At 35.2% G+C, this 72,089-nt stretch overlaps 2 protein-coding genes and 1 long non-coding RNA gene across 4 annotated transcripts; 2 read left to right on the top strand and 1 right to left on the bottom strand.

Moving 5' to 3' along the window:
* The first annotated feature begins 17,463 nt into the window (after positions 1-17,463).
* Positions 17,464-18,183, top strand: LOC145581284 (F-box/kelch-repeat protein At3g06240-like). Its single transcript, XM_081638314.1, has 2 exons — positions 17,464-17,527; positions 17,645-18,183. Exons 1-2 carry the CDS (start codon positions 17,464-17,466, stop codon positions 18,181-18,183), a joined length of 603 nt encoding a protein of 200 aa, XP_081494440.1.
* A 9,521-nt stretch (positions 18,184-27,704) lies between these two features.
* Positions 27,705-30,408, bottom strand: LOC145583201 (myb-related protein 2-like). Of its 2 annotated transcripts, none has more exons than XM_081640381.1 (6): positions 29,832-30,408; positions 29,646-29,722; positions 29,371-29,428; positions 29,203-29,281; positions 28,931-29,114; positions 27,705-28,639 (listed from the first exon to the last, which is right to left on the bottom strand). In XM_081640381.1, the coding sequence occupies exons 1-6, from the start codon at positions 30,034-30,036 to the stop codon at positions 27,980-27,982; spliced, it is 1,263 nt and encodes a 420-aa protein (XP_081496507.1). In that variant the 5' UTR covers positions 30,037-30,408; the 3' UTR covers positions 27,705-27,979. The 2 variants fall into 2 exon arrangements, with proteins under 2 accessions (XP_081496507.1, XP_081496508.1); XM_081640382.1 differs by having other exon boundaries at positions 29,045-29,114; positions 29,832-30,403.
* LOC145583203 (uncharacterized) lies at positions 28,457-37,845 on the top strand. Its single transcript, XR_014100086.1, has 5 exons — positions 28,457-28,594; positions 28,999-29,106; positions 31,623-31,692; positions 34,479-34,606; positions 37,284-37,845. It is a non-coding gene; the product is annotated as an uncharacterized LOC145583203 (long non-coding RNA).
* The last annotated feature ends 34,244 nt before the right edge of the window (positions 37,846-72,089 follow it).

Genomic DNA, 72,089 nt, shown 5'->3' on the forward strand with positions numbered 1-72,089 from the left:
TTGGTGACTGTGCTGACAGTGGATCATGTGACTTAGCTGTGGCAGCAAGTATTTCCCTTGCTCTCTTGCTTCGATAAGTCATCTTTTACCTGATAAAACCATAAGATAAGCTACATTAGTATGTCAACACTGATATAAAGACAAGACATAAACTGAAATACAAACTGTACATCTAAACTGAAATACAAAATAAACTGATATAAAGATCTAAACTATATATCTAAACTGTATAGTTTTGAACTATAATCACAATATTACAATTACAGTGGGTTCATAACAAACAGCAACAACACTTAGTTCAATTACAGTTCTGAACTTCAGATCTGCAACTCACCTTAGAATTAATTTTGGGTTCATTACATACAGCAACAACACATATTGTGAAATAGAAGAGTCTTACAAGAAATAAATTTGACCAAAAAGACAAAATCTGATGATACACACACACACAAGCTCTGAAATATAATCACACACACACAAGCATTCGGAATTTCACCTCTGATTTAAGTTCTGATGTTCAGAGCTGCAATTTAGAACTGAATTCCAGAACTGATTTTCAGTTCTGAAGATCAGCTCTGAATTCAATTCTGAAATTCATTTTTGGAATTCAGATCTGAATTCAATTCTGGATTTCAGTTCTGATTTCGGCTCTGAATTCAGTTCTGGTATTCAGATCTGAATTAAATTTTGTATTTCACCTCTGATTTCAGTTCTTATTCGACCAATAAGAAACCAAGACGATAATACTACTTAGTACCATAAAAACAGAAATTAAGTTAAAAAAATGCAAACTTTGATGAATTAGAATAACTAAATGAAATATAAGAATACACACCCATCCAAATTTATGAACTCAAATCTATAATAAATTATAAAAGTTGTAAACAAATTATTCAAGTATATCAAACAAGTCCCTAGGCTTAGTTTTCACAACATGACACCACCCTTTTTGTATCTCATCCTCAATATAAAAAACTTGTTTTGCTTGAGATGAGAAAACAAATGGATCATCATGCAAAAATCGACCAGTGTGCATCAATTTTAAGAAATTGACACGAACACCTCCATTCGAATTTGTTTTGACACCCTTACGAAAATCGACCCAATCACAACGAAACAATATAACCTTAAAAGAACCATAATAATCTAAAAAAATTTCTTTGAGTTTTCCATAGTATTCTTGACCCTCGGCTTCCACCATGACTCCTGAGTTTTGAGTTGTTCGAAATCGCTCACGATCCGCAATATCAAATTTGTAACCATTGATAATAACACTTTTCATCCTATTCCCGCGATTACTCAAGCCACCAGCTAACGCTTTTCTTAAGTTTCCTTCTATTGTGCTATCATCTAAATTATGAACTTATAATTCGAGTATAATAAAGTTAGACTAATATAGTTGTATAAAATGAAATTTAAAAAAAACCTAAATGTAAAAGCATATAACCTGGCTTTGCAACCAATCTGCGAATTCATTAATTATCCACTGATTTTCAATGGAATCATTATCTTGAGATCCTCCAACATCCTTCTCTTGCCGTTTTTGTTTTATAAACTCACTATTGAGATTGAAAATGTTATGTTAATAACCAGTAAATATTCAACGCTATAAAGAAACACATAATGCTACTTACTCAAGCAGCGGTGTCAGTTCATCAGAATGAAGTAAAACATAGCGATGTGCTTGCTTTAAACTCCTATCATCTAAACGGACATTTTCTTTCTTTCCAACGACACAACCACCAGAATTATACAGATAGTTGTCAATGTTTGATACACCATCTTCATTCCTTCTAGGTCTATTGAATATAGTCTCAACACTTTCTAAATATCTCGAACAGAATGCAATTGTCTCCCACAAAAGGTAACCTTCCGCTATAGATCCTCCCGGCTGCGCTTTATTGCTTACATGAGATTTTAAAAAGGCCAAGTACCTTGAATTATAATAACGATTATGTATGTGAATGTGAAAGAATAAAGAAATTTTGGAAAAATTATTACTTAAAAAATAAGATAAAATAATAATAATAATAATAATAATAAGTTACAAAATCACCTTTCAATAGGATACATCCATCTGTAATGTACTGGTCCGCCAAGTCTGACCTCATCCACTAAATGAATTAGTAGATGAACCATGATTGTAAAAAATGTTGGTAAAAATTCTTTCTCTAACTTACAAAGAGTCAACACGAGCTTTGATTGAATGGTATCTAATTCTCTTGTATCTATAGTTGTTGAACATATCTTTTTAAAAAAGTCTGACAACTCCTCAAGCAAGTCAATAACTCTTGTGGCATTCGACGCCCTTAAAGCAACCGGGAGGATATCTTGCATGAGAATATGATGGTCGTGACTTTTCATATTAATAAGTTTCCGCTGCTTTAGATTCACACATCTTTGGAAATTAAATCCATATCCATCAGGAACTTTCATATTTTTCAAGACTTCCAAAATTGTTCTTTCTCCTCATTAGACATGGTGTATGCAGTCGGCGGGATGTAACCTTCAGGGTTTATCCATAGATGAGGCTTTATTTTCAAATTCTTTAGGGCTTCTCTGCCACTTTCATCATCTCTACTATTATCCATATCTAAAAGAGTTCCAAATAAAATATCGGACACATTCTTTTCGATGTGCATAACATCTAAATTATGTCTAAGAGGATTATGCTCCCAATACTCTAATTCAAAAAATGTACTTTTCTTTTTCCACAGAACATCATCACCATCGGGATCGCAATCATCATCAAGTTCATTGGCAGCTTTTCTCACTCTTTTTTTAGGAACTTTTTTTAACTTCCCATATACATACTTTACCCCTTCTTGTTGCTTCAAAACTTCGGTCCCGCTAGTACGAATCGGAGCAACACCATATTCTTCTTTACCATCAAACAAATTAGCTTGTGAACGGTATGGGAGATCGATAGGTAGCCATTTTCGATACCCAGGGTATATAATTTTGCCACCAAATCTATCTGAATACGTTGAATGCGTGCAAGAAGGACAAGCTTTGTAGCCTTTTGTACTCCAACCTGAGAGCATGGCATACGCCGGAAAGTCATTAATAGTAGAGTGTAGGGCTGCTCGCATTTTAAAGGTGCTTCTACTATAAGAATCAAAAGCATCAACACCTTCCCACAACAATTTTAATTCATGGATTAGTAGTTGCAAGTACACATAAATATCCATACCGGGACCAAATTTACCAGGAATAATTATAGAAAGAATAAAGGATGATGATTTCATGCAAAGCCATGGTGGTAAATTATAAGGAATAAGGACCACCGGCCATGTGCTATAATTTGTATTCATAAGACGGTATGGATTAAAACCGTCACTCGCTAGGCCCAATCTAACACTACGAGGATCAGCGGCAAACTCTGTGTATCTTTCATCAAAAAATTTCCAAGCCTCGCCATCAGCAGGGTGTCGTAGAATCTTATCATCCTTACGTTTAAAGTGCCATCTCATGTCCTCTGCAGTTTTAGCTGACATGTAAACCCTCTTTAATCTAGGGATAAGGGGAAAGTATCGCATTACTTTTGCTGCCTCACCTTTCTTACATGCTTCTTTTCCTTTCTCAGTTACATCACCCTCCTTTCCTTTCACACTTCTCCACCTTGATGTATGGCATATATGACACTCACTTTTATCCGCGAATTCGCCCCAATATAACATGCAGTCATTTGGACATGCATGGATTTTCTCATATCCTAACCCTAAATCATTATTATCTTCATGCCTTCATAATAGGACGATGGAAACTCCTTAATAATGGGAAATGCGTTAATTAGAAGTTCAAGTAATTTATTAAATGACTCTGCAGACCAATGGAACATACACTTTAGGTGAAACAAATGCAATAAAAATGATAGTTTTGAAAAAGTAGTACACCCCTCGTACAGGCCTTTTTCAGAAGCTTCCATGAGATTTTTATACTTTGCCTGTTCTTCATTTGAGAAAGTTGATTGATACTCAACATCTACCTCGCGATGAATGGTAAACCCCTCATCCATGTCATATGAATTGTTATCTTCAATACTTTGTTCATTAAATGATGGATCTTGAGGCTTGTCGGTTTGTTGTGTATTAACTCTAAAAGCTGCTCTTAGTAACTGGTCCATATCATCTCGACCTACTGTATTTACTTGATCATTACTTAGATCATAGGTCTTAGTCCCTTCATCTTTACAATGAAATATCCAATTTCTATAGTTTTTATAAAAAAAACCATAAAATAAAATATGCCCTCCAACTTCTTCTACAGAATTCACTTTATTTAACTTGCACTTATTACATGGGCATTTAGTTTCCCATGAATTTGGTAAAAGAGTCTCTTTAGCAAGTTTCAAGAATTTCATGCAACCTTTATAATAACGAGGATCACCTCTTGGTAAATCAATCCAACTAGTATCCATATCTACAAAGAAGTATATAGTTAATTGCTTATTAAAAACAATGACATTACAAAAATAAATCATGTTACAAGGATCCTTAAACCAATATATAATAGAGACATCAATTTCACTAAGTAAATAGACATCCATCAAACTTATAATATCAAGAAGTTTATCCACTAATAAATAATGTAAGTAAGTAATTCAAGCCTACAAACTTAATGAGGGGTGAAAGAAGAAAATTAGAAAGAAACATGCAACAACAAAAAAAAAGTTATACAAGTTCAATGAATTTCTCATTCAACAAACCACTGAAAATCTACAATATATGACTCCAAAGCAGTAGGCACATGTTTTCAAGCAATTAGAAGATAGTGTACATGAAACATCCATTAGGGAAATCTAATCAAGCCTACACAATTGAAATAAGTATATGACCTACACTAATCAAGCCAACATCTTTAAAAATGTATTCTACTTTGAGCTAATGTCTAAGGTAGAGTGTACCTTCTCTTGCCGCAAAATTACAGTAAGAGCATACAATCTGTGCGAATCCAGATGTTGAACAAGGCTGAAAAAATAGAAAAGGTAATGTTAGTAAGATTTTACATTTTGAAGGATGCAAAGAAGCAAGTGTAAATGCATTATAGTCCAAAAAAGCACTTAAATCATCCCCCTCTAACTGATTATACAGACACATCGAATAACATTCATCATTTAGAAAATAAAGTATTTTCATCCTCAACATCTACAAGAGAATTCACCAAAAGCCTCTGCTACAAGATAATTAAAATAAAACAAAAAAAATATTTTTCTGAATTGAATTAAACCAGAAGCACAAAATGAAATATAATAGAAACCCTAAAATCTCAATTACTCATGAAGCTAACCCATAATAAACACAATCTGTGAGATTATTGAAAAATAGAACATTAAAAAAGGGAAAATTAAAAAGACAATTTATGCAGGACCTAGTTGTCTGCCCAACAGGTAAGTGAAGTACTAGGGGAGGTGGTCAGTTGTCTCACACAGTAGGAATGACAAAGGATGTACAGATAAATAGCAAATGCAGAAACAATATGGCTAAGGCAGCAAACAAAGGGACAGCTAATTTAAGGAAATGCAAAAGAAGCATAACAAGATTACCAATGAAAAGCAATCTAGTCTGCAGGATGCAACAATCGCTCTGAAGTGAACAATTATACAGCCAGTGCACACCAAAAAGCCCCAGAGTATGTTCAGATACAAATGCACAATGGTTAGTAATAGTAGAAGAAACAATAAAGCCTTACTGCGCAATACAAGGAAACAATAATAAGATGCATAACAACAACGAAACAGCATAGATATGGAAAACAAAAGGGCCTTGATTTGAAATTGGCAGGATGTTCTAGAGGTTGTGTATAATAACATACAATACAGTAGAACCCAGACAATAACAAAGACATTAATTTATCAACTAATAAAACGAATTGTAAAAACCAATTATAAAGGAACCAAGTCGCAAATAAATTGTTAACCAGACCTAATAATCGAAAAACAGAAACAATGCAGTTGAATTTAAACAATTGAGTAAGATCCTGATGCAATAGGCCTCTATAAATTGACTAAAAAAACACCCAAACTCACATAGCTAATATTCAGTACTTATGCAATCAGTAGAATCTCTTAAGGAAGCTAAAATCAACTTTTTATAAGCTTGAGCCAGGTGAGCATTAATCAAATAATAGGAAAGACCACTCTAATGCTAGGTTTGGACTGCAATACACAATATAAGTAATAGACGAAAGCAGAAGTGTGTGGATTGGCATTTCTGTGACAGCAAAATATAATTACCTCACTACTAGTTCCTTTACCCATCACTATAGACTCGTAGTTTCTTAAGTTTGTTCTGGTTTTTTTCTTTTTTTTTTTTTGATAGGGAAAATCAAGAATATGTTCATAAAGGTCTTCATATAGAATTGTAGATCAGTGACTTTCTTGGTATAGAATTCAAAGAGAAATTACAAAAAACCACCCCCTTACGAACCCCCCTTCAAGCCAGCACACCTTCAACTTTTCCAAACAATTCAAGACAATCTTCAAAACAAGAAAGTGATATCAAAACATAGTCGAAAATTCCCAAACTAAAACCCTAGAAAACACCATCAAATTCATCACAAAAACCCATAAAAACTTTTTAAAAAAAATACAACAACAAAAAGGAAACCTTAAATTTGAAAACAGAATTCACGAAAAAATAGAAAAAAAAAAAGAAATTAAATTATCTAATTAAGGGAAAAAAATTACCTTGCAATAAGAGATCGATTCTTGTTCTACTCCAATTGTAAATTGAAGACATGCAAAGAATAATTCCTAAATTTAACAAAATTTAACGAATTGTGAACAATTAGGGTACCAAAAATTGTGAAGCAAATTGTGAATCAATTACCTGAAATTTCTGAAAGTGAAAAGCAAAATCCTCTAAATTCGTTGAAGACTAGCAAGAAAACCCAGAATTTAACCCAAAAAAAACGATGTATGTTGTAGCTTTGATTATGAGTAGAGTGCAGTAGAGAGCAAACAAGTTTATCAATAATTCAATAGTGGGCGGTTTAATTGGGAGTATTTCTTTATAATACAACGCGCTTTTTTTTCATTAAATTTTAAAATTGCGGGCAGTAGGGTGTGAGGGAGTCACGTGTATGACACGTGATTTTCTCGACGCTTTTCTGTGTCGAAACAAACCTTCGACACGTAAAAGCGTCGAGAAAAAGCGGAACTAAAAATTTTACGCTGACGCCACATCCAAAGCGTCGAAGCAAAAGCGTCTAAAATATGCGGGTTTTGTAGTAGTGTGAGCTTATTTGACTACTTGTGCATTATTTGCTTGTGCATAACCTATATGTGATTAAACTAACCATTTGGTTTGAATTGTGATTATAAATATGATTAAATAAACTAACCAATGACTAAAGGACTTTGCTTAAATTAATTTGAGCTAATAAATATGTCTAAAATTGAGTCATAGTTCCTTTGTGTCAACTCGGATTTTTATTCCCGTATACTGCACAAGCGTCAACTTGTTTTGGTCATAGCCGGAGTTCTAGGAAGAGTTACGAGTCGTACAACCTATGGATCTGTATCCTCGAGTTTTATCTTTAATTTGACGTTGGTTTCGTCCAATTCGGAGTCACAGATTAAAAGTTATGACTAAAATACTACAGCCTGTCCAGTTTAGTGCACATACGTGAGGTCTTAACTTAGTCTTTGTTTGAGTCTAGCCATATGGTCATGACACGAGTCTTGAACATATCACTTACACTCACATATATTCACACACTTTGTACATACTCTTTTCACACCATGACCATGTCTTAGGTTCATGTATGAGTCGCTCTTTCCGTCATTTGAGTTGGGGGTCCACTTTATTCCTAATTTTTCCATATCTCTCCATCTACATCATCTTTCCACTCTCTACATGCTTTCTCCATGTATATCACTCCCCACATTCTTCCATGATCTCTTCCCATCTATTGCATGTTGAATTGAGTCCGAGTCAAATAATTAACAATAAGTATCCATGACTTCCCTTTTCACAACACTTGGTTAAGAAGAGAAGGGCGCTTAATTAAGGACAACGCTTTCGTCCAAGTTTTACTCTTTGATAAACCGATTCGACAAAAGAGAAAATATAAGGAGAAAATGGCAACTCAGGAAGAAGTCAATGAACTTAGGAAAAACCTTGCTAGTTTAACTGAGATGATGAAGACCATTGCTCTTCAAGTCAATGACCCTGCAAAACAACAACAAATGGAGTGAATGGAAGAAAGCTTGAGCAAGCTCTCCAATGACTATAAGTTCCAGGGGATTAGCTCACAAGGGGTATCGGTGGACAAGTAAATTCTTCCGCAGAAGTTCAATGCCAATGACATCCCTAAATTCAAGCCAACAGATAACCCTTACTTCCATTTGAGAGCTTTCGAAACTATAATGAATATTAAGGGGATTGATAAGAAAGCTTTGTCAACAATGGTTTTTCTTCCTTAATAAGGAGAAAATCTCCTCTTGGGATTCTTTAACAAACACTTTCATTGATAGATACAAATGTAACATTCAAGTTGAAACTGACCATAGGGAGCTTGAGATGTTAAAACAAAAAGAAAACGAAGGATTTACTTCCTTCTTCAATAAGTAGAGGGAAACTTCTGCTAGGATGGTAGAAGTTCCTACTGAAAAGGAATCTGTGAGGATGTTCATCAAGAACCTCCAGGACAATACCAAAGGCACCTGAAATATCTATGCAATTTAAACACTTTCAAAGTTGTCTATGACATAGGCATTGATATTGAAGATGATCTTGCAAAACAGAAAGCTACTAACCATAGTAACAATAGTGGCTGGAAAGGAAAGAAGAACGATAATCCTTCTTCTTCCGAAAACACCTACTCTAGTAACAATGTTAGTACCTTTGACCTTAATGAAGTCTTAGCCATGGATAACCAAAGACCTAAGAAGTAACTAAGGAAAGATTTCACCCCTATTGGGATGAACTACGATATCGCTTTCGATCGAATCCATGCCAAAGGACTCATCACTCCTATTGGACCTCTTCAAGATCCGGCACCCGAAAATAGGTCACCCAACTGGGATTCTAAAGCTCATTGCAAGTACCATCAAGGTAGAGGGAATACTACTGAGAGTTGTTGGAAGCTAAAGGAGGCGATCCAATATTTGATCGATAATAACAAGCTTCCCATACCTCCAGCTGGCAAGAAGGTCGAATGATGATAGAGCAAAAGACACATGACGAGCTTCAACGACAAGATTTCGTGACTTCTTTTCTTCTTTTTGATTTTCCCTTCCCCAATAAGTCTAGCATAGGAACCTTTTGTTTTCCTTAGATTTATTCCATAGGATTTTCTTTTCCCTTTAATAAAATGAGCATTTATTTCCTTGCATATAATCATTGCATTGCATCATAAAAAAAATATACAAGTAAAAAAAAAAAATCATTGTTGGACTAAGCACTAGGTATACCAATGATTTGAGGCACCCCTTGTAGCCATATCATATCACTTTCCCCTTTCGAATATACAATCCTTTCTTGATGAGACACTTTGAACCTCGTCTAACGATAGACATTTCTTTCTTTAACCCACATCTACCTAACCTTGGGATGGGACGGTGTGCAACTTATGTAATTTCAAAATCTTGAGTGATTTCAAAAGATTAAAATAGCAAAAGCAATAACAATATAAAAGTGTACAAAAGGGCAAGTGTTCCAATGTCTTTGATATGAATATATCTTTGATAAGAACACGTCTCAGATTGCGTCTCTTATCGAGTGCTCAGTACCTGAATGCCAAGTGAGTGATAGACCGTATGATCGGGATTGCTCAAGCTTATCAAAATAAAAAAAAATGATAAAGCAAAAAAGAGAGAGAAAAAATATAAACAAAAGAGAGTTCAAAAGTGAGAAACCTCAAGCATACAAATACAAAGATTCAAAAGCAAGGTTGCACACCTTGGGGGCTTATCTATGGTTTTGAGCCTTTATCCCCTTCTTCTTCGACCTTTAGCCTAGCCACGTTACAACCCTTCAAAAGACCTCTTTAAGGTATACACACACTTGTTTGAGGTTCGGCTAGAGCTACGTTCGGCCTGATTCCTAAGGGATACGTAGGCAACCTCACATTGGGGTGCGGCCGTAATAAAAATGCATTTACATTCATATTCATACATGATCATATCAAGGGAACTCTAATTCTCATCCCTATCCACTTAGAGCTAGACTTGGAGGCTTGATACCTACATCATTAGCTTACCTAGCCTAAGAGCCACCACTATTCTACTTTTTTCAAAAAAAATTTCCACACACTTAGCCCTTGCGGCCAAACCTTAGTATCACTTTCACACACATCACAGATACATGACCAAACAAACCTTCCCTTAGGAACCTTTGTCATAAAATCTTAACATAACTTTGAAGCACGCCTTGTCATATCAAAATCAATCATCATTGCATCACAAAGTATGAAGTACTTAGCCTCCGTACCTATGTTTTCGTCATTGAGTCAACAATTGAGATAGCCTAGGATGCTACAATCCTTGCATCATGAGAGACAACATCAACACATATTTGATTAAGCTCATTCAACATGCATCATCACTCGATTCAATTCTTTGCATCTTCTTTCCTTTTAAGGAAAATCCAACACTTCACTTCTTCCTTTTTGTGTCTTTCTTTTTCGGGAGAAAGTCGATACCCTCCACAAAAATGACGGAAAATTTTTGCTTTTCTGCATTTTGAGTCAAGCGCATTACAAAACAATGCACACATGTGTCATATCACATCGAGTTGAGTCTACACACACGTGTCAAAACACATTGCACACACGTGTCATATCACATTGAGTTGAGTCTACACACACGTGTTAAAACACATTGAGTCAACCTCAAGTCAGTTAATCACATTGAGTCAACCTCAAGTTAAAGCAATCATAATGTCAAGTACACCAAGCCTTAGGTCAACCCTAAGAAAAACACCAGCAAAGTCTTTTGGCAATCTTTGATTTTACAGGGTACAACCAATCATTAAAGCTCTTATTCGCAGCCAACCGAACGATTCCTTTCAAAGCTCTTTTGCTCAAAGACGCGTAAACATCCTACCAAAGTTCTTTGTTTAGAGACGCGTGGACATATCATTCAAAGCTCTTTGTTCAGAGACGCGTGGACATTCCTTTCAAGCTCTTTTGCTCAGAGACGCGTGGGCATCCTATCAAAGCTCTTTTGTTCAGAGACGCGTGGACATATCATTCGAAGCTCTTTTTTTCAGAGACGCATGAACGTATCATTCGAAGCTCCATTGTTCAGAGACGAGTGAGCATCAACAGCGGCGAGGTATCGCCACAACAATAAAACAATAGAAGATCGCTACAAGCGAAGCAATCTTCGATGGTGTTCCCTAACTTGCAGAGGACTATCATAACAAAAAAATTAAAGACAGCTACAAGCGGAGCGGTCTTCGAAGATATTCCTCTGGCTTGAGGAAGGTCGTCATTATCGCAATAAATCGGTTACTTTAGAGGCGTGTACTCGACAGCACAAGATACGCGTTTCTAACTCTTTTATCTGTTTTAACTAACGCTAGTTTGCAGGTATCAGCGTTACAAAAATGATTTAGGATCGCAGAACGTTCTGAATCATTCTCCGTCCCTATCGCTACTTTGACTTTTGTTTTCGAAACTTACATTTCTCCAAACCCAGTCAAAGTGGGGGCTTCTGTAGACACCTGCTTGTATCTCCCCAAAAACCAAACTCAATGATGAATATCTTTTACTTCATTGATTATCAAATGAGGTGAAATGTGAAAAAGTCTCGTGAATTCCCCTGTTTTTAATAAAAATAATTCTTTTTGTTTTCGAAAATCATTCATTTCATATCCTATTTATAAAAAACGTCCATTCCAGTTTAGTTTGATCCATAATATGGGTACAATAATTTTTTAGTTGCATGAGGCTTTAAAAGACCTTTCCAATGATATATTATAAGCACAATTCCGAGTTATAACGAGGAAGTTATGGTTAAAATACTAAATTGGGCCTAAAACGAGTTTTACCTGCCGCCCAATGATCATGTGGAGGGCCCAAAGACTTAATCCAATTCCTAAACCAATTAGGATTAATTAGAATCTTATATTAGTTTCTAAAAGATATTAATTTTCCTTTTTAAAAAGATAAAATCAAAGAGTTTGAAATTGAATAAAACTTTCCTTTTTTAAGTCCTAATTCTATTCAAAATAAAAAACGCTCACAGATGATCAGATATTATTTTTGTGCCTCATAATTTTTATCCAAATCTTAAATGGTTAGATGGATCATGAAATTATCTTTCCAATGATATATTATAATATCAATTCCGAGCTATAACGAAAAAGATATGAAAGAAATACAAAACTCTATCCAGAACTGACACCCTTCCACTATTTCGGCCATATATTTTATTCTACAAAAGATTTTAATCTGATTCTAATTAGGTTGGAAATAAGAATTCAAGAGCTTTCCAACGAAATATATGCCTTATTTGAACTTCTGGATCAAAAGATATGATAAAAACAAAATCCCCAAAAAACTGTTCCATCGCGAAACGATGGCCCCATTGCATCGCGATGGACCCTATCGCGCCGCGACGGCTCCGCGACAGAACCAATTTTATTCCGGTTCGAATTCTAAATTTTTTCTGATCGTTTTCAAATGTTTTTCTCTATAAATAAAGTCCTTATTCCCTGTTTCCAATCACCAACAATCATCAACAATCATCATCTCTTCTCTCTCTAAAGCTAAAGCTTATTCTTTCCTTCTCTCTCTTGATTTTTAAGCGTAGCCTTTTCAAAATACAATATTCCTCATTCACAAGACTTAGATAACCCTAGCCAAGCTCAAAGTTGCCTTTGCCCTAGACATGAGAGGTTGATAATTTTTGAGGGTTTGGTCCCAAATCTCTATTTGAATTATTTAAATTAATTGTTTGATTTAATATTTTCATTGAAGTTACTAACGTGTGTATTGTTTTGATAGAAAGAGATACAAGGCAAAAAATTAAGTTGTTTCACTGCTTTATTTCTTTAAAAAAAAGCATGTTTAGATTATTTTAATTCCTAGTATCATGTTAGGATGTTATTTATTACTTTCTAGGATCATGTTAGGGCTAAAGCTTTGATCTTTATTGTTTAGTGACATGGTAGGATTTGTTATTAATCATGTTAGTATCATGCCTAGGATCTTGCTAATAATATTATGCTTTGAGATTGATTATTTTAATTATGATGATTTGTTGTATCAATATAATATCATGTTGCTTGATATTGTTATTGCTTGATCACGCCCTCTCTTGCAAGATTAATGGAAATTTGTATTTGAAATCACGCTTAATAAGATAATTAATAATTTTATTTAGGCTAATGTAGTTTTAATTCAAGTGATCGCCAATAATAGATTTGTTGAATATGAGAAGAATAAAGTAGAGGCCTATTTTTTGGGCAGATTTAGGATTAATATATTGATTGTATGTTAGTCAGAAAGCGCACATGAATATGAGAAGAATAAAGTAGAGGCCTATTTTTAGGGCAGGTTCAATCTCTTTTAGGTTGGATTTGTACCTTCATCCCCGAATATCCAGTCATGGTTCCAGACCACTATGGAGTTAGCGATCTCATGGATCGTGAAGGGGTGTAACCTTCACCCTGTGAACGGTTTACAAGTTCCTAAAACTTGTTGGTGACTCTTTTGCTCTAGCTTCCTTCCCTTTGGATGCCACCATATTTAAGTGTATGATTACAGTAGGGCTCAAGTGTGGGATTCTTGAAATATTCCCTATACCTACTAAAGGGCACATTTCCCAATGCCCTATGAATACAGACATTTACCCTACTTTGGGGGCACGTTTATTTATTACAATTCACCCAATTATTACATCAATTACTATCCTCTTACAATAGAGAAACACCTGAACTTAGGATCCGAGAAGATCTACTTTACTTTTCGCACATTATCCCACTTCAACATGTACTAACTTGATCGTCGGAGGGGGAACTCCAAACAACCGGAGCTTCTGTTTGTTGCAGGTACAGGGGTACGATGATCCAGTCTTGGTGACGTAACTCTCCCGTAGGACACATGAGAAACCCCGAAATAGCAACCATGATATAGGACAACAAAAGGCCATAACGATTGACCCGTGAAGGTTAGACCCATTCATAATCCATAAGATTACTAACTCCATATGGTTCGAAACTATGAAAGGATCGAAGGATTGGGGATGATGGTGCGAAGTGAGTCATGGAGTCACATTCGCTTGTATTGGCCTCTACTCGATTCTTATTGTGAAAAGTAATTCCTGTGATCTCAAAGGCACACACACAAAGATTTAATTTGCTCCAAACTAAATTAGGCTAAATTGGTTGAATATTAATGGATACATAATTCTAAATATTATTGATCCATTGATTAAACAACAAGATTAATAAAGGAACCTAAACCAGTAGTCAAAATTATGTTATTAGTCATGATTTTAAATAACATATTCTCTTTTAAACCTGCAATATGGTGATAAACAAGATAATAGAATAAACATTAACGTTGGAAGCAATTTAACCGTAATAACAATGATTATTTGACAAACATAACAAAAATCGTTAGAAATATAATAGGAACAAAGGAACATGATTCCTTACTTTGATTGTGTTTGCTTGCAACTATAAAACAATAAACATGTTAGTAACTGTTAGTTGAGACGAACACTTCAAGAAGGGGTGAATTGTATGTGAGTTCATAGTGACTACTTTTGCGGAATATAAAAACAGAATAAAAAGGAACTTGCAATGCACACAATATTTTACGAGGAAACCTTCTAGGGCCCAACTGGAAATAAAACCTCGACCCTTTAAGGGATTTCCAAAACCAAACCAATTCACTATAATAGGGCAAACTCACAAGTTACAACCTATTATACTCAGACCTTTACTCACAAGTTCCAGACTGAACTTGCTACACAGTAGAACCCTATTCAACCCAATCTAAGTCCCTGACTTAGATTAACTCATACTTCCTAAGTACTCTCACTCAGCTTCAACCTAGAAGCTTACACAACTGTATGCAAAGAAGTAATTCACACACACACACCCAGTAACCCAACCAATACAATAACTTGACTCTAGTATACGAAAGGTAAGATACACATGAAATTCAAAACTAATATGACAAAGTATGAACTTGGCAAACTTACACTTTTAAGCACTCTTCGAATTCTTCACGCATAAACTCACAGAAAATATGAAATGTGATTACTACAATTTATATAAGACTAGCTCATATAGAAAGTAGGGTTTCAAAAGATAAATATGTTATTTTACCAAAATCACAAAACACGGTTTTAAGTAAATCTTTTTAGAAGAAAATCTTTTTAGGAAAACTTATCAATGATAAATTATGAAAAGAATATTATCTTTTAGAAATCCAGATTTTATGAAATAAAATCTTCTTAGAAAATCTTTTCATAAAAACTTATCTTTTTAGAACTTTCCTATTTTAAGCTTGCCAAGCTTTTTGTCACGTTTCTAATAAATCTCGTATATAAACTTACCGATCATATTTACAACAAATCTATAAGATAAAAACTTAAAAAAAACTAAATTGCCTTCATCAATATATTGTATTCCAAGATACTTGGGCTTCACGCATTCCAGGACGAAGTTCTTGCTGTCTCTTCACTTTCAATTCTCAACTGGAACTTCGCAGGCCAAGTACCTATGAAACTTGCTGTCTTCAACGTAGGCCAAGTTGAAATTTTCAACTTGTTGTCTTCAAGTTCCTATTAGGGAACTCAGTTAGTTCCTGGTTGGAACTCTTCTCCTATCTTCATTAACTTTCCTTGAGATCTCTTCGAGTCTTCATAGTTAGGTTACTCTTCCACTTTCAAAGTCTACTTCACCTGTTCTAATTACAACACTTAGAGAAATCTTATTAATTGAAGTTTGCTAGTTTATATTCATCATCATCAAAACTCTTAAGCTTCAACAGTAACTTCAAGGAAAATTAAATAATGAAATTGAATATAAATCAAATGAAAGTGAAGTTGATTTGGGGCCACACCCTCAAACAGTTCTGCCTTTCACGCCTTGGTTTATGTATAGAATTTCGGGTAAAAGTACGGACTTCGGGGAGTGCTTAAGGGATGAATTATTAGAATAGGAAAGGCAACTCTTTAGGCTAGAGCATAAGAGAAGAGAATGAGAGTTATTTAGTGCCCCAAAACTATGAAATCAGCCTCGTATTTATAGAAGAAATGTGAGGGGTGAGGTCCAGAACCCTAGAAATGAGGGACCACAAAAGAATAAATTGCCGCGCCACAGCATTTTTGTCGTGGTACAATATATCTGTCGTGGTATGACAGTTTATTCTAAGGTCAAAACGCGTTAAAAGATAAAACCGGATTAAAAGAATCGCCTTGGCACGGCAATGTTTGTCGTAGCACGACAATGTATGCCGTGGCAAGGAAAATTCTGCCATGGCTCAGCAATGTATGCCGTGGCATGGAAATATTTGTCGTGGCACGACAGTTTATTTTTCTGGAAATCTACTTTAAATTCATTATTATCTTATATTTCACATAAAGTATGGGATAATTAAGCGTCGTTTCAGTTATTTCGGACTCATTTTAGGTTTTGGGTTTTAACATTTATTAATCGGGCTCAATTAATAAATAAATGAAATAGATTAAAAATGGTTTGAGCTAAACTGAGGATTGGATTGTGCTTAACTAAATATTTGGACTGAAATGTGATCTGATTTGTAAACTATGTTGGATTAATTATAGATTTTAAGCACTCTCGGGATTAAATACTCGACCCAACCAATAATGGCGCTAAAAGGTTGTTCATCATCGGGTTTGGTTTAAGGAGACATTTTAGATGTCTACACGTACACACTTTTATGCTTCCTCCTGTTATTGCTACTTCACATTTTATTAATGACATGCTAGGCTGCTAGCCTAAGTGATTAGTTTTTTTTCATGTGAGCAAGTTTAGTAGATACATTTGTCATTAATAAAATCACACTTTTGTATAGAAAATCAATGTTTCACATTGACATGATTTCTTTCCAAATATACAGAGTTAGTCAAATAGTCTTAATTTGCAATCTTATTATAAATTTTGAAATATATTGACATACAAGTTTAATATAATCCTCTCATCCTCCATTTTTTCTTACTCTTTCAAATATAAAGCATTCATTTTTTACTATCAAGTATGGTGAAACAAAAGGAAAATGAAGGTCCAATAGTCACATTATCAATAGATATATATATATTCAAATACTCATAAAATTACCAGCAAAATCTCTACTTCGATGCCGTTGTGTGTCCAAGGTATGGTGTTCTTTGATTGACAACCCAAAATTTCCTTTAATCCATTTTAAAAACTATCAAATCAATCAAAAATTGTCTCACCTGCTAGTTCTAGAACCACCTCGACCATTTAGTACTCAACATTTTTGTGCAATTCGTAGTGCTGATAATTCAAAAAGATGTATAAACTTAAAATTGATTGCACACGGTATGAACGTTACCAAGTTATTGGTTATACCAATGGTTTGCTTTGAGTAGGAAAATTCGTGTTGCAAAATCAATTTCACAAAATATTCTTGTGGAACCCTTCAATTAGGAAAGCCTTAGAACTCCCTTTTCCCTAATTTTTTCCAACTATAGGTCAAAGGTTTATCATTGATTATGCTTTTGGCTTCGACAATATTAAGAATGACTACAAGGTTGTAGCAATTCTTAATGGAAATGACTTTCAAAATCCTAGATTTGTTGAGATTTTTACTCTTAGCACTTTCTCTTGGAAGTCTGTTGATATTTCTAACAGGCCATGTTATTGGCATAATGCTTGTCCAAAGGCTTTTCATGATGGGGTCATATATTGGTCAGGGGTTGATATTCTAATTAATGAGTTGAAAGTTAGGCGTTCCCATTTTGTGGCATTTAATGTACATACTGAGGCATTTAAATATATTAAATTGCCTAAGTGTGAGCTTGTTAATGAATTATCAGATGATTGTTTAAGGTATCCTATCGTTCTAGAACAATCAGTTGCACTCATGGAGATATTTAAAACTCACTGTCAAATATGGGAGATGAAAGAAATAGAAGGCACAACACAATCATGGACTAAAAGGTATAAAATCAACTTACAATTATTTGGTAAGAGTTTATATCTCAAGATGGATGGCGAATTGCTAGTTTGAGGAAGCACCAGATGTGCAAACTCTTACAATTTAAAAAATCAAGAAATAAAAGTTCTTGGAAAAGGTTACAAGCTTTCCCCACTTTTCACTACTACTTACATGGAGAGTTTGGTCTTGCTCAAAGGAAATTTCTCCCAGAAACTTACAATGTTTCCCTAGTTAGCTTCTTTTGTAGGGCTACAATATCAGGGCAAATATTATTACTTTTTCTTCCTTAATATATTTTATTTTCAATTTGTCTTAAAACAAAACTTTAATTTATTTTGTATTTTGTTTTTAGTTAGGCTTATTTTCAACCTTGGAATTTAAGTTTTACTTTAGCCATTATCCTTAATGTTATGTCAATGGTTATTATAGAAATGAATAATTATATTTTTCATAATGTTATCAAGATGAATTTTATGGCTCTTTCATTAGTTACCTTTGCTAGCAAAGAATTTGCAACTTTAATTATTAGGCCAAGATGAAAGTTGATGAAGGTTTAAACATTAAAATTATCATTAAATTTGTTAGAACAACTAAAATTAACATAAATAAAAGTTTTTACAAGACACGATACAAAAAATAATACTTACCACTAGAGGCCTAAACTCTAAAATAACAAAATATAAAGGATAAATATGCTTTTCACAAATAAATCTTTACAACACTTGACACTAAGGTGCTACAACATAATAATACACAACTTCAAGAAAAGGACTATTAGAAGCTTTTAAGAAATTTAATATGTGCAGGTTCAAGAAACAACTTAAGTTGTAGAAGAGGAGCTCCTTATAATTCAAGGAGTAAATGCACACAATAAACCCCAGCGGAGAGTACTGAAACTGTTTGTTCATTGCTAGCATTACCTTTTTCGGCGAGATCTTTAATTCGGTCACTTGAAAATTTTGACCTTACACTTATAAGCTATTCTTGCTGGAAAAAAAACTTCAACATCATAAAGACTCAAGAATCCCCAACACAAAGTTTAATTTGGGTTCCCACTTAGGATTGATATTTTCAGGGTATTGATCACCATAAATCATGACACTCAAAGGAAAAGAGTAGCTTAAGTTATCATTCCAACAACACACACACTTTACACTAACTACCGTAACCAAATTCTTATTTATACTCCCAAAATAACAAGCCTCAACTTTTCTTTTGCAAAAATCCTTAAATTGTTGAGTAGAAAAAAAAGATATGTTCAATTAAACTTGACCCTTTTGCCAAAAAAAAAAAAAAAAAAAAAAAAAAAAAAAAAAAAAAAAAAAAACATTTCAAAACTCTTCCAAATGCTCTCATTTCACTCCAGGTGTTAGAATCTAACTCTATAAGTATGTATTAGATGCCAATTGCTTTCCTAGACTTTTCTATAAGTTTTCTATGCTTTTTATTGTGATACTGTCATTTCAATGTTCACCAGAGACTATATAATTCCAAATTCAAACACTTTAGGGGGCAAGTGATTAATTAAATGAAATCCAAAAGCCTTCAATCTGGTGTTGCTTTGCTTTTATGCTTGTGTGTACTTAGACTTTTATAGATATTGTGTCTTACTTGCATAATAGCTCCCCTCCTAACTCATTTTATGCTATAAGAATTTGTGGTTTGGACCCGATAGTGGATGCTTTAACTTGTTGGCCTTCATAAACCTTGATCACCCGCACTTAGACCTGGAAACGGGTCGTTTGGGTCGGTACGGACCGGGTTAGTTTGGGTCGAGTCAATTTTGGGTTAATCAATATTCGGGTCGGGTTGGGTCAATTCGGGTTTCGGGTCAATGGTAATTTGGGTCAGGTCATTTCGGGTCGGGTCAGTCTTCGGGTTCAATTATCGGGTCAATTTCGAGTCAGGTCAAATTCAAATCGGGTTGAGTTTAGGTCGAGTCAATTCAGGTCAGGTCAATCTTCATATATGTCAATGTAGAAATTTGACCAATAATATATTATAATTATCAATAAGTATAAAGTATAACAATTGAATATTAATAATATATTTATTTGACAATTCCAACAGTACTATATATACAAGACTGTATTGTTTCATATGTATGATCACTATCACTGAATTGGTCAAAATTCTAATTAGATAAAAGAGAATAGTGGAAAAAAAATCTACGTAACACTTAAAAGAAGAAGCTAAGAGTAATAGAAATAATAACAATAACAATAACTAGTGTTCTTATTCAAATGGAACTCTTTTTGAATTACAACTTTTACGAGTACTAAATTACACGCACATTTCAATAGTATAATACAAACAATACTATACTTTTTAATTTAAGTTAATTTCAATAAGTACGTGTTTATTTGGGTAAAGCAATTAAGCTTTGAATCAGTTAGGTCATTTTTAATTTTGGATCGGGTCATTTCGGGTATAGTTCGGGTCGCTTCGGGTTTCAGGTCCGTTCAGGTCAATCAATTTGGGTCAAAATCGGGTCGGGTCACTTCGGGTACCGGGTCAATTTCGAGTCCAGTCAATTCGGGTATCGGGTTAAGTTCGAGTCGGGTTAATTCGGGTCGGGTCAATTCGGGTATCGGGTCAACTTCACTTCGGGTTGGTATGGGTCGGGTCGGGTCGGCTTTGTGTTAGGGTCAATTTCGGGTCTACGTTTTCGGGTTAATTTCAGGTCACGGGTCGCATCATTCGGGTCAGGATTCGGGTCGAGTTAAATATAGTATATATTTGTTGTATGGTTAAAGGAGATAATTATCTTCTTAAATTATAAACTATAATTCCCTAGTATGCTGCCATATATATTATAGTCAAAAGAAATAATTAGCTTGATAAAAATGATACTTATCTATTTATAGTTAGTTGAACCAAAATATGACCCGAATTGAAAATGACCTGACTTGATTGTAACCCGCAAATTATTGACTTGAACATAACCCGACTTGATTATAACCCGCAAATTATTGACTTGAACCGAACCCGACTTGAACCCGAGAATGACCCGACTTGAAAATGACCCAACCTGATTATAACCCGCAAATTATTGACTTGAACCAAACCCGACTCAAACTCGTGAATGACCCGACCTGATTTTAACCCGCAATTTATTGACTTGAACCGAACCTGACTCGAACCCGAGATTACCCTAACTCGTTTTAACCCGCGAAAACCCGAATTAAACCCAACCTATTGTTCACCCGACCCAAATGTAACTCGACCTGTTATTAACCCGACCTAAACCCGACCCAAACCCGATAAGATGTATGACCCGACGTGACCCGACTCAAGCATGACTCAACCCAAACCCGACCCGCATAGGTTACGGCATTAACCCGAATTGACCCGACCCGAGTTGACCCGACCCACTCTTACCCAACACGTTTACCCGAATTGACAGCTCTAGCTCAACCCGCACTTCCTCGCTAATAAGCGTGAGCGCCGTTGAGATATTGTTACACGCTTATGATGCTTTGTGTTCACAATCCCCAATTCTGCACAAGGCTTGCTTCCTTGCCGCCAAACAGCAAGAGTGTGTCGCAGGATTCGATGCCAAAACACTCGAAATTTTTTTCGATGGGAGGGAGGGGGTTTTAGGGTGGGGAGAAGGAGGTTGAAGAGAAGGGGCAGGATTGGGTGGTCAGGGTTTGGGTCAGGAGGGTATCGTGGGCGCCCGGTAGGGGGGCTATGGCCACCGACGAGAGTGGGTGGTGGTGGGGTGGATACCGATAAGGGGGAGGGATTTTCTTTTAATTTTTTTTTTTTTTTTAGTTTAAAGTATTTTGTTATTTTAAGGTTTAAAAAAACAAAATTGTTAAAAAACTTGACCAATGACATTATGACACGTGTCATAGGTAAGCTATTAAATAGGTTACCAACAGGTCACGTTCCATTTTGGTAAATGTTTGTCAAAGGTCCTTCCATTTTGAAATAATTTAAAAGTCGTTCCACTTATAGAAGACCGGTGAAAAGTGGTGTAATTCCCAACAAATTTTCCTTGTATTTTAATGTGTAATTTCTAATAAGAGAAGGTATTGCATCAGTCCGAACTGACGAAATACAGATTTTCGATATCCTCAATTAGCGGGATGATATCCTCAATTGGCGGGATAATATCCTCTATTGACTGAATGATATCCTTTATTAGCTATATGATATCTTTTATTGGCTGGATTATATTTTTACTCGCTAATTGATATCCTCTATTGGCTGAATGATATCCTCTATTAGAGGGATGATATCCTCTATTGACTATATTATATCATCTTATCATATAGTTGTAGACACCTGATTGTGTCTCCCCAAAAACCAAACCTAGTGATGAGTACCTTTCACGTCATTGAATATCGAGCAAAGTGAAATGAGAAGATTCTCGTGAATTCTTCTGTTTTCTAAAATGTTTTAACAAAAATAATTCATTTCTGTTTTCGAAAATACTTCTTTTCGTATCTTATTTATGAAAATCGTCTAATCCAGTTTATTATAGTCCATAATTAGGGTCCAATAATTATCTAATTGGATGGGGCTTGAAAAGACCATTCCAACGATATATTATAAGCCCAATTCCGATGAATAATGAGGAAGTTATGGCCAAAATACTAAACTGGGCCCAAACCGGATTTTACCTACCACCCAATGATCATGAGGAGGGTCCAAAGGTTTAATCCCATTTCTAAACTAATTAGGATTAATTGGAAGCTTCTATAAGTTTCTAAAAGATCTTAATTATCCTTTTTGAAAAGATAAGATCAAAGAATTTGAAATTGAATAAAACTCCTCTTTTTGAGAGTCCTTGTCCTGTGCGAAATCAAAGATGATCAGATATTATTTTCGTGCCTCATAATCTTTATCCAAATCTTATATGGTTGGATAGATCTTGAAATTATCTTTCCAATGATATATTATAATATTAATTCCAGCTATAACGAAAAAGATATGAAAGAAATACGAAACTCTATCCAAAACTGATACCCTTCCACTATTTTGTCCATATCTTTTATTTTAAAAAATATTTTAATCTGATTCTAATTGTGTTAGAAATTAGACTTCAAGAGCTTTCCAAAGACATATTATATGACTTATTTGGACTTCTGGATCAAAAGTTATTATAAAAACAAAATCCGCAAAAACTGCTGACTGTCGAGTTTTATTTCGATTCGAATTCGGATTCTTTTCTATTCCTTCGACCCTCTTTTTTCATTATAAATAGAGGTCATATCACCCCTTTTTCAAGCATCAACAATCATATTTCTTTTCTCTCTCTTTAGCAATAGCTTATTCTTTCTCCCTTATGCTTTCTTGATCATCAACAATCATATTTCTTTTCTCTCTCTTTAGCAATAGCTTATTCTTTTTCCCTTATGCTTTCTAGCCTAGCCTTTTTACAAATACATCATACCGCATTCACGAGTCCTAGACACACCTAGCCAAGATCGAGGTTGCCTTCGCCCTAGACGTGAAAGGTTGATAATTTCTGAGGGTTTGGTCCCAAATCTTATTTCAATTATTTGGTGAGATTGTCTGATTTAATATTTTCCTTGAAGTTACTAACGTGTGTATTGTTTTGATAGAAAGAGATGATAAGAGGCAACAAAGTAAGTTGTTTTAATTGCTCTATTTCTTTAGAAAGCATGTTTATATAATATTAATTTCTAGTATCATGTTAGGATGTTATTTATTGCTTTCCAGTATCATGTTTAGGTTGCTTCCTATTTCTTATATCATGTTAGTACCATGTTAGGGATAAAGGTTTGATCTTTATTATTTAGTGACATGCTAGGATTTGTTATTAATCTTGTTAGTATCATGCCTAGGATCTTGCTATTATTATTAAGCTTTATTTATTGATTGAATATTATTATGATGATGATTTGTTGTATCAATATTTATTGTTGCTTGATATTATATTATTGTTGTTATTGCTTGATCACGCCCTCTCTTGCAAGTTTAAAGGGAATTTGTACTTGTAATCACGCTTAATAAGATAATTAATAATTTTATTTAGGCTAATGTGATTTTAATTCAAGTGATCGCCAACAATAGATTTGTTTGTGCATTAATATTCAACCAACATAGATTAAACAGGTTTTAGGGTTAATCTAATGATTGTATGTCAGTCAGAAAGTGCACATGAATATGAGAAGAATAAAGTAGAGGCTTATTTTTAGGGCAGGTTCAATCTCTTTTAGGTTGGATTTGTACCTTCATCCCCGAATATCCAGTCATGGTTCCAGACCACTATGGAGTTAGCGATCTCATGGATCGTGAAGGGGTGTAACCTTCACCCTGTGAACGGTTTACAAGTTCCTAAAACTTGTTGGCGACTCTTTTGCTCTAGCTTCCTTCCCTTTGGACGCCACCATGCTTAAGTGTATGATCACAGTGGGGCTCAAGTGTGGGATGCTTGAAATATTCCCTACAATAGTCAATAGAGTATATCATTCTGCCAATAAAGGATATCATAGACACAATCATAAATGATATCATATAGCCCATATAGGATATCATCCAATCCATGATATCATATAGCCAATAGAGGATATCATCTAGCCAATAGAGGATATCATCCATCCAGTATAAATATCATCCAACCAATAAAGGATATCATATAGTCAATAAAGGATATCATCCAGCCAATTTAGGATATCATTCAGCCAATTAAGGATATCAAAAATCCGCATTTGTTATCTTGTATGATTAACAAATGTATTTTTACCTTACAAACAAATAAACCCACTGTCTTTCTAAAAAAAAATTAAAAAATAAACCCACTGTCATCAATGGCGTCCAAGCCATGACTGCAACCTTCTCCTACGTATAACCCTTTGGAGTCGTTTTGGGATTCCGACGAAGATGCGCCTGGTCCTCATTGTGGGTATACCCTTACCGCCGTCACAACTACCAAATCCTAGGGTCCTCGTCTCATTCTTTTTGGTGGTGCAACCGACAATGAAGGTGGCGCTTCTTCTTCAGCTCCTGGAATCAGTTAATGGGATTTTCGATTTTTTTGATTTGATTGATTTTGTTTGATTAAATTGTTGGGTTTGATTTATTTGATTTGGTTTTGTGATTTAGGGTTGGATGGGGTTACGAATTCTAGCTGTGAACTATGGTGGATGGCAAGAGGCAGCAAAAGATTGCTTTCAGTCGTCATAGACATCGTTGTTTTATCGTCATTGTCATCCCGCCGCACAAACTATTTGGTCAGGCTTGATTGACCCAATAGTTTGTGTTTCTAATAAATACATGCTTTGAAGGCTAATATGATTAGTCTAATTACATATGAATATTTTTAAGGGTAAATTTTTTGTTAAAATAGTAACGTTTGTAGTATAACGAGCAACTTTAACACTTTAATACATCTTACAATAACTTAATAAAAGTCCGCCTTAATTAAAAAAAATATTGAATATCATTGGATATTCAGTGGTACCATATATGCATAAATTTAGTATCATTATTAAATGCTTATATAGTATCACTACGACACTACATACATATATATAGTACCCCTGAATATTCATTGGTATTAGAGCTGGCAATCCTAACCCGACCCGTGACCCAAAATTGACCCGAAATCGTAGACCCGAAATTGACCCGAACACAAAGCTGACCCGATCCGACCCGAAGTAGAGTTGACCCAAACTTGACCCGATATCCGAATTGACCCGACCCGAAAGTGACTCGATACCCGAAGTGACCCGACCCGAAGTGACCCGAAATCCGAAGTGACCCGACCCAATTTTGGCTGGAATTGATTGACCTGAACAAACCCGAAACCCGAAGCGACCCGAAATGACCCGATTCAAAATAAACAAATACTCAAAATGACCTAACTTATTTAGGGCTTCATAACTTTACCCAAATAAACACTTATCGAAATTAACCTAAATTAAACAGTATAGTATTGTGTGTATAATACTATTAAAATGTGCATGTAATTTAGTACTCGTAATTCATAAAGAGTTCCATTTGATTAGGAACACTAGCTATTGTTATTGTTGCTCTTACTATTACTCTTAGTTTCTTTTAAGTGTTACATTGAATTTTTCTCCACTATTCACTTTATCTAATTTGAATTTTGACCAATTCAATGATAGTGATCATACATATGAAACAATACAGTCTTGTGTATATAGTAATGTTAGAAGTGTTTAATGAATATATTATTAATATTCAATTGTTATACTTTATACTTATTGATAATTATAATATATTATTGGTCAAATTTCTACAACGACATAGACGAAGATTCACCTGACCCGAAGTGGTCTGACCTGAACTCAACCTTACTCGAATTTGACCTGACCCAAACTTGACCCGATAATTGGACCCGAAGACTAACCCGACCCAAAATGACCCGACCTAAACTCGACCCGAAGTGTTGACCTGATACCCGACCCGACCCGAATTACCATTGACCCGAAACTGACTTGAAACCCAAATTGAACCGACGTGACCCAAACCCAACCCGAATATTGATTGACCCGAAAGTGACCCGACCCGAACGACCCGTTTGCCAGGTCTAATTGGTATTATCATTTTATCATCCAATGTTACTACTCTAAATTTAGGATAAATACTACATTTGTTAAATGTCATGTGCAACTTTTGCCAAAAACAGATGATCAAAATTATGTGTAACTTTCCATTTTCTTTCCTATTTTAGTAAACAAAAAAGCTTAAAAAGACTGATATACCCATACTTAAAAAATCAAATTTGAATAATTATATGGGGTGGTCCCATTTATCTCTTTTTTTTATGTGGGGTGGTCCCATTTTCACTCTCCCTCCTAATAAACTCATATTTCCCCACCCTTTTTTAAGTGGGGTGGTCCCGTTTTCTCTCTCCCTTTTCTTTAATTACTTCCCATTATACTAGCTAATCTTTGCCCTTCAAATTTTGCTTGGGTAACCGCAACCCCCTTCAAAATTGCAGATAACATTTAACGGAGGTAGTATATTTGCTCATACATACGTATAATTACTTATATAGCCCTTGTTATGCACAAGCCCGGCGGTGCCCCTTGCTTGCTTAAACCAGGGTTTGGGCCCGTTTGGGTTGGTTATTGGGATAGCACAGCTCAAGCCACAAGGCACGAAGCCAGTGGGCCTTGCCTAGCAAGTCCCTGACAAGCACATCTTCTTGTCATCTTCTTGCATATGGTCCACTGAAGTGCGCGGGAGCCTAAACAATTAAAATATAGTTATGATGAACGAATTGAGCTCGTTGGCCGCTGCTTTGATGAAGACAAGGTTCGAATTTTCAAATTCTATGACAATTATCTTCAATTTTCTGTGAATTTATTGTTTTGGATTAGATGTTTTCGTCTATTGTTTATCGTTTAAGCTTTGAAACCCTAAATTTTTGCAAAATTCTCGAATTTTGACCCGTTTTGTTCGTCGAATAATGTTATTCTGAACTGATGCAATGGATGAGGAGGGAAACGAAGGGGATTGGGAACATGGGGGGTGTGAATTCATGTATTTAAGTTATTGATTTTTGTCTTAGTGAATGTTGCGCATAATGTGTTTGATGAAATGTCTCAATGAAAATTGCCATGATAGAAATATGGGATAGTTTGATATGATTTCATGCTAAAAGTAACACTTGTATATGTTATTCTGTCTTTCCTGTCAATTGAATCGCCATTAATGCTAAATTAGCGTATTAAACACATGATCAAGAAAAAGCCTCACAAAATTAATGGTATAGGTGGCATACAAGAGGACTAAATTCATGTCATTCAATTCTGTGAAAGGCTATGCTGTCAAACTGTTATACTGCTGAAAGCTCCATACTAGTTGAAGCGATGGATGTTGGTTCCGGATTTTGAACCTTTTGGTGTTGTTCAAGTCACTCTTATGCCCAGCTTAATCCATTGAGGTCCAAGTGTCTGATGCTTGAAGGAACATCATGCTCATCTTGGGCATTTAAGTCTAGATCACTACTAAATGGAGCAAGTTTGTAGTTCTTATTATCGAGCTGAAATGTGCTCTTCTCAAGCTGATCTTGTGTATCTCCTCCGATCCCGACACTCATGGACAAATCACTACATGTTCCTTCCATTTGAAACACCATCTTTTCTGTGTCTTGTTGAGTTGTTGTAGGGAAAAGGATTGTTGCATGCTCTTTTAGATTTCCATTGAAATCATTTCCCTTCAAGAATCTGGTATCGTTGTATGGTCTTAATCCCAACTCACTATTCTGCATATCTTGCTCTCTCAGCTGAGGTCCATCACATGAGGTTAAGCAGCTATCAATTGAACAATCCCCTATCGATTTGTGGGGCTGTATTTGCTGCTTAGGGCATACCCCCTGCTGTTCTTCTGCCATCTCTGCGAAGGCTAAGTTCAAGCATTGGTTGGATACCTTTGAAACCAATTCAGAGAGCTGAAGTTTCGCTGCTTCCAGACCAACTACACCAATATTCTGCTTTCCAAGAGTCTCCTGAGCTTTTTCTAAGACTGACTGAAGGTATTTTCCTTGAGCCTCTATCCTTAACTGTAAACGCCGCTGCACCTAATTCCACGTAAATTCATAAGGGGATAAATAAGGGTTTATAATCTCAGAAGTAATTAACCCAACAAGAAAAATCTTGGAATAGATTAATTGTCTCATACATGTATCAAGCTTTTTCAGACGAGTGTAAATTTTGAAGTGTTTTATTTATTTATTTATTTTACCCTTTTATCCTCTATTGACCTAACACTTTTCTTGATATTATTTTTATATAAAGCAATGCATATGAAGTATCGTTGGCATGTACAGGCACAAAATATAACAAAATTTATTCTTCATTTTATACCCCACATCTTTGTCACGACTGTTCTTAGGATGTCTCTGTAAATTCTGAGCAGCTGTTGTTGTTTCCGCATTAGGTGAAAGGCCATTCTGTTTGAATTGGAAGTAGACAGGATCATGTACCTCAAGCTGCTCGTGTAGCCTTCTCTGGACTTCGATTTGCATCTGCAATGCTTCGTTTATATGTAAGTTCCTGAGTTTTAACAATAAGCTGTTAGTGCAAATTATGGCATAAAAATCATTTTGTTGGATCTAATCACAGTAATGGAAATCATATTTACTTGTTTGTTTGGTGGGCAATGTTGATGCTGCTGGTATGGGAAGGACTGGTTTCTGGTATTTTGTCGCCAGACATAACAACTGTAAATGTGTATTATCAGTTAAATTTACCATTGTAAGATATTTTTTTAGAAGTATGATAAAGGATATTGATGAGAAGGTTATCCTACCAGTTTTGTTGGCGCCGCTTGAGGTTTGTCCATGAATATTCTTGCTCAGTCTGTATTTCTGCTAACCAATAATGAAAAGAACGTTAGAAACTGCAATTTATATTCCTCTTCCCAAGAAAAGAGTTGGAAAATAGGATGTATTGGAACTTAGATGACCATCTTGGTGCGCATGAACCAAACCGAAATGTAAGGGGTTGCCAATTATGCCAGTATGCAAAATAGACAAATCAGCAAGGGTGAAACCTGAACTCTGTCATTTATAGAGTGATAATCACCTGAAGATGGCTCTTTAGGTGGTATAAAGTCAGCCCTGGAATTCCCATGAGTTTCATAACTGTTTTTGGGGTAGCCTCTGCAAAATATACAAGGAATAGAATTGGTTAGCTGACCTATTTTATATTACTACATCTCTACTGCGTATCCCTGTTCAATATTTAACTTTAGGTTAGAGTTAGACATACTATCTGCTCCCCCGAGTTGATTTACTGCTTCTACAAATCGTTCGTGAAGATCGGGTGTCCATTTCAGTCTAGGCTTTGCATCAGTTGAAAGGACAAGATTTGAATCCCTAGAGCCATTTCCACCTTGCAGGAAGAGCTGCCTTTCCTGAGGAGCTGGCATTCTTGTAGAAGCGTACATGTTTGTTTGGGTTGGGTGATGAAACATATCCTGCCTTGAAGATGACCAATCTTAATTTGATGTAAATCTAGAAAACATCAATTGCTCTTATCTTCTTGGAACTTTTACCTGAGGAAATAGATCTTTGCTTTTGTAGTAAAATTTATGAGGCTGAGCCTTGGTTTTTCCAAATTTTTTGGTTGTTTTCTTTGCTTCCTAATATCTTATACTCTCTTGAGAAACCAAATTATCTTCTACTTCTTACGGAGAAAAAAAGGCTAGCTATGGGAGGCTTTTATAAGAAGGAGAAGAAGAGGTGACAGAAAGTTGAGAGAATATGGAATCTTGGACAGAGCCAACAATGAACGCAACCTAATCTATTTTTCATAGCAACTCAAAAGAGATCTTGTCCTTCCTGTTCTGTGGTCCACTTTCCACACTCAGAACCAAACTTCTAGTTTGAATTCCTCTGAACTGAACTTTTCAGAACATCACATAAATTGCACTAAGTACCAGAATAAATGCACAGCAGTTTTCTATTATATCTGCTAATTATATTCTTAGTTTATGAAGCGGCTCCTTTTTTCTCCCCAAATTTATATTCTTTGATCTGGCAAAACTAGAACCTTATTCCCTGATGGTATATAGGAATCCTCTGACTTGGACAGGAGAATCCACTAACTGTATTTTCCTGAAATTTTCAAAGTCGTCCCTCTTACTGTACATATGGTAAATATTGCAATTTTAAGCCTTGTTCATTGCCTTCTAATAAATCATGATTTATTATCAATGACTTTGAATTCTATGCCGTTGAGGATGAACAACACCACCATATTAAAGGGCTTAGATAGAGACATAAGCAAGTAAATGTAACTGTTTCTAATGTGGAAATTGCTGGGGGAAGATTCTGTTGACTGGAGCATCATAAAACTTTAGTATATGATATTGACAAGAAAAAATGAAGAAGATGCTTAATTTGGGACATTGTTTGAGGGAAAAGCATGGAATATGGAATACATACTATTATGTCTCCTTCAGTAAATATGGAACTTATTCAACCCACTTATTGTAAATACATTGGTGGACCCAAATCTGTCTCACTGCTATTTGGCTTGAGCAACTAGTCCCACACTGATAAATTTTAGAGATTAAGGCCTGGTAGAATTGCTGAGTATTGTACTTGCTTCTTTTCTCAAAGATGTTTCTTTCTTTTGTGTAGGACCATTTACCTTGCTTATGACTTGTTCTGTGATTCTCTCCAAATACACATTTAATACTCTGCTTTACTTGTTTTATATTTTAAAACATGCATCTACACATGTATTTAATATATATATATATATATATACCATGTGAATTAATTAAGTTTGGGCATGAATCATGATCCTCTTCATATTGTGTTATGTACTTTTTGGAAATAACATATGCTTGTGTAAAACCATGTCTGCTTCTATAAAACCTGTGTAGATATGTCTGCTGCTGTAAAACCGTTGTAGATATGAAGTATATACATCAATTACATGCATATACTGTGCTCTTGTGTTTTTGCTCTTATATGCATTGTGCGCTTCTTGCAATTCGAACAAATCATACAAAAATGATTCTTCATATGATGAATAGTTTTTCCTCTTCAGGTCTTTTGCACATAGACACACTGAGAAACAAACTTTTATAGACCCTTTTGGAATACCATCAATTGGCAAGGTATTAAGATTCTTAATAATTAATTTCAAGTTATTCTTGATGCTCTTTCTGAATTTATTTCATGAGATATTATCGTATAGAAGTCTTTTCTGTTATAATAATGACAAGTTGACAAACCATCAATTGTTAGCAGTACTAAAACTGGTGACTAATCAATGATGATAATGATAATAAAAGAAATGCTAGTGCTTTAACTATATCTACAACATAAGACTTCAAGAACAAATTCGTTTTTTCAGCTATTGATTCCAAATCAACCCAATATCTCAAAATCTGCAAAAAAAAAAAATTAAAAAAAAATGTCATACTGCCTAATCAGTATTTTACAAGCAATATTTCGCATGAAAGTATCTAAAAATGGGGAACTTTTCTTTAATCTTTGCACGGAAATTGGGGAATTTAAACTAGCGAACATTAATATATAGCATCATAGCAACTCCAGACTCAGTTTGCCTTTTTTTGTGGAGGATAATTTGATTCTGATTTGTCAGGATATAAATTGGGAATCAATAAGCCTTTTGAAAATAAATAAATAAATTAAAAAATTAAAAAATAAAAATAAAGTGACTTTGTTCACTAGTTACTTGGCATGTGGAAATGGAATAAGCTTCACCATGATACTTTCTACCATTGTGATTCTGTTTATCAACAATTTGTTTAGGCAATTATCCTTCATTAGGTGATTTAAACAAACTTGTAAACCTTGTTCTCAAAATCATTCTCTGTAATATGGGATCCTTTAGAGCCATGGTGTACCGGATTTTGATTTATCTGCAACCTAGTTGGTTCTTCGTATCATTGTTCAAATAAAGAGCGTCTTCAGAAATTGGAGTCTTTAAGAAGTGAAGAGAATGCCTATATGGTTGTAGTAAAGTCATGACGCATGAGCCCTGACCCATGACGTATCTATACGGAAGCAATACTTTGTACAGTTTGATACGGAGTGAATTTTTTTGTCTTCTGCAAGAGTGTTCTCATATATATATTTATCTTTAAGGCAAACATAAGGATGTTTAGATATATATATATATAAAATAAAATAAATAAATAAATGAAAAAAGATTAGTGTACCACCACTTTGTCAATTCTGTGTATAAATTCTTAGTTCTTTTCCTAATACTTGGATGTATATTATTGCTCTCTTTCCGTTATATGCTTGTCTCTTGTTGCTCGCACTAGTGTGTTTCCTTTTAATTTTCTGTATATGTAGCTCATTGGATGAAAGCCCACCCAAGTAATCCTTTTACTCTAGACTAGATATCGAATGACTTCTGCTTATGACACATTGTTACATACTCTAAATGCCTTGATGTTAAGCAGTCAATGTTATACAAACTGACAGTTTTACCCTTATGCAATGAACTAGAGAAGTGAAAATTGCAAGGCATGGTAAAAAAAACGTCTATTCACCAAATGTCATTGAGCACTTTAATGATTCACCAAATGCCATCAAGGTTTTCAAAATTCACCAAATGCTACCTAGTTTTTAAAAAATTCATCGAGTGCCATTAATGACCAACGGCCGTTAACTCCGTTAGTCATTAGGGTTTAATCATGACACATGTCATGATATGATTGGTTCATTTATCTTAATTCATAAAAATAAAACAAAAAATTTTAAAAAAAAAACCAAAATTTTCCCAGCCACCTACCCACAACTGCCAAACCCTAGCCCCTCCCCTTATCTCGCTGGAAAACGGCCGACCACCCCCTTAACCACCAAAATCGGCTGGCCAGCCCTTTAGCGCCCCACAGCCGACCCCCAAAACCACCCACACTGCCCGCGACCCCAAAAACCACCAACACGAGCTTTGATCATGCACCCTCTCCTTTCCTCCGTCGCCAAAATCGCCCCTCCTCCCTTTCCCCACCCTCGAAATCGGTCGTTTCGACGATGGGAGAAGGGAGGAGGGGCGGTTTTGCTGGTGGTTTTTAGGGTCGGGGCAGGCTGTGTGGGTAGTTTTTGGAGTGGGGGAAGCTCGTGTTGGTGGTTTTTAGGATTGGGGCAGGTTGTGTGGGTGGTTTTGGGGGTCGACGGTGGGCCAGGTGCTAAACGGCCGGCCGATTTTTGGTGGCTAAGGGGGTGGCCGGCCGTTTTTCGGCGAGATAAGGGGAGAGGCTTGGGTTTGGCGGTGGTGGGTAGGTGGCTGGGAAAATTTTGGGTTTTTTTTTTTTTTTTTTAATTTTTATGAATTAAAATAAATGGAACAATCATATCATGACATGTGTCATGATTAAACCCTAATGACTAACGGAGTTAACGGCCGTTAGTCATTAATGGCACTCGGTGAATTTTTTAAAAATTGGGTGACATTTGGTAAATTTTGGAAACCTTGATGTCATTTGGTGAATTATTAAAATGCTTAGTGGCATTTGGTGAAATGGCCGTAAAAAAATAGCACTTTTTCCCCCTATTTTACCCTTTTTATTTGGTTAATACTTTTGGTGTAAATAATATTTAAAAGCTAATGATAAGTCGATAATCAAATAGTATTGTAAAATACCTTATTGATTCTCTATGAAATGAAACTGTCTGTTTTATTGGCTTCCAAGTTTGTCTTAGGCACTTAGGCATCTCTATGACTGTAGGAAGACTAGGAACTTGGCTAATTATACATTTATACTATATGGGCCAATAACACCTGGGAAAGATGCTTCATTTCTGCTTGACAAACAAGTTTTATATTTATCAAAACTTTGTAAATGCCAGAGTATTAACTATTCCTTGATGTCCCAGTAAACCTTTTTCATCTTATCTTTGCTCACTTTGTTTGCTTCATGTGCAGGCTAGGAATAAGAATGCTAATTGTTGTACATTAGAGTACTCGCCTTTTCCACTGTTCGGATTTACTGTGGCTATCTTCTCCCAAAGGCGTATGATTCTCCACATTGGTGAAAGAGGGAAACTTATAAGGTATTGTTCGTTTTCTGTACTTGCATTTCCTTTTAAGGCCCCTTATGTGATGTTAAGGCATCTAGTGATGGAAAAACAAATGGGGTGGGGTCGTGTTTGGATGCTCAAACTCGACCTCCCCCCTCATCCCCAAAGCTTAATCAAAGGGGAAGGGGCCTACTTAGGCCGATCCATCTCATACTATTTGGCTAATTTAACATTATTGAAGTTGTTACTTTCCGTACCTAATTATAACTAGGTGAAATGAACATTACCTTACTATCCATTAGAATACAACTATTGTTTCTATTATTATATGGTTCAAAATAATCTTATGATAGCCCTTGAAAATTTGTGTCAATATCTATATGCTCGACCACCTTACCTTAGGTACCTAGAAATTGAACTCATGCGAGTCACGTCATAAACTAAGTGGTGGAGGGAGAGCCACCGCACTCGTGCGTGGCCTTTCCCTCAAGGTGGTGCCATAGATGCTCTTTGGAAGAGAAGCAGCATGGTCTATGTGATGTTTTGATAGTACAAATCAAGCTGAAGTTGAACACAAACATGTGTTAAGATGCTTGATAATTGCTCCTTGTTGACCACACAAGGGTGGCCCTTGGATTTCCAATAGAAATTAAAAGTGAGAAATGACCACGGAATGATATTCCTTGTTGTAAAAAGAAAGTGGGGAAGAGCAGTATAAAGGCTTTTTTTTTTTTTTAATTTTATTTCCCCCCAAAATTCTTAAAGAATAAGAATATTAGAATCATGACTCAAAGTATAGCCGGTGGGTTTTATTCTTTAAGTCTAGAATTTTAATTTGTATTTATTCTCACAATTTGAAACCACTAAAAATGGGTGCGCATTTGTACTTTCATTCTTTACCTATATAGGATTTAAAATTGTTTTTATTTTCAAAAAATTCTACTTTTAATAATGATCATGATTAATTATGAATATGATCATTAGGGTTAGTTACATCTTCTATTATTGATAGTGAAAGGTTTACTGCTGATGAATAATGAAGTTCATCAGTCGTCACCATCCTGTTTTTATTTACTTTATTTAGATAAAGCTTATTTCTGCTTTAAGAAAAAACTACGGCGGCTCAAATTCTGTTTAGTAATTTAGAGGCCACTGAAATTTTTATTTACTAAAAAACATACTTCGTATTATTTTTGAAGCCATACAATTTATTCATGACCTTTTGCTTGAATATGAACACATCCAAATTGAAAATATTCCAATGTCATTGAATAAATACTCCTTCATTTTCAAATAAGACAGATGAATTATTGAGAATTCTTATCGAAAAAAAGCTTATCAAGATTTAGTTTTTTTCTCAATTTATGGAAAGATTTTCTAAGATAATGCTAAAAGAATGACAATATCCTCAATTGTTGATTTTACAAATTATAGCTATTTTGTTTACCGGTTCAACAACAAACTGTCAACTAATTTAGTGAATTTATTCTTAGTGAATCCCTTAACTTTGAATTAGTTGTTTCAACAAGGAAAAATGTAGACTCAGTAATATAGTCAGCAATGAATCGCTAATTACGGTTCAATTATTATAAATCTGCTAAGTGCTAACTTAAGCGATTTACTGCTGACCGAGTCAGTTTAGCTAATAAGTATTATGAAAACTTTTGTAAAACTAAGTATATGAGGAATTTTGGCTTCTTTTAGTATTGATCTTCTTTCAGATTTTTTTATTATAAATCTCTTGGCTTTTCTCTTCACTTTTATTTTAGATAAGTCAAAATAAGATAAGAAAAATGGTAATAAGTTCAAACAAGATAAGGGCTAGTACGTAATGCCTAATAATAAGATAAGGCTAATAATTTAAGATTAGATAAGACGAGGGTTAATATAAGTAAAATCCTAGTGAAAGTGTACCCAAGTGATCCTCTCTTGAGTAATCTTTGATCTTAGAGAAACGAAAGGGTTAATACTTAATACACTAATTGAAAGCCACTAAAACAAGGTTTTTCTTCAAAATTAAAGCAAGAGTGATAGTTGCATTAGAGATGTGAGAAATGACATTATTTATTGCATTGTTGTGCATTGAAAATTTTAGCATAGGTAATATATTTCTGCCTTTTGTATTTGGGTTGTTTGCGTATGTAAAGACATAAATTAAAGAGAGTGGGCTTGCTATGTGACGTAACATTAGATAGAAGCAAATGGAGAGGGAGGTCTTTGTGGATGACCAAAATGAGATAGACTTTCGGTTCATGCAACTGACTCCTCTTTGGGGAATATGGCTATGGCTTTATTGTTGTCTTGTTTGTCTATGTGAAGAGATGATGAATGAAAAATGAAAATTTGAAACGTACAAAGAAGATGAATTTGGAGATTGATGAATTTTGTTTTATTGAAGTGAAATAAGAAGTAGAAGGTCTTGAAACTGAATTAACATTTTTTGTTTAGGAAAGGTCACAAGTCAGGCAAGGACAACACTTGGGGAGGTGGAGAAAACACACATTTAAAACAAAATCCAAAAACAAGGGGAATATATAGACAATTAGACATGTCATGCAAATTTTAATTTTATGAAATACTGAATAGAATATTCCAAATTTTCATGTAGTGCTCCATCCATTCTTAATGTTTTATCAATTTATTGTAACATCAAATATCAAGGGGGACTCAAGTTAAATGTAGATGCCTCCTTCGCTGGAGATCTGTCTAGGTAGCATGGGAAGGTGGACTGCTAAAGTGCTGATTCCGAAATCAACTCAGCTCCCTACATCACAGTGAGCTGCAAATTTTTCGAGCTGTTACATATGCCATGAGATGGTGCAGGAATTATGGATGGGATAATGTGATCATTGCAGCAAAGCTGTAGGAAAGTTAATTATTCCACCATTGCTCATCCTTGGAAATACCTGTGTACAATGTAGAGCCTGAGGAAGATTTAGTTTGAACCAAGATCAAACAACGCGGGTTGATTGTTCCACCATTGCTCATCCTTGGAAATACCTGTGTACAATGTGCAGGGGTGTTGCCTGCTAAGGGAGAGAGCCTGAGGAAGATTTAGATTGAACCAAGATCAAACAACGTGGTAGTTGATCACCTTGCAGGAGAGGAAATAATTAGTGGAAGTTTAGTGAAGTTGAATTAGTTGATCTCTAAGTTTTTGCTAAGATTGTTGTTATGTGAAATTGCTTGCTGCCTGTAATGCTAATTTTAGGGAACACGTTCCCCTATCAAGTTCCCTTGCATTCAAAAATAGAACTATGGAAAAGAGGAAGGAGGGATCACTCATATTTCTATTTTTGATTTTTTATTGAAATTAATTGCTAAACATCACCAAGAATTGCTAGGTACCGCTTCATTTTTGACGTGTTTGCCCTTCTCGTCTCCCTCCTTTTTTTATCAACCTCCTCTCACAACCTAACTCCCAGTACCACCTTAGCTGCCTAACCAAAAACAATAAAATTACGCCATCCAAAGACAGTGGAATGCGCCATTTGAATGATTCAATGGTGTCTGTGGTGGTGATCATGGCGTTGTCGCTATTAATATTAATGACACCCTTTTTAGAGGATTCAAAATTCTAAAAGAAAAAAGATAAAATTAATTAATTAAAGGAGTCAAAAGTCCAAGAGGGTGCTAAATTGAAATAAATGATGGTAAGATGAGAAAAATAAAATAAAATAATATTAAATCTAGGCAAGTAGGGTAAAAGACATGAAATCATGAATGCATTACTGGGAAAAGAAATACAAGCGTATAAGAAGTAAATAAATGAAGAAATACAAGCATATAAGAAGTAAATAAATGAAAAATAGCGTGGTTTTGGCCTTTTGGGTGTAAGTGTGTAATTGTTGTAGCCTAATGCAATAAGAACTGGTCTTTTGGCCCGTTCAATGCACAGGTTATAACTTAGGTTATTTTATATATGTATGTATGTTTTTCAATAGTTGAAATTACGAAGTTATTGTTTCATGACTATTAAGGTGATTGAACCTGTGAAAACTGAAAACTTATAAGGGAAAAAAAATAAAATAAAAAAAAAAGAGTGAGGATGGAATTGTAGAAGAAGGTGAAGGACTTTTGTTAGGTATATTGTACATATACATGAATATTGTGGGATATGAAATGACATATTAGTTTAAGCTTAAGTATTTAAAGTTAAGAGATAAAAGACTATTTTTATTATACTTCATATGTTTATGTAATGTATACTAATTAATTCAACTTTATTTATCATTGTGGAAATGAAACATTTCATTTTGTGCAAGTTACGGAATACATAAAGACTTTAACATTATGTAATACATTGAATTTATTTTTAATATTAAAAAGGTGAGGGAAATGACATGTGGCATATGAGTGAGTTGTGAGGACATGTGGTATATGAGTAAGTTGTGAGAACATGTGGTATATGAATGATTGTGGTTTGTGTTTTTAAATACTAAGTATAGATGAGATGTACTTTTTTTTTTTTTTTGGTGTTTTATCCGGTTCATCTTTGGGTTAATCCGGATTCGGGATCAGTTATGCATGGTTAAGTTCCAATCCCCTCCCAATTGTTGTTGCGGGGTATCGAACACGGGTTCTCTCTATCAAGTGTAGTCACAATCACCACTACACCAACAACCAATTGATATGAGATGTACTTTATTGATATAGAGGAGTCAACACCAAAGATGAAACAAAGATGGGGTAAGCGAAGACAATAGGAGGAAACTCTACCAAATACAAGAAATGATGTAATAAAGACATGAAATCATAGACGAATGTGAGAAGTTACACACTTATCTATCTCATTTTTATAATGATCTTAACACTTTCTATTTTCTTCTTTGTTATATACTCTCTCCGTTTCATAATGTTAGTCCCATATACTATTTTGGGCGTTTTAAAAAGATATACCAATATTGAATATATTTCATTTATGACTTGATTTTTTTTGGAATTAATAGGTTGTGGATTGATGACATTACTCTAAGTAAGGAAATCTTTACCTTAAATTATGCAATTATAACTTGTGCTTTCCTAATAAAAAATTTAAAAAGTTAAATAAGGTAAACTAATTATGAATTATGTTGTACTTTAATGTTAGATTCCAAATATATTTCTTTTCTTATTTTATGTTATTGATTCCATATGGGACTAACATTATGAAACGGAGGGGGTAATGTTTTTAAGGGGCAATTTTCAAATGGCTACAATAATATTGTAATCATTATATTAGATTAAATCTCAACTCTTCATGATTGAGGATTTAAGGTGATTTTTTAAAAAACTGATTTAAAAAAAAAAAAAAAAAAAAAAAAAAAAAAAAAAAAAAGAAAATAGATTAAATCTCAACTCTTCTTTATGCTATTTCATTTGCAATCTTTCCTCCTCATTTTGCTTTTATTGGGAAAAGCTTACAATATAATATTCGCCATCGAAGTTGTTATTCCGATTCAGATCTTCAGTAATATATTCAAGTTTTTTTTTTTTCGTTAAAAACTGCCGCAACATTTATCACCATTGCATATTAATTTAGCATAATCCTTTAACATCTAAACCAAGAAAGAAAGATTCCAAAAGAGATAGGATTATGGATCAAATTACTGTGGAGAAACTGAATCTAAAAACGTTTTTTTTTTTTTTTTTTTGTCAATTATCCTTTTTTTTTTAAGAAAAAAAAATATATAAACAGTCATCTAAATCAACGATTTATATTAGTCAAAATAAATAAAGGCTGAGATTTGATCTAATATAGTGGCCACAATTATATTGTAGCTATTCAAAATTCATCCTGTTTTTAAGATTTTCACTTTATTTCATTTTACTACCTTACTCATCTCACCCTACTATAATTGTATTGTAGATACTCGCGTTTTTTTTTTTTTATTTTTATTTTTTTTTATTTTACCAAGTCAACCTTTTTTTTATATTTTTCCACCTTTTATACTACTTTTATTTATTTATTTATTTCTTACACCACCCAGTTTTCTATACACTGTCTTTAAAATTTCTTGATTTTTGTATAAACAATAAATGTTGAGAACATTATCAAACAAAAGTACGGAGTACACTAATATGAAACAGTAAATTAAATTTATCGTTGATTTGAATTTTATTTTCATGTGTAATTTCTTATGGATATGTGATTACATACTATAGTATAAAGACAAATATGATTAATCTAAATATATTATAAGTTTTTTGTAAGATAAAATTTATCAATAGAAAAATAATAACTTTTGCAGTATAAAGGGTAACTTTAATTACTTTAATATAACTTTAACCCGTTTTACAATATATATAAGCGTACACCTACCTTTTTGGATAATTTGTGAATATAGTGAGAATATAGAATAAGATATAAACATATTTTTATCGTATTAAGACAACATCATGTATTGTATGGACTCGATCTACAATAAATTATTGTAGACCTAATATTTGATACTTTCAAATAATATAGTCACATTTTGTATAATGTAATCACTTTTTTAGATGATATAATTATCTTTTTGCGAGTCATATTTTGAATGATATAGTCATATTTTAAACTATTTAGTCATACGATATAATTATCTTTTGGATGATATAATTATCTTTCGAAAGATATAATTACTGTTTGATATTTTTTTTTTAATGATAAATTCATTCTTGAATGATACATTTACATAATCAATTTATGGATGATATAATCACATTTCAAATGATATAATGGATGGTTATAATTTCTATAAAGCCAAAAGCTAACAAACACTCCGAGGCGTTGGATAAGATAATCAAACGTAGAATTATTACATTAAAATGAACATTTAACCGATTGTCGCTTGATTTTGACATGCATTCCCAAATTAATACCACTTTAGAAAGTATTTTAAATACTTATCTATCACCTCGGGGGCGTTCTTGAGCGAGATCGTACTATGGGTAATTATATAAGTAACCCTTAGGATTATATATAAACATTATATGTACTTCCTAAAAAAATTAAGTTGGGAATTCAGGACAAAATCATGCACAGATCGCTGTAATTAATGTTAATCTATCCTTAATAATTTTTTATTTTTTTTATTTTTTGCTTCTTATACATAACCCTGTGTTAATCTATCCATAGCTTGGACGATTGAGGAAATCAGAAAGGTGGCCATGGGGTTAGGAAATATGCGATCATTAAAGTTAAGAGAGACCGAGTGCAAAGGGCGAATGACACTGCAAAAAATTGCCGTAGCACCCTCTCAACCTTGAGCTCTTCTCTGTGGCTTTATTTTTCCTTTGCTATTGTAAAAAAAATACAAAAAAAAAATGTCAATCATTATCAATTAATTAATAAACAAGTACAAATTATCTATCAATCTAGTATCATATCATATCATATCACTAATAAATAAAGCCGGATCTTGCAGCCAAGTCACGAGACAGTAATAATTGGCATTTTATTTTTTCGCCATAAGTCAAGCCACGCACTTAGGCGACAAATAGGTATTACTAGATGAAACCCGTGTGATGCACGGTTTGTTTGTTATTTTTAAAACAAATATTTTTTGTATTTATGTGATAAAATTTGTTATTTTATTTTTTTGTTTTGGAAAATTTTGTCATTTTATTCGTTGTACCTAATATGTCATTTAATATTTTTATTTTAAAATAAATTGTGAATTTCCTCTCATTCGCTATATATTTAGATAAAATTCATAACCTTAAAAGATAATATTTTATATTTAATTAATTTAAACTTTAATACTCATTCGCCAATTTTGCTTGTGTGGCTTTGAATTATTAATTCTAAAAGACTCTAAAAATCTGTAATTTAATTGGCTATAACTAAAATTTATAATTCGTGGCTCTCTAAAAACTCTGGAATTATAATATTGATTTAAAAAAAAAAATTATAATTCATATCAGGAGAAAAGTTGAATAAGAAATAATATTTTGTCGGAATGATATGTTTAGAGAGCCACGGAATGATATGTAATAATATTATTTTAGTTTGCACAGTTTTGGTAGGAATAATATAGTGATTTTAATAGTGTGTACAAAGAAAACTTATTCACAAAGTTAGTACATAACTTTAAAAAATTTCAGTTAGTTAACAACAAAAATAACACTTTAACAATACCACACCGAAATACATAAAATAACCATATGCTCAAATGCTTAAATTTAAAGTAAATATTCAGCTAATCGGTTTTTTCATGACTTTGTTTCATTTTAGTAATGTTTCGGTAGTTTAATTCACACTAATTTTTGACAATTTTTTCCATTGATTAAAATAGTTGTAAATTGATAATAACACTGAAAATTACCGTGAATGGCACGGGACCTGCCATGCACTATATATTTAATATTCATTATTAATTTTGCACTATATTTAAATTAAAAAGAATAAAACGTTATTTAAAAATATTTGTCACTACAATAACATATTTCAAAAAAAAAAGTATTCCATAACATTTAACTCATGTGTCGTTTATTCCGTAGTTTTTATAAGAATTACAATCCTTTTAATCTATTGTAAATATATAGTAGAAGAAGTTTCCTCAAAAAAATAATACACCGTAAATAATAGAAAAAGATGATACAAATAAGATTTTTGTGCCTAATTTAGTAGTTCTTGTCAAGGAAATGAATATTATATTCTTAAAAATATCTCCTCAAAATTGTGTTTTTGCTATAAGTAATTATATGTTGCCAAAACACATACCTTAGATAGTCGCATATTCATTTTTAGAATGCAAAAGATCATTAATTATTTTATTTATACGCTTAACTATGACAATTATTATTATTACGTAATAATTTACTTAATGAAAGTTTTTTTAAAAAATAAACAAAAAACTAAAGGACACACCAGATATTGACAAATGTCATTGCTGGTGTGTCTTTATGTGTGTGTGTGTGTGTGTGTGTGTGTGTGTGTGTGTGTGTGTGTGTGTGTATATAATGAGAAGGATCTTAAAATGAGAAGAATGAGAAGTAATCTTGACCATGTAAATTAATCCAACGATCAAATTTCATCTTTGTAAAAATATGCACATTTAGTACAAAAAATATGCACTATTAGTTTGAAAATTATGCAAATTTCATTTTCTATTTTTTTTTTCAAAGGAAATTTTAGATTTTAACACTTAACAATAACCCGAAATTGGTTTTTAACACCCCTAAAAAATAAAATTTATTTTAACACCATAACATTTTTAAGAAAATTGATTTTACTACCAATTAACAGGTTCTGTCCAAGAATCTGTTAAGTGGGGTCCACGTACATTGCCACGTGTCCCTTGTTGTTTGGTAAAAAAAAAAAACCCTTGTTTTGGTAAAAAAAAAAAGAAAAAAAAACTTTAAAACCCTACACTCCTACAGCCACCACCACCACCACTACATCCACACCCCACTCGCGTTGCTTCAACCGGCCGGCACCAAACCCACCCTCCTCCCCAGCCCTGACCACCGAAACCCATCCCCTTCCCTAGCCCTAACCACCGGAGCCCATCTCCCTCCCATGCCACAACCGTAGCTGAAACCCTAAATTCTAAAACTTCCACGAAAATGGCCATGAAAACGCCCAATTATGGCCGAAATCGACCATTTTGGGGCTGAGTGGCCTAAACCGTAACTGAATGGCTAAAATCGTGGTCATTTTTTAGGGAAAGGGGGTTGCGATTTGGGGTTGGTCGGCGTTTGACGCGGCTATGGTGGGTTACAGTGGGGTTAGGGATGAGGTGTGTCGGTGATGAGGTGCGGGTGGTGGTGGTGGTTGTTGGGTGGCCGTCGGCTCTGGTGGGTGAGGTCGGAGAACATGGAGGCGGTGGTGGCGCTGGGGTGGCTGAGTAGTGTTGGATTTTTTTATTTTTTTTTATCAAACAAAAACCGACATGTGGCAATGTAGACCACACTTAATAGATTCTGTCTTAAGTGGTGGTAAAATCAAATTTTCAGAAAATTTTATGGTGTTAAAATTAAATTTTTTTTATGGGGGTGTTAAAAACCATTTCGGGTTAACCCGAAATGTGTGTGTATATATATATATATATAGGACCGAGTTACCGTGAGAACTAGCCGAATAATGAGAACTAAGAACTAATCCAGACCGTATATTTCTATATTATTATTGACTTGATAGAAATAATATCATAATGAATAAGCGATATAATAGATATTTATATTGTTAAAAGGAGTTATATGACCGTATTTAACATTCAAGCCAAAAAGTTTATCTAAAAATTTTATCAACAATTTAGGCATCATCCAGGCACAAAACTAGTATATATAAAGGGAAATTTTTTCCTGAGCTTTTAGAAAGCCACGTGGGATTAAAATTTCTTAACGTACACACCATGTAGTATTATAAATTTTAGTTATAGCCAATTAAATATTATAATTTATTTTTAAAACAAATATCCAAATGCCACATGAGAAAAATTGGCAAATGAGATTTTAAATTTAAAATTAATTAAATATAATTTTTTTTTTTAATTTTTGATATTATGAATTTCAACTAAATATATACTAGTGAGAGAAAATTCACAATTTATTTATAAATAAAAAAAAAAACTTAAATGATATACACATATTATGGATATAATAACAAATTTTATCTCATACATGCAAAAAAAAATATTTATTATAAAAAAAATACAAATAAATTGTATATCGTACGAGCTTAATCAATTAATTTATACAATCAAAATCTTTTCTAATGAATTCAATGGCCTTTGATTTATAAAAGAAAGTAATTAAAGAAAGATAGAAGTTATATAAAATGATGTGTAGTCAACATTTTTTTTGTTTTATATTATTATTATTAATGTTCATATGTTGATGAATAAATTCGGTTATACTCTCTTTTCTGTTTGAATTAATTCAACCTCAAAAATGATGACATTGAAAACCACAATCACTTGCTACCATTGTTAGTTGAGATACCAAGCACAACTACGTACCTTTGCTTCACCGTTTCATATTTGCAAATTAGGTCCTGTTTACTCCACCTTAAAAATATAATATTAAGTAAAAATAATTTTAGTTCGGTAAAAATAAGTTCATTTCAGTAAAATTAATTTCAGTTCAGTAAAAATAAGTTTAGTTCGGTAAAAATAAGTTCAGTTCAGTAAAATTCAGTTTTCTTAAAGAAGAATTATAATAGAAAATCGGTAAAAATAATTTCAGTTCAGCAAAATTAATTTAAGTTCAGTAAAATTAATTTAAGTTCAGTAAAAATAATTTAAGTTAAGCAAATATAATTTTGTTTCAGTAAAAAAAATTTCAGTTCAGCAAAAATAAGGTGAAGTGAACGGGTCCTTAATATATTTAATTTTATTTAATATTTAATACTTTAACATTTTTTTATCATTATATATATGTAATAAAATCTTATTAAATCTCAAACAAGTGAAAATAAACTGAATAGAACATAGCTGAAGTATAATACTTCCTCCGTTTCAATTTACTTGACCTATACTCCTATGGCACGCAATTCAAGGAGTTAATTAAAGAAGACAAATGATATTTTTAATAAAAAAAAAATAAAACCACCAATAAAAGGGATGAATTGGGGTTTCATGGTATTAATTTTTTTTATTTATCTTATGTTAATCTTCTTTAATATCTTCCTTAAATTGCGTGCCAAAGAGCTATAACTCAAGTAAATAAAAACGGAGGAAGTATAATATTAGGAACTAATGACAATATACAAAGTATTTCTTATTGTTTGTAATAGCATGTAACTTTACCAATGGAGTGAAATATGTAGCCAAATTAAGCAACCTACTCAAACAAGCTATGTTGCTTGGTTTATCAAAGAAAACTTCATCCACTCAAATTATGACATTTTTATGATGATAAAACCTAATTTAATTATTTTTATTTTTATTTTTCCTAGCTACAAATAGCCTACAATGTGTAATTACTCACCATTGAAACGCTTCGTAGCTACAAAATATACTAACTTAAAAGTTTGATGTATCACCTTGTAGCTTACCATTGAAAATACTCTAAGATTTGAGTCCTTTGGTAGAAAATTTACCATACATCTTCCAAATTTAAGGTTTGATTGTTATTAAATATTAATTAAGGGCATGGTACTTATCAAAATGCTTCTCTGGCATATTTGTGAGTAAAATAAATAAAGATAATGTGGAATGGCTTTGTATGGCTTGTTTATTCATCATTAATAGGTAGATTATTTATTCAAAATCTAAGATCATAAGATAGGAAGTAATATTCCTAAAAGATATACTAGTATAACCGTATATCTTATAGATATATTCACTAAATATTATCTTAACATAAATATCCTAAATATACTATTCTCTAAACAATATCTATTAGAAAATCTATCACACATATATTTTCCGATATCTCATATCTCTAACACCCTCCCGCAAGCGTAATGGTAATAACACGAACATTGCGATTAGAAATTCTTCACTTTGTTGAAGTCGATCGAGATGCACTACTCCTCTTTTGATGTCGCCTTCAATTTTTATTTTTATTTAAAAAAAAAAACAAACTTTTGCAGCCATGTCCCTTTGCTGGTGTTCGTGGTCTTCTGCAACATCCTTTGCTATTGTCCCTGGTTTTCTGCAACCACGTCTATTCTAATCTTCATATGCTTGCCCTGTCGTCTCAAGGTATAACGTCGTGTCATCTCAAGGTACAAGGAAACCAATATGCTTGTCCTGTTGTTTCAAGGTACAAGGAGAACCAATCTCTATCTCACGGCACAAGGAGAACTATCTTATTGACCTTGTCTCACGGTACAAGGAGAACCAATTTATTCCCTGTCTCATGACATAAGGAGAGCCGATATATCTTGTCTCACGACACAAGAGAGCTGAGATATCTTTTTTTTTTTCCTTTTTTTTCTCTTTCTTTTTTTTTTTTTTTAATAAAAAAACTTAAAGCAATGCCTTTGTTTTCATCTTTGCCTCAAGACACCATAAACCACTAGCTACCAATCAATTTATCAACAGTAAACAATATCAAAGATCTTTTAAAAAAAATGCGAAAGTTTTTTTTTTTTTTTTTTTGAAAAATTAGAAAATAACACCACAAATTTTACAAAAATTGGATTATAACACCAGAAAATCTCAAACTTTTATTATAACACCACAAAAAACCCCAAAAATTGAATTTCACCACCATTTAACGGATTTTTGGATGGAATCTGTTAGTGGACACACCAAGTACACGTGTCATTCATTGCTTGGTTAAAAAAATTTTTTAAAAAAAACAACCTAACCCCAACCCAGCCCCACCACTGGCAACCAGCTACCGCAACCACCCAGCCCCACCGTGGACACCCCGAGCCACCGAAAAACACACTTGAGTCGACCTTGAAACACCCCAGCCACCGAAAAACACCCCAGCCGCCGCTAGCAAGGGATGGATCGCACACAAGGGTGGGGATCAGGGCAGGGGTCGTTGGGTAGGAAAAGTTTTGTGGGTCGTCGTCTAGGTGATGGAGTCGGGCAAGCAGAGTTCTCGGCATTGCGTGAGACGGTTGCGGTGGCTGGAGTGGTTTTTCGGAGGAGGAAAGGGGGATTAGGTTGAGTCGACGGTTTTGAAGGATCAAAGGGTTCCAGCGGGAAGTCAGGGGGTTCCGGCAAATTCCGACAGGAGGTTAGGGGGTTCCGGCAGGAGGTCAAGGGGTTTCGGCGGTTGGCTTTGGGCTGTCGGTGGCTTTGGTATGTTGTTACGATGGTGGGGCTGGGTTGGGTTAGGATTTAGAGTTTTTTTTTTTTAATTTTTGTTTTTGTATTTATTTATCTTTTTTTAAAAAAACAAATAGCTGACTGACACATGTCCACAGGGAGCCCCACTAATGGATTCCATCCAAGAATCCGTTAGATGGCAGTGAAATCAAATTTTTTTTCTGTTTTTTTTTTTTTTTTTTTTTTTTTTTTTTTTTTTTTTGTGGTGTTATAATAAAAGTTTGAGATTTTGTGGTGTTATAATCCATTTTTGTGAAATTTATGGTGTTATTTTCTAATTTTTCCTTTTTATTTTTTTGAAAAAAAATAACTATATTTTTTTTTTACTAAAGTTTCATCCCACAGGTGGGTTTAATTTTCTAACCCACCGGCATGGTTAAATTTTTTGTAAATACTCTCAAGATCTAACTTGCTCTTGATACTATGACAAATTTGAGAGGAAAAAATAATGTGGAATGGCTTTGTGTGGTTTGTTTATTCATCATCAATAGGTAGAGTATTTATACAACAAATTTTTTTGTATGTGGCATGTTGTACCGTGTAGCAGGGGTTACTCGAGTTTCTCGATCAAGGGTTACTCGAGTTGCTAGGGTTACTCAATTTTCTTAGTCAGGGGTTACTCGAGTTTCTCGGTCAGGGGTTACTCAAGTTCCCAGGGTTACTTGAGTTTTTCGGTCAGGGGTAACTTGAGTTCCCAGGGTTACTCGAGTTTCTCGGTTAAGGATTACTCGAGTTTTTCGGTAAGGGGTTACTCGAGTTTCCCAGTCAGGAGTTACTCGAGTTGTCGGGGTTACTCGAGTTTCTCGATCGGTCAGGGGTTACTCAGTCAAGAATTACTCGAGTTGTCAGGGTTACTCAAGTTACTCGGTCAAGGGTTACTTGAGTTACCCCTAACCGAGTAACCCCTTGAGTAATCAATGACGGAACCCCTCGAGTTACTCTAGACCGGATTACCCCTCAAGTAACCCCTTATCAAGTAACCCCTGATTGAACCCTCAAATAACCCTTAACCGAACTTTTTAAGTAACCCCTAATCGAATTACTGTGACCCTTGACCGTACTCCTAAAATAACCCCTAACCGAGTAACTCGAGTAACCCCTGACCGAGTAACTCCTTGAATAACCCTTGACCGATTCGAGTACCTCGAGTAACCCATGACCGAGTAACTCCTCGAGTAACCCTTGATCGAGTGAGCCCCTCGAGTAACCCCAGTTCAAATCCCTCAAGTAACCCCTAATTGAGTAACTCCTAACCGAATAACTCGGGTAACCCCTAATAAAAAAAACTTGGGTAACCCCTGACCAAAATTAAAAAAAAAAAAAAAAACTCGGATAACCCAAAGACAAAAAAGACTCAGGTAACCCATGCCGCATGGTGTGGCCTGCTGCACCAAAAAATTGTTGTTTATGCAAAACCTAAGATTATAAGATAGAAAACAATATTCCTTAAAGATATACTAATATAACTGTATATCTTATGGATATATTCACTAAATATTATCTTAACATAAATATCCTAAATATATTATTTTCTTAATAATATCTACGGAATATATATCACACATATATTTTCCGATATCTCATATCTCTAACTCCTTACTGTAAATACATATATAAAAAAAATTAATAAAAAATTATGCCCATACTGTAGCATGTATCACATGATTTTCGTCCATATGTCTATATAATATTATTACTATTTTTTTTAAAAAAAATTCTCAAGTTGTAGGTGAGATGTGAGATAGTGAGAACCACAAGAGTTAGGAGCCACGAGGTGCATGCTTACCAAAATCATTTCCACATTTTAAGAAGAACATTAGTATAGTAAAAGTTGGTTTAATTTGGACTATTCTCAAATTATTGTTAATTATATAAATATTTTTTAATAAATTGTCCTGTATGGCCGTGTTATATTACTCATATATATACAGTATAAAGCAAGGGCAACGAAACATATTATAGTGCTACAATATAGTATAGCCAAACAAATAAGCACAATAATATTGTTGGGATTTTACATATACATAGCTATGGAAAATCCCATCAACCCTGGAATTTATTTGTTCATTTTCTTCATTTGGTTCATCTCTATTCTTTCTATTTTCCTAAAAAGCCAAAATAATAGCGTTGGCAAGCCTCAATTGCTTCACCAAGGCCAGCATATCACAAGAACAAGTTTTAGTGCTTTTGCAATTCACTCAGTTAACCCATCTTTTGAGCAATGCTTGGATTTTCAAGGTCAAATGTGGGGTACGAGGTTCAATTAGGTCACAACAATGCCCAAAGAAGGGCACAATTTATATGGCCGATGATATTGGAATGATGTACAAAAAAAAACAGCTTCGTTTTGGGGTCATGGATTTGTTATTGGGTGCGATTTATGAGAAATTCCCCATTTTTTCAAAAATTAGTGATTGTAAAATTGCAAATTATACATTCGAAAGTACTTGAAATAGACATATCCAAGGAAAAGTTGTGTTCATTACTCATACTTTAATTTGCTATAAGGGTGCAATTGAGCAAAAAGAATAATAATTTTTGCCTTGAGCGTGTAACTATCTCTAGCTAACCCTAAATGTATATAAGAAATTGCACAGAGCCATTTCCATGGTTTCAAAAGGTCAGCCAATCTTTTAATTTCTTTCATTTTTTCACCCTTCAATTTTATCTTTTTTTACCCAAAAGTGAGCCTTCTTTATTTGGTATATACCTTTACATATTATTTTCTTTTGGGATTATATAATCAAATAGTAGTGGCTTGTTCATAGGATTATTGTGGGATGATGTCAGAATCCATTAGCATATTTGCACAATTTATGTATGTAGCAAATGAACCATTCACTAGCTATTATTGTTGTGCTGAGATGTGAAATTATACTTCATATATTAATACTTATATTATTGTTTCCCACAAAATATTGTACAATATAGGGATTTGTATTTTGTAATTTGTTGCTTACATGCAACGTTACACGTTGTTTCGCGTAAATTATAACAATGATTTTGATATAAAGAGTTGCCACTTGCAAGTTACAGTTGATTTTAATAAAATACTCGAATTTCGAATCAAAATTTGAGGTAGAACATGTATTGATTGATTTAGTTCCAAAACGCAATTGACAACACATCTGAATTGGCAGCAATATGGGTGCAACTTGGAGCATAGCAACTATTTATTTGGAATGCATATAGAAGGGCTAACGGGTAAATTCACATAATTATTTTGATTTTTTATCGTTTCAGGAGTACTTTTAATGTACCATTATACTTATAGTGGTATTTTTAATATAATATTATATATGTAATTTATACTTCTAGAGTATAGGTTGTTTTAGTAGTACTATTTATAGCCATTATAAGTAATAGTGGTACAATATTTGTACCACTGGAAAGACAAAAAATTAATCACTCTTTTGTCTTATAGCTGCTATTTACATGCCATGTAAATAGCAGTTATGTGCCAATACTTAACCGCAATATGGAAGTGAAGATAGCTCAAAGTATACCATTGCTATATTTGTTTCATGAATTTATGGAAGATAATAATTAAAATAATTATTTATGAAAAATGATATATGTAGCTCTTAAAGTTGGATATAATATTATTAAACCAAGTATCTGACATTCATGATTTAACACATGAAAAATTGTACACATGGGGGGAGTGTTAAAGTATTAAAGTGAATCAAACTGACATTCATGATTCAACACTCCCCCATGTGTTATGGAAGTGAATGAAGATAGCTCAAAGTAATTATTTTTAATCCCGTGCCATGCACGCTTTAAACAATAATTTTTTTTGCTTATTTATATGTGATACGTATTTAAGAAAAATATAATAAATCGTGTGACTTCTTCTCAGATAAAGCGAGCTATAACAATAGATATGATGTTAAATACGGAGTATTATAATCGTATATCATAATACAAATACTTCATAATTTTTTTTTTAAAAAAAAACAAATTAAACTTACTTTTAAGATGTTTTATCTTTGTTAAATGCGACATGTAAAGTGGACTCTCTCTCTTGATTTGCGGGTGTGGCCTAAGTATCTAACATGGTATTAGAGTCAGACCCACAATATGGGACCTCTAATGGCTTGAGTATATTGTCAGGCCCAAGGTTTGGGAGCTTTAATGGCATTAAGTATTTTGGGCCAAATTAAATTGGATCAAGTGATCCTTGAGTTAAAAGGACCTTACAAGTGAGAGGGAGTATTAAAGTATATCCTACCAAATAACACATGTAAGTGTCCCACATTGAGAAAAGAAGAAAGGATTAATCACTTTATAAGGTTAAGGACTTGTTCTCTTCACCTGAAACAAAGAGATCTGGTCTGATTTTATTAAGGACTGGTCTAGTCTGATCTAAATTTTTCTGATCTGATTCAATAATTTGACTAAACTTTGACCGCATTTTAATACTAATCTATAAAGAAGAACATTATCAAAATGGATCTTGTTAGATTCATCTCATTATGAACTTTTCAAATATGTAATTTTCATTTTTTTTAAAAAAAAAAACACAATTATCAATATTTAGCAATAAGTAAATGATAATTAAAGTTTTGATCTGATCTGATCTGAATGTTTCTGATTTGTCTGATTTGATCTGAATTTATTAAGAAATAAGTAATAAGTATCTGAAACAAGTTGAAGAGAACAAGTCCTAAGGGGCTACTTCTCCTATTGCCATATGATTTTGGGATGGAACCTCCTTGGAACTTGTGAAGTGGACTATTTCTCTCTTGGTTTGCGGATGCAGCCCAGACCTGTATTTAACAATCTTTCATTAAATTTTTTTTAAGTACTAACAAAGAATGAAAACCCCAAAAACATAATCACTATAAATGTACATAATAGAAGGAGATAAAAAGTTTTAACAAAAATGATATAGGCCAACCACCAATTTCTATTTCATTTTTAATCCATGGAAAATTGTATAGTTAGTTAATTTAATTAAATCCATGAAAAAGTTTTTAGGAAATATGCAATTTATCTAACAATTCCAAACCTTTATTTATCTTAAAAAAAAATTGATGTTACCATAAATTTTGGAGAGAAACTTTTTTAATGAGAAGTTGACACTTGTACAGCAATGATATTAGTAGTTATTACTGTTGAGTAATTAGGTTTGATTGTAAACTAATGATGATTTTCTATCTAACGTGTTTGTTAACTTGTGCATAGAAAGAACAAGTTATGATTGAAACAAGATACAAGGAACCCGAGCAATGACAGGTATATATACAAGGAACTTGAGCAATATAGGATAAGCAATAGAGGAACAAGAACAATGATGAGTGTTATGGTTGATTAGTATGATGATGGCTAAAGAACCATGAAGGTAACTATGTAAATAGGTGTTTGCATATGTTAGCTTCATGAGGTAAGTACACTATGCATACATGAGTCGAATATGTGTAGGAGTATTTACATAAGCTTTAAGTTTAACTAGTTCTCTCACTTGAAGTTTGTTTATGACAAACAAACTTCAATCTAATGTTTCTCTTAAGTGTTTATGTGAAGACAAGAACTGACTTAGGTTAAGTCAATGGGTTGAAACATAGAAGACTTCAGGAGGAACAAGAGAAAATGAATGAACCTAAAGCAGGTTCTCCCACGAGAACCAAACCACGAAGGAACCTAAAGATATTCTCTAACGAGATGCAGAAGGAACCTTTGGCAGGTGTAGGAAATACTTCAAGTATCCCACACTTGAGCCTCACTGTGATCATACACTTAAGTATGGTGGCGTCCAAAGGGAAGGAAGTTAGAGCAAAAGAGTCGCCAACAAGTTTTAGGAACTTGTAAACGGTTCACAGGGTGAAGGTTACACCCCTTCACGATCCATGAGATCGCTAACTCCATAGTGGTCGGGAACCATGAATGGATATTCGGGGATGAAGGTACAAATCCAACCTAAAAGAGATTGAACCTGCCCTAAATAGGCCTCTACTTTATTGTTCTCATATTCATGTGCGCTTTCTGACTAACATATAATCAATATATTAATCCTAAACCTGTTTAATCTATGTTAGTCGAATATTAATGCACAAAGAAAACTATTATTAGCGATCACTTGAATTAAAATCACATTAGCCTAAATAAAATTATTAATTATCTTATTAAGCGTGATTTCAAGTACAAATTCCCTTTAAACCTGCAAGAGAGGGCGTGATCAAGCAACAACAATAATATATATCAAGCAACATATAAATTATTAATACAACAAATCATCATAAAAAATCTCAATAAAGCATAATAATATTATTAGCAAGATCCTAGGCATGATACTAACAAAATTAATAACAAATCTTAGCATGTCACTAAACAATAAAGATTAACGCTTTAACCCTAACATGATACTAATATGATAAAAGAAATAGAAAGCAACCTAAACATGATACTAAAAAGCAATAAATAACATCCTAACATGACACTAGGAATTAAAATAATCTAAACATGCTTTATATAAAATAAAACAATAAATTACTTACTTTGTTGCCTCGTATCTCTTTCTATCGAAACAATACACACGTTAGTAATTTAAAGGAAAATATTAAATCAAACAATTAAATTAAATAATTGAAATAGGGATTTGGGACCAAACCCTAAAAAATTATTAACCTTTCACGTCTAGGGCGAAGACATTTTCGAGCTTGGTTAGGGGCGTCTAAGACTCGTGAATGCGGTATTGTATTTTGAAAAGGCTAGGCTTAGAAAGAAGGAGAAAGAACAAGCTTCTAGCTCAAAGAGTGAAAAAAGAATAGAATTAGATGGATTGTTGATGATTGAAAATGGGAAATAACGCCCCTATTTATAGAGAAAAACATCCGGAACACTTCAAAAAGAGTCAAATTTTAACTCGAAGTAAAACAGACCTTATCGCGACACGATAGAGCTATCGCGATGCGATAGGGCTATCGTGACGTGACAGACCCATCGCGGCGCGATAGGCTCTCCGCATCGCGATGGCTGGATCAAGATAAAAATCTTGTTTGGAGTCCTTTTCCCTATATAATTAGATAATTAGACTCCATAACTATTAAAATCAGTTTTATCTTTTCAAAACAGTTATTTTATTCCGAATTAAATTCCTTATAATATTAAAAATATATATATATAATTATTAATCCTAACTTTATTAGAATCTAAAATGACCTTCTAAAGTAATCTAGAAAATTAAAGTAGTTCCTAATATCCTTAGGAATGATAATTAATGGGTCCTCCACTTGATCATTGGGCCATATAAAAATATTTTGGGCCCAATTTAGTATTTTGACCATAACTTCCTTACTATTTATCGGAATTGGGTTTATAATATATCGTTGGAAAGGTCTTTTCAAGCCTCATCCAACTACACTATTATTGAACCCATATCATGGACCAAACTAAATTGGACTGGACATTCTCCATAAATAAGGTACGAAAAAAAATATTTTCAAAACAGAAAAAAGTATTTTTATTAAAAACAAACGCATCACGAGACTCTTCCACATTTCACCTCGTTTGATAATCAAATGACATGAAAGGTACTCATCACTGGGTTTGGTTTTGGGGAGACACAATCAGGTGTCTACAAAAGCCCCCACTTTGACTGAGTTTGGAGAAATGCAAGTTTCGAAAACAAAAGTCAAAGTAGCGATAGGGACGGAGAATGATTCAGAATGTTCTACGATCCTAAATCATTCTTGTAACGCCGATACTTGCAAACTAACGTTAGTTTAAATAGATAAGAGAGTTAAGAAACGCGTATCTTGCACCGTCGAGTACACGTCTCTGGAGTAACCGATTTGTTTGTTGCTGCATCTATGACGACCTTCCTCAAGCCAGGGGAATATCGCCGAAGACCGCTCCACTTGTAAATGTCTTCATTTTTGCTATGATAGTCTTCCGCAAGCTAGGGAACACCATCGAAGATTACTCCGCTTGTAGCGATCTCTGGCTGTTTTGTGACCATCTTCCGCAAGCTAGGGAACATAGCCAGAGATAACTCCGCTTGTAGCCATCTCCCATTTTCTAAACATTTCTCCACAAGCTAGGGAACATTGTCGAAGGTGACTCTGCTTGTAGTCATCTTCAATTGTTGTGACAACCTTCCACATCTTAGAGAACGTTGTCGAAGATCATTCTGCATGTAACGATCCTCAGCTATTTGTGACAACCTTTCACATCTTAGGGAACGTCGTCGAAGATCATTCTACTTGTGACGATCCTCAGTTTGCATATGCTTTGCTTGTGCTTAAATGTCTGTTGTGCTATTGCTTTGCTGTATTTTGTTATGAACCAATATCTTGGTGCTCGCGATGAGCCAATATTAGGCGCTTGAGCTAAGTGAGACGATCATTATCAGGTCGATCACTTACTGTGATTATAATCGAGCCGAAAACTAATCATGTCAACTTTCTTATAGGGGTTAACTGGTGTACCAAGGAACCCAATTTGTTGTATAAGGTCCATATAAACCAATATGGAGCCTAAGGAGTCGCGTTGCTGAGGAAAGGAGACCATCGCTCGCTATTACGTACCATCGCAGCGCGCCAGGCTTATCGCGTCGCGACAGGCCTATCGCGTCGCGATGGAGTCGGGTTTTCGGATTTAAACCCCTTTTCGTCTCCATTTTGGCGCTGCACCTCATTTTCTCCATTTTCGCTCGAAATTTTCATTTTGCTTCTTCTCCTTCGTTTCTCAACGAAATTTGCTCAAGTTTTTTGCAAATCGAAGCTTGTGATCTCTAGTTTGCCAATCTATGTAAGTTTTCCCCAAACTCACTTTATGTTGGACGAATTTGGTGTTTTTTTATTCGCGAATTTTCGAAAATTTCGAAATTAATCTTGCTTGTTTTGCTTTGTTTGTCAAATTTCTTGCCATGAAATCACTTGTCTATGTTTGTATATTGCCTTGGGAATATTTTGAAACTTGTTTGGCTCAATTTGGTGAAGAAACGAGCAAATTGCCATTAACGAACACCTTGAGCTCGTGAGCATAATGTGGCTTGTTCTTCGTGTGTTTGCTTGCTTTTCATGCTTAATTTGTCATAATATTTGCCATAATATTGCAAGAAATTGTTTGATTGATAAAAAATGCTTGTTATTGTCGAATCAAAATCATGCTCTGTTTTTAGTACTACGTACTCTGTTTTTTTACGAACATAGTATCATGCGGCTAGGCGAACCTTAGATACTATAGAGCCATTAATTTACCATTTTTATGTTCTTGAACATGATTAGCATGACTCGTCGTTGAGATTCTGGCTCTCGTTCTCACGGGGCTCACCTGGGGGACGAGCCTGTCGACGCAGGCAATGGAACTTCCACTAGCCTTGGGGAGTTCCCTGAGTGGGATGGGCAGACCCTGTATTTCGCGCCCAGGTTCCACATCTTAGAGCGCGTTCGACTCCGTATGACCGACGAGCGGGTTCGTTGCCATGGCTCGAGCAACAATACCATCGGTTATCTGTACGATACCTATTTCATTAACAATGCGAAGCTGAGCGCGTTGTGGGAGTCATGTGGCTTGACTCCTTTGCTGCAGGCTACTCGGGCCCTCTACTCCCTACGGTCGAGTCGCTTCATTTTACGTGGTTTGGTGGAATTCTTTTGGGATACCACTAACACGTTCCATTTTCCGTGGGGTGAGATGACTGCCACCCCCCCCCACTCGACTTCTCTGTGATTACTAGACTCGAGTTCCAGTCGACTGTGGTTCCTTTGGGTAAGGATATTACCCTTTTGTCACCAGAGGTGGACGAGCTGTTGGGTCTCATTGTTGTTCGGGCTCGTGCCGAGTCGCAGTCAGTGTAGATAAGCGGCCGTTTGATTTGTCGAGCGCTGCTTGTAGAGGATTTTCGAGATGATACGACCACCCCTGAGCAGCAGGTGCGCATTTTTGTTCTTATTCTACTGTCAGGGTCCTTTTCTCCTGACAAAGGTAGCCGAGCGCTACTCTATTATTTGCCTGCCCTCCGCGACCTGCAAGCAGTCGAGACTTTTGACTAGGCCAGTTTGGCCTATGCTGACTTCTTGCTGGGATTGCGACTTTCTTGTCACCATCGTGATTATGGAGAGGAGGTCACACTTTCCAGCTTCTGGAGGATTGTAGAGGTATTTTCTGTTTTCAAAAGACTTCTCTTGAAGCACGTTAGCTTTCGCTGACCCTTCCTCGTTATTACAAGTGTGGTTCTACGAGTATCTTCCATCTTTGTTGCCAGCCAGGCCTTCGCCACGAGGGCTCCCTGATGCTGCTAGTTGGGGAGGCTGTTATCCTAGCCTGACCACTGCTAGACTTGTTCGAGAGGCACTTCTCTCGGTATGCATTGTTACTGTCATTTCTATTTTGTCCCGTTCCATGGAATTTTGACTCATAGCTATCTCTTTTACAGGGGCCTGAGCCTCTTTTCCGTCCATGGGCTGATTTGGATGCTCCAGCGCGAGCTTTCGCGTATTCAGCTCAGCGTCGTTATTTCCAGGGGACATACGACGCTGTGGTATACTTAGGTGAGAGAGTCGTGATTCTACACTCTACGGAGTTCTTCGTAGTTCCGCGATGTCCTCCACCACATATGATGGATCAGGAGGCTCTTCGGACTTATATGGAGAGATCTGCGGCTGGTGGTGGTTGGCAGAGACATAGTCATCCGTCCCAATATTATGCTAGGAAATTCTTGCCGCGATTGGCCCCACCACCTTGTGTTTTGGAGGAGGACGAGGTATGCTTTCTTTGATTTGTCTATCTTTTGGTAGCAGTTGTCAACCTTGACCGTTAGAGTTTAATTCTGCAGGATGCGGCTGCTGCGGAGTTTGTACCTCCGCCTACGTCTATCACCTACCATGCGTCGTTTGGGCCCGTAGAGGAGAAGATACCTCCAACCCCCGAGGAGTGGCGTCTGGTGGAGAGATTGATTCCCCGCCATCAGACTTCAGTAAGCTATCTCTGATTCTTTATTATATGCATTCTTTCGACTATTTTTAACCTCTTTTTCTTTTTTGCAGTTTTCTCGCGAGGTGGTGACGAGGATGGCGAGGGCTATAAAGGCCTTTCGTTACCATCTTGTGAGGCTAAGCCACAAGGTGTCGTGTCGTCGTGGCGACGATGTGGCAGAGGTATGTCTCTTTACTTGCATTTGAGTATTTTAGTTTTATCTGTGTATTAATCTTGGCTTACTTTTCTGTTTCAGCCTGTCTCTCCGACACGTACTCACACGAGACCTGAGAGTAGGAAAGAGGGGTCTGGCTCTGGATCGAGACGTCGCCGCACCTCGGTTGAGGATCAGGGCGAATAAGAGGGGTCAAACCGTACTATCGTCGTAGAGGGTTCTGGTTCCTCTACTGAGGGGGTGGTTAGGCGGCCCCCTGGTCAGGATACTTCGGTGCCGATTCCTTTCATTGCTGGTGGGACATACAAGGTTAGCTCGTCATCGCAGCAACCGCCTTATCAGGAGCCCCAGCAGGGTGAGCCCAGTTGGACTGGCCCTACTCTTTCTTTTCCTTCGACTGGAGAGGCTGATGATGGGCAGGAGGTGACTCCCCGGACTTTGCGATTTTACAACACATTCGGGATTCGTCCTCCGGGATCATAAATGCACCTGTGTTCATTTTTTTATTCGACATGTATAGGACTTTGCTATGACACTTATGTTTAGACATATTGTATATACATACTTTTATTATTTATGTCTATTCTAATTTTTTGCATTTTATTTTTCATTTTGTATGTGCATGTGAGTGTGTGAAAAAATTGTGACAGATTTTTGCGCAAAAATTTTCGTCATTTTTATTACTAATGGAGGGTATCCGATTTTCTCCCCCAAAAGAAAAAAATGAAAAATAAAATGAAATTTGATTAAAAATAAGCTTAATTAATTAAACTTAAGAATAATCAATGTGGGATATGTATTTGTAGGAAAGTTGCCAAAAATAGAATTGAATAAGATTTTGAAAGGATCAAAAACCGTAAAGTCAAAGTACAAATCGTGTCAATGATAAAAAAAAACGCGGCCAGCATAACGCGTGACGCTGACGCGGGCAAGAGTAGGCTATCGCGGCGAGATACGCCTATCGCGGCGCGATAGCCTTATCGCAGCACGATAATTTCATTTTCCCGAATCCGTTCAGGATTCGGTTTACGTCGATCCCTGTTTATAAATAGCCCCCAAATCTGCCGTTTTCAGCATAATTCGAGTAGATTAAAAAAAACTTAGCTTGTTAATTTTCAAGCATGTAGTCATGGCTAAGACTTTTAGTGATTTTACTCGTGAGTGGTGCCGGTTTTTGACTGCTTAGGAGAGGAAAGAGCTTGACTTTTTTCACTTGGGGGGGTTATATGGTATCAAGGGGGTAGATCTCGATATAGACTTTATTCATACCGCCTTAGAATATTGGGATTCAAATACCCATTGCTTTAGACTAGGTTATGATGAAATTTGCCCTTTACCGGAAGAATTTGGTGCCATTCTTGGCTTTCCTTCTTTAGATCTTGCGGTGATTCCTAAGGTGAGCGAATATTATTCTAAAGATTTTGAGCGTTTCCTCAAACCTTAGGGATTTGAAGGATATAGTGAACGGGAATGTGTTCAATTTGAAAGAATTTGCTCGTTTTTATTTTGATAGACCACGATCTGAGTCTTTTAACGTTTATAAGAGGAGGGCTTTCCTCTTTTTCATGTTTAGCTAATATCTCCTTACTAGCGGAAACATTCATGAGGGTCAAGCAATTTTGGTATCTGTTATGGAGCAAGTTGATTCGGGGAGAAATCCAATGCCATTAATTGTTGGAGAAACTATGCTTAGTTTGGATGAATTAAAGAAGGACCCTAAAGCACCTATTTGAGGTTCTCCGATTTTATTACAGGTAGAAAATCAATATTTTTAATTACAGAAATCAAAAATATTTAATTATGTATAGTAATACTAATTATTTGCATTGAATTTTTGAAGATTTGGCTAATGGAAAGGCTTGAATTAATTAGCCCTCCTGTCAACATTGAAAGGTATACACCAAATTGTTTTGTAAGAAGAAAGAAACGTTTTTCCATAAAGATGGGTCGCCGGGAGTGGAGTAGAGTCTTTGAAACTCACGACTTCCCCATTAAATGGGTTGTTCCTTGGTGGAAAATGAGAAGATGATCGGCGTCAATACTCAACCTTCTTGTCGTCTTCCCAGCTTGTCCAAGTTGAATTTCTACTATCCTTGTAGAGTAAGGAGACAATATGGCCTTACTCAAACCATTCCTTCTGGGGATCTTCGTCGTCCTTACGAATTTCTTGTTTCTCAAGATGTAAAGAAGTTTGACAACTATTGGTGTGATAGACCTTTGTGGGAAGTTGTTACGCATAAGGTCCCTCCTCCTTTGTCTAGAGATGTGAAACAGTGGCTACTTGATAGATCTCAAAAGGACAAGAACAAAGTTCAAAACAGGTACAAAACTAGTGTTAAAGATCGCTTAGGTGATAAGAAAATTCCTCCTAAAGATCTCCTAGGTGCAAGAGTTGAATTCAAGACTCCTATCATACCTAAGAAAAAGAGTGTTGCAAAAGGCAAAGAGAAAAGGAAAGCTAACTCCACAGGAAAGAAGGTATGGGTTGAAAAGAAGCATGGTGTAATGGCTAAAGGAGAAACTATCTCTACAAAAATTGTATGCAGATCATCTAAGGGATCCCGATTGGTGTAAGAAATGGATGATGAAGAGGAAGCAGACAAAAATTGGAATAGAGCTAGAAAAGAGAAGACCGATTAGAGCATTGCTTTACTTCCAATTTATTAGACATTTATCTTAATTTCAAGTCAATTTTGTATTAAATCTTTTCAATTTCATCAATAATGTAATTTTATTTTGTTAATTATTAATGCAATTTTTCAACTTTTTAAATTAAATTAACTCTTTTATATTGAAAGTAAAATTTTATTAAAGCAATAAAGACGACTTGAATAAGTTTCGAGAACAGTTCGAGTACGGAAGTCAAAAATTCCCGAAATACACCGAAATGCGCCCAGATTGATGAAAATGTTCCGGTGCTGGGATTTTGAACCTATCGTGGCGCGCTGGTCTTGATTTTCATGCGTCGTTCTTTCTACTTCAGCGGATTGATGCCGGAGTGCGAGATTTGTAAAAAATTAAAGTGGCCACACCCCGTAAAGGGTTGCCTACGTATCCTTTCCTTAGGAATCAGGCCAAATGTAGCTCTTTTGAGTATACTACTCAAATTTTTATGGGTAGAACTTTTTAAGTTGGTCAAGACTCATCATGTTTGAGAATTCATTACCGTCCATATTAGTCAGTTTTGCGGCACCTCCTGATAGGATGGTTTTGACGATGTATGGTTCAGATCAATTAGGCCTAAATTTGCCTCTTGGGTCTAGAGAATTTTTCCTTAATGCTTTTAGCACCAAGTCTCCTACTTTGATGTTTCTTGTCTTGAACTTTTTGTTAAAGTGTCTAGCCATGCGAGTTTGATAGCATTGAGTGTGATGTAGAGCGTCTAGTCGTTTTTCATCAAGTAGAATTAGCTCTTCATACTCGCTCTAGTCCATTCAAATTCATCGAGTTTACTTTCCAAAGCGATGTGTAAGGAAGGTATTTCTAGTTTTATAGGTTGTACGGCATCCATTCCATAGACTAAGGAAAATGGCGTACTTCTTGTGGATGAATGAATTGACGTATGGTAACCCCAAAGAGTGAAATGAAGTTTGTCAGGCCAATCCTTGTAGTTTTCTGTCATTTTTTCAAAGATAGTTTTCAAGTTTTTATTGGCTGCTTCTACTGCACCATTTTCTTAAGGCCTATATAGGGAAGAATGATGGTGTTGAATGCCATATTTTTGAAGCAATTCTTCACATTCCGCTTGGAAGTGAGTTCCATTGTCACTTATCATTTCATGTGGGACTCCGTATCGACATATAATTTTTCTTTCGATAAAGAGTGCTACATGTTTTGCGGTGAGTTTTGCATATGATGCTGCTTCAACCCATTTCGTGAAGTAATCAATTGCTACAAGAATGTATTCATGGCCTCCTGTCCCAAGAAGGGTGATTTTTCCAATAATGTCTATTCCCCATGTTGAGAAGGGCCATGGTGATGTATAAGTATAGAGGAGTGATGGAGGAACGTGTTGTAGGTTAGCGTATATTTGGCATTTAGGGCATCTTTTTACATATTGATGGCAATCTCTATTCATGGTAGTCCAATAATATTCTTGGCGCATTATCTTTTGGACTAGCATTTTACCGTTCATGTGAGTTCCACATGCTCCTTCGTGGATTATCCTCATTTCCCTTTGAGCTTCCCTTTTACCTACACATAGGAGAGCCCTACCTTTAGGTACCCTTTTATGTAGCTCGTCATTTATGAGCACATATTGGGAAGCCAAAAGTCTTAGTGCTCGCTTCACTCTTTTATCAGCGTGAAGTGGATATTCTCCTTTGGTGACATAGTTGAGGATGTCAGTGTACCAAGGTTCTTCCTCCTCTTCTTCTTCTTGAATTACCTCATCATCTTCTATGGCTTGGATGTAAGTCGGCTTATGCCGTTTTTCTATTATTAGAGGCATTTGCTCAATTTCCTTTGGAATTCTGACCATCGAGGTTAGTCTTGCCAAGGCATCAGCGAATTGATTTTCCTCTCTTGATAGATATGTGTATTCTACCTTTTCGAGTTGATCGGTAAGAGTTTTCAGATATGTTTTATAAGGAGCTAAGCTTGCACTCCTTACTTTCCATCTTTTAGAAATTTGGTTGATGATTAGGGAAGAATCTCTGAATATTCGAAGTTTCTTTACTCCCAATGCCAAAGCTGTTTCAAGGCCTACCACGCATGCTTCGTATTCAGCAGCGTTGTTGGTAACGTCGAAATCTAACTTTATTGAGATTGGAACGTGTTCTTCTTTAGGTGATACTAATAATACTCGTACACCACATCCTTTTTTATTGAAAGCTCCGTCAAAGTATAATGTCCAAGTATCATCTTTTGTAACCATCAAATCTTCGTCTGGAAAATCATTCTCATGTATTGGTGTCGAGTCTTCTATTGGAAAATTTGCCAAAAAGTCCGAGACCAGTGATCCTTTAATGGCCTTCTAAGGCATGAACCTTACATCAAATTAGGCTAAATTAACTATCCATCTAGATATTCGCCCATTGAGAGTAGGCTTCTCAAATAGATATTTAAGTGGGTCCATTTGAGATAATACGTAGACTGTATGGACGAGCATATGGTGTCTTAGCTTGGTTGTGGCCCACACTAATGCGAGGCACAATTTCTCAAGCGGCGTAGCGTATTTCATACTCGAGCATCTTCTTACTTAAGTAGTAGATGGCGTTTTCTTTTCCTTCTACTTCTTGTGCAAGCATGTCTCCTATTGTTTCTTTAGTGACTATTAAGTAAAATCGAAGAGGAATTCCTGGAAGCGCTGGTGCTAATACAGGAGGATTAGTAAGATAGACTTTGATCTCATCAAAGGCTTTTTGGCAATCATCGTCCCATATTACTGGCAAATTCTTCTTAAGCTTTTCAAATATTGGTTCACATATTGTGGTTAGTTTAGATATGAACCTACTTATGTATTGCAACCGGTCAATAAATCCTTGAATCTGTTTCTCGGTCTTGGGCGGTGGCATTGACATGATTGCTTTGATCTTGGTTGGATCTATCTCTATTCCTCTAGAGCTAATGACATAGCCTAAGAGTTTTCCTGAGGTGACTCCAAAGGCACACTTAGCTGGATTTAACCTCATGTTGTATTTCCTTAGCCTTTCGAAGAATTTTCTTAAAGCGATTTGATGTCCTGGACAGTTTTTTGATTTTACTATCATATCGTCCACAAACACTTTAACTTCTTTGTGCATCATGTCGTGGAGCAAGGCAGTCGCTGCTCTTTGGTAAGTGGCACCTGCGTTTTTCAACCCGGATGGATAGGAGTTGGGATCTCATCTAGGAAGTTGCAATCCAAAAATATTTCAAACCCTGGTTGTCTCACCCCCATTTTTGATAAAAGGTTCAGGAAACTCGTAGCATGGGTAATCCTCACCCTCCTTTACGAATTATCCATTCAGAGTGAGAGGGTAACGACCCATTGGGATTGCTTTCTTTTGGGTACGAGCACCCCTCCGTGCATTAATCTTTTCCAGGGCTTGCTTATAGTCTTTCGGAGTTGATTCGAAACCAAGTCCAAAAATATCTAATTTAGGAAGTCCAGGCAATTCCATTTGTGTTGCTACTCCCTTCTTCTTTCCTAGAGTCATTCCCGGAAATTGCCCTTGTTTTCTGAGAATGCCATTGACTATCATGTTCGAATGGAGATCATAGCGAAGAAGGGTCTTTTCATCTTCCTCGATGAAAGAGACCTCTTCAGCATTGAAGCCCCATAAATCTTCGTCATTCTCATCATGCTCTACATTTATGAGAGGCTTATCAATTACCTTAATCCTCATAGGAGAAGTGTCAATTGTAACAAGAAGTCCTCCAACTATTGCCTTAACTTGTTGATGAAGGGATGAAGGGGCGGCCTTAAGATCGTGAAGCCAAGGGCGTCCCAACAATAGATTGAAGGATGCTTTGATATCTACCACTTGAAAAGTAGTAGCATGCTCAATAACCCCTGTTGTAACATTCATAGTAATAGTTCCAAGAGCTTGGAGATGAGTGTTGTTATAAGCTCTTATGCCTTGTGTTGATGGGGACAAGTCTTCATCCCTTATTCCTAGCATCCTCGCAGTTTTAAGTGGACAAATATTTATTGCTGACCCATTATCCACAAGGGTCATTGGGACATTCATTTGTTTGCACACCACTGTGAGGTTCAAGGCTTTATTGTGTATATCACCTTCAGGAGGTAAATCCTTGTCAGAAAAGGTGATTAGATTGATGGGGCTAGGAAGTTCATTCGTGAGAAAATTGGCCAACCCCTCAGGAGTGGTTTCTGAGTCTATTCCTACTTTAGCTAAAGCATCCATAACTACGAGCCTATGTTCATGGGATGTAGCTAAGAGTTTCCGTACGTTCATCTCGACCTTAGTCTTTTTTAGTTGTTTGACAACATCGTTGTCTTCTATGATTGGCATGGGAACTTCTTGAGTGGTAGGAATAGGTTGTGTTGTGATGGGAGGTTGCATTCTCCCTGATCTTGTGAGGACATCGATAAGGGAATCCTCTTCATCCCAAATATCATCTACTAGATAAATTGAGGAGAGTGGAGTTTCTTCTATATCTTTTAGGTAAAAATCCTCATCATCACTGTCCCACACTCCATTAATGCTAACATCTTTCCTAGTTGCATTTGAACCAATTTCTTACTGTCAATTAATCCTTGGACTAGGTCCTTGAATTTAAAACAATGCTCTATATGTCCTCCTGATTGATGGTAGGGGCAATAGAATCTATCTGTCCTTTTGAGCGATTCAAACGGTCTTGGCTCGAGAGGTTTGATCTTCCCATTCTCAAAGAGCATTTGAAACATGTTCGCATGAAGAAGTCCCAATAGGTGTGTATACCTTGTTACTCCTTTTGGGTGTTTCAACTACTTTGAGAGTAAATGGTTTTTTCTCAGTAGTTTTGAGAGGCATCGTTTTTTCAGTGGCACGCTTACTTTGTACCAACTTTGTATGGTCGAGGGCCTCGTGACATATGTCTATTGCTTCCCTCATGATGTTTATGAGAAGCCATACCTCCATTTTAGTGGTCGGTTTCTCTCCTGCGGAAAACTGCTCACGGCATCGAAAAAGGTTTCCTTCTCTTCTTCGATAGCATGAGTTTCTTCAATCGGTTTAATGAGGAGTGATGGATCAGTATGGCCTTCCTCATTAGAAATTGCTAAGGAGTCTGACAGTGGAGCACTATTGATACTTGGCTTCTTACTTGCAGGAGGCAATGGGAGTTTATTGATATCAATTAAGTCTTGAATAGCTTCTTTCAACTTCCAACAATTCTCAGTGAGATGGCCCCTACCTTGATGATACTTGCAATTATGGTTGGGATTCCAACTAGCCGTCCTCTTTTCGACTGGTGGATCTCCAAATGGTCCAATAGGAGTTATGAGACCTTTAGTGTGAAGACGATCGAATGCGGTGTCATAACTCATGTCAATACGTGTGAAATTTCTCCTAAATGGCTTCTCTTGTCCTTGATTGTTCATGGCTAGGACCTTGTTTAAATTAACGGTGCTAACATTATTTGAGTGGGTGGTTTTGGAAGAAGAAGGATTGTCGTTCTTCATTCCTTTCCAGCCACTGTTGGAGTTGCTAACAACTTTCTGTTTCGCAAGGTCGTCTTCAATATCAATTCCTATGTCATAGACGGCCTTGAAAGTATTCAAGTTACTTTGGTATTTTAGATGCTTTGAATACTTTTCTTGGAGGTCTTGATGAACAACCTCACATATTCTTTTTCAGTGGGAACGTCAACCATTTTAGCGGAAGTTTCCCTCCACTTATTGAAAAAGGAAGTGAACCCTTCGTTCTCTTTTTGTTTCAACATCTCAAGTTCCCTATGGTCAGTTTCAACTTGAATGATGCATTTGTATCTATCAATGAAAACGTTTGTTAAAGAATCCCAAGAAGAGATTTTCTCCTTGTAAAGGGAGAAAAACCATTGTTGACAAACGGTTTCTAAAGCTAAAGAGAACAACGAATGGAAAGCTTTCTTATCAATTCCCTTAATGTTCATTATTGTTTCAAAAGCTCTTAAATGAAAATAAGGGTTTTCAGTTGGCTTGAACTTAGGGATGTCGTTGGCATTGAACTTCTACGGAAGAAGTTCCTTGTCCAAATAGACCCCTTGTGAGCTAATCCCTTGGAACTTGTAGTCATTGGAGATTTTGCTCAAGCTCTCTTCCATTCGCTCAAGCTGTTGTTGTTTCGCAGGGTCATTGAATTGAAGAGCAAGAGTTTTGAACATCTCGGTCAAACTAGCCATGTTCTGTCTTAGCTCATTAACTTCTTCCTGGGTTGCCATTTTCTTCTTAGCTTTTCTTCTTTGTCAAAACGGTTTATCAAAAAGTGAGACTTGGACAAAGGTGTTGTCTTTAATTAGTCGCCCTTCCTTTCTTGACCAATCGCAGTAAATATTAAACCATTTTGTCTTAATGACTTGACTCAAATTGAATTTGACTTTATTGGGTTTTAAAAAGCAAAAATAGGGTGCATATTTTTGGGAATCAAGTTTGGGGTTTTAAACAACAAGGTTATGTTGGGATGATAGGGTGCATATTTTTGGGAATCAAGTATGGGGTTTCAAACAACAAGGTTATGTTGGGAGGATTAATATCCGACTTACCCCCCTAAAAAAATGACGGAAAAGACGGGCACACAAGACTCTCTAGACATGGTCATGGTGAACATATATACAAAGTGTGTGCTTAGAAAGTGAGTGAAAGTGACATGCTTTGACATTTGTGTAAGACCATGGGACTATGTGTCTAGACTTAATTAATGGACTACATAAAGCTGTAATTATTAATAAACTGATTAATTAGACTCGGCGTGAGGACTCAAGCAGAAAACTGGTCTGTCGCTGAAGCAACGGAACTGTCGCAAAACGTCGGGGGCCATCGCGTCGCGATGGACTCTTTCGTTTCGCGCCACAGGTCAAACCTTCGCGTCATTACTGAAACGTTAGTCTGGGATTGTTTCCAGTGTTCTGCCTTAAAAGGGCAAGCATATAGTTGTACTAAGTCAAATTTAGTCAATTTATTAGGCTTTAATTAATCATATTAATTAATTAATTAAGCAAAGTCCTATATAGTCATTAATTAGTTTATTTAGATTTGTACACAAGTTAAAAAAATGGTTAGTGTAAACACATATACAAGCAAGAATGCACAAGTAGTCAAGTAAGCACAATATGATGCAATAAGTTTGCAACCTAACCATGGCTCTAGTTCTCTAAAGTTCAAGGATAAGGGTTAGTCAAAGAGGGTCCATGGTTATGGGTCCGAATGAATCACGCGGAAGCCTTACCATTGGAAGGGTTGGCGCGTATGGATGGGACCCCACAAGTTAAACTTGTTTCCATGGTTTGGTGAATTCACAAACTCGAATGTACCCTTCGTTGCAATGAGCGTTCGATTGGGTAGATGGAGCGTGAATTCCCAGAGGGTTATGGCCATATGTAGAACACATATGGGTTCAGACAAGTGAGAAAAACTCAATCAGGAAGTAAAATCGAGCAAACAGTACTAGAACCGGTCAAAGCAAGAACGCATATTTCTGGCTCGATATTGGAAGAACGTAGCGCGAGACAACATTGACCATCGCGAGAAGATATCCCTGTCGCGCCGCGACAGATCCATCGCACTGCGATGGGCACTGTTTTCTTAGCGCCAGTTCTTACATGCCTCAGCAGCTCTCTTAGTTCTTAGAATTTTCCAGTTTTCACAGCGTTTTTTCGATTCTAGTTGTGAAAGATATTTTCCAAATTTCCTACGTGTAAAAAAGCCTATGTTTTTTACGCATTACGGATGGTCTATCCAATGCGGACCTTTTTTATACTTATGCCAATAATGTCAATCAAAATTACGCACATGAATATTTAGAACTTTTCGAGTCTCATCCACTCATTCTAAATTATTGCCAAAATAAATTTTAGGAATTAAAAAGAAATCCTCCCCAGTGGAGTCGCCAAAAAACTGTAGGGAATATTTCAAGCATCCCACACTTAAGCCCCACTGTGATCATACACTTAAGTATGGTGGCGTCCAAAGGGAAGGAAGCTAGAGCAAAAGAGTCGCCAACAAGTTTTAGGAACTTGTAAACCGTTCACAGGGTGAAGGTTACACCCCCTTCACGATCCATGAAATCGCTAACTCCATAGTGGTCTGGAACCATGAAATCTTCAGGGATGAAGGTACAAATCCAACCTAAAAGAGATTAAACCTGCCTTAAATAGGCCTCTACTTTATTCTTCTCATATTCATGTGCGCTTTCTGACTAACATACAATCAATATATTAATCCTAAACCTTTTTATTCTATGTTGGTCGAATATTAATGCACAAACAAAACTATTATTGGCGAACACTTGAATTAAAATCACATTAGCCTAAATAAAATTATTAATTATCTTATTAAGCGTGATTTCAAGTACAAATTTCCTTTAAACCTGCAAGAGAGGGCGTGATCAAGCAACAACAATAATATATATCAAGCAACATATAAATTATTAATACAACAAATCATCATAAAAAATCTCAATAAAGCATAATAATATTATTAGCAAGATCCTAGGCATGATACTAACAAGAATAATAACAAATCCTAGCATGTCACTAAACAATAAAGATTAAAGCTTTAACCCTAACATGATAGAAGAAATAGAAAGCAACCTAAGCATGATACTAGAAAGTAATAAATAACACCCTAACATAACACTAGGAATTAAAATAATCTAAACATGCTTTCTACAAAATAAAACAATAAAATTACTAACTTTGTTGCCTCGTATCTCTTTCTATCAAAACAATACACACGTTAGTAACTTCAAGGAAAATATTAAATCAAACAATTAATTTAAATAATTGAAATAGGGATTTGGGACTAAACCCTCAGAAATTATCAACCTTTCACGTCTAGGGCGAAGGCAATTTCGAGCTTGGTTAGGGGCGTCTAAGACTCGTGAATGCGGTATTGTATTTTGAAAAGGCTAGGCTTAGAAAGTAGGAGAAAGAACAAGTTTCTAGCTCAAAAAGAGAAAAAAGAATAGAATTAGATGGATTGTTGATGATTGAAAATGGGAAATAACGCCCCTATTTATAGAGAAAAACATCCAGAACACTTCGAAAAGAGTCAAAATTTAACTCGAAGTAAAACAGACCTTATCGCGACACGATAGAGCTATCGCGATGCGATAGGGCTATCGTGACGCGATAGACCCTATCGCGGCGCGATAGGCTCTCCGCATCGCGATGGCTGGACCAAGATAAAAATCCTGTACGAATTCCTTTTCCCTATATAATTAGGTAATTAGACTCCGTAATTATTAAAATCAGTTTTATCTTTTCAAAACAATTGTTTTATTCCGAATTAAATTCCTTATAATATTAAAAAAATATATATAATTATTAATCCTAACTCTATTAGAATTTAAAATAACCTTCTAAATTAATCTAGAAAATTAAAGTAATTCCTAATATCCTTAGGAATGATAATTAATGGGTCATCCACTTGATCATTGGGCCATATAAAAACATTTTGGGTCCAATTTAGTATTTTGGCCATAACTTCCTCATTATTCATCGGCATTGGGCTTATAATATATCGTTGGAAAGGTCTTTTCAAACCCCATCCAACTACACTATTATTGGACCCATATCATGGACCAAATTAAATTGGAATGGACATTCTCCATAAATAAGGTACAAAAAGAAATATTTTCAAAACAGAAAGAAGTATTTTTATTAAAAACAGACGCATCACGAGACTCTTCCACATTTCACCTCGTTCAATAATCAAATGACATGAAAGGTACTAGTCACTGGGTTTGGTTTTGGGGAGATAGAATCAGGTGTCTATAGCAGGCTTTCCCACGAGAGCCGGAGCATGTTCCCTAACAGGTACACACAAGGTGCTTCCTAGCAGAAGCATGACAGCAAGTTAAAGAGGGAAGCTTGGGCTGCGAAGAAGACAGCAAGTTCCAGAGGAACTTGGTATGCGGTTCCAAAAGTGGAACGTTGCCCCAAGATCTAGAATACATTAATACTACAGGATTCCAGAACAAGAGTTTCAGAGAAAAACATGAAGACAGAGAAATCGAAGTATATCGTCTAGGATTCATGTAAGTATGTTGGACATAAAAGTTAGTCTGGAACAAGTCTAAACCAAGGTGAACTCCAAACA

This window comes from Chenopodium album, chromosome 15 (assembly GCF_948465745.1).
Source record: "Chenopodium album chromosome 15, dcCheAlbu1.1, whole genome shotgun sequence".
Taxonomy (NCBI): Eukaryota; Viridiplantae; Streptophyta; class Magnoliopsida; order Caryophyllales; family Amaranthaceae; genus Chenopodium; species Chenopodium album.

Bases quoted from the DNA above. Each gene is read 5' to 3' on its own strand.
- LOC145581284 (XM_081638314.1), top strand. From the start codon at position 17,464: ATGTATAAACTTAAAATTGATTGCACACGGTATGAACGTTACCAAGTT. The intron at 17,528-17,644 runs GTTTGCTTTGAG...TTCCAACTATAG, and splicing joins AGTTATTGGTTATACCAATG to GTCAAAGGTTTATCATTGAT.
- LOC145583201 (XM_081640381.1), bottom strand. From the start codon at position 30,036: ATGTTTCATCACCCAACCCAAACAAACATGTACGCTTCTACAAGAATG. The intron at 29,429-29,645 runs GTGATTATCACT...ATTGGTTAGCAG, and splicing joins ACCTAAAGAGCCATCTTCAG to AAATACAGACTGAGCAAGAA. The intron at 29,115-29,202 runs GTAAATATGATT...GTTAAAACTCAG, and splicing joins ATTGCCCACCAAACAAACAA to GAACTTACATATAAACGAAG.